At 35.9% G+C, this 72,089-nt stretch overlaps 3 protein-coding genes across 6 annotated transcripts; 2 read left to right on the top strand and 1 right to left on the bottom strand.

The window, feature by feature from the left end:
* The first annotated feature begins 33,242 nt into the window (after nt 1-33,242).
* On the top strand, nt 33,243-37,812 carry LOC139863317 (uncharacterized). Of its 4 annotated transcripts, none has more exons than XM_071851968.1 (6): nt 33,243-33,359; nt 34,728-35,004; nt 35,305-35,363; nt 35,455-36,144; nt 36,758-36,908; nt 36,999-37,812. In XM_071851968.1, the coding sequence occupies exons 2-6, from the start codon at nt 34,857-34,859 to the stop codon at nt 37,511-37,513; spliced, it is 1,563 nt and encodes a 520-aa protein (XP_071708069.1). In that variant the 5' UTR covers nt 33,243-33,359; nt 34,728-34,856; the 3' UTR covers nt 37,514-37,812. The 4 variants fall into 4 exon arrangements, with proteins under 4 accessions (XP_071708069.1, XP_071708053.1, XP_071708059.1 ...); XM_071851952.1 differs by having other exon boundaries at nt 35,299-35,363; XM_071851958.1 differs by lacking the exon at nt 33,243-33,359 and adding an exon at nt 33,370-33,417 and having other exon boundaries at nt 35,299-35,363.
* Nucleotides 37,813-38,871: 1,059 nt separating this feature from the next.
* LOC139863308 (uncharacterized) lies at nt 38,872-42,781 on the top strand. The gene is made up of 6 exons (XM_071851945.1): nt 38,872-39,475; nt 40,352-40,602; nt 40,691-41,066; nt 41,865-41,996; nt 42,079-42,254; nt 42,504-42,781. Exons 1-6 carry the CDS (start codon nt 38,927-38,929, stop codon nt 42,625-42,627), a joined length of 1,608 nt encoding a protein of 535 aa, XP_071708046.1. The 5' UTR covers nt 38,872-38,926; the 3' UTR covers nt 42,628-42,781.
* Nucleotides 42,782-43,885: 1,104 nt separating this feature from the next.
* On the bottom strand, nt 43,886-45,553 carry LOC139863302 (uncharacterized). Its single transcript, XM_071851938.1, has 5 exons — nt 45,305-45,553; nt 44,873-44,939; nt 44,443-44,491; nt 44,298-44,342; nt 43,886-43,952 (listed from the first exon to the last, which is right to left on the bottom strand). The coding sequence occupies exons 1-5, from the start codon at nt 45,551-45,553 to the stop codon at nt 43,886-43,888; spliced, it is 477 nt and encodes a 158-aa protein (XP_071708039.1).
* Between the last annotated feature and the right edge of the window lie 26,536 nt (nt 45,554-72,089).

Below are 72,089 nucleotides of genomic sequence, written 5' to 3'. Positions count from 1 at the left end.
TATTTTGTTATAAAGATTCAAACTTGTGTTTGTAATCTTCATGTAACTTAAAGATCTAAGCTTTATGCTTCAAGATATTCAAGAACAACCAAGATGCAAGCTTTCTAGCTTGAATCTTCATATCTTTTGATGGATCTAAGTTTTCTAACTTATGATCTCATTATTTTGTTATAAAGATCAAAACTTGTGTTTATGGTCTTCATGTAACTTAAAGATCTAAGCTTTATGCTTCAAGTTCTTCAAGAACACTAAAGGTTCAAGCTTTCTAGCTTTGTGACCTTATAACTTGTGTGAAAAGGATCCAAGCTCTCTAGCTTAGGGTTCCATCACTTCATTTGACTTAGATTATGTTCATACTTGCTTGATTGAAGTAAACTTTGTAGCTTTAGTTATAAATGTAACTTGTAATTGTGTTAAGACTAAGGATATGATGTAACATTGGTTCATCATCCATCTAAGACTCTTAAATGAGTTGTGTTCTTACTTGGTCTTAACATATTGTGTGTTGATGGTAGAATCTTGGTCAAGGTGATGCTAACCCATCAACGAGTTGTACACTTGAAGCTACAAGCATCAAAGATGAGAACCGTGATGAGCATCAAGCACTAAGAACCCCACCGGAGCACCTTGTTTACTATTTTCGGGATCTGATCTGACCATCTGGGCTACTGGAAAGTTAATTTTCAGTTAGTTAGGTTCGATTAGATGATTTTCCATTTAGACCTCGTCTTAATCCGAGTTACGGTTTAGGATTTATGGCCTTCCGAAAGTCACTGATTACGGAGTCTTTTCGTTTTGTATAGTGGTCGTAGCAGCTGACCGAAGTCAGCCTATTGTTTCGATCTCTATTCTTGTTAAACTTACTTAACTTTTATGATGATGAATGATGATGATGATGACATTTAAACTTATTTTATGCACTATTAGAACTTATGAGGATAACATACTGACCTAGTAACCTTTGACTTAGGTTGACGACCTTTCGGACCGACTTACTACTTGCATACTTTCATTATCGACTTTACCGCTCTTATCACTGTGAGTTATAACATCCCTTTTTACTTTAACTATTTTGGGACTGAGAATACATGCGCTTTTTACATTTTACATACTAGGCACGAGTACTTAAACTTTATATATGTGTGGGTTATACAACGACATAAAATTTCCCCTTAGCTCGGTAACGTTTAGTCATTGGTTTTTGAAACGGTGAACACGAATCTTAGATATGGATCCATAGGGTTTGACATCCCCACTCGAGCTAGTCGCGCTAGCATTTAATGGGTGTTTAATACTTCGTAAACATACGCACTCGCCAAGTGTACTTTTAGGGGGTAATATTACGTTAAGTTAGTTACCGGGTGCCCACGGATAAGCATATACTTTATCATACTGATTTGAAATACTAATTTGAAATGCTGGTTGAAGGACTGAAATCTCGTGGCCTACATTACATTACTGATTACAGACAAACTATAGCTCACCAACATTCGTGTTGACTTTTTAAGCATGTATTTCTCAGGTGCTTAGACGTTGTTGCTTCCGCTATTAGACTTGCTGCCTTGGTGTTATAAACATGTTGTTATAGACTTGCTGTTATGGACCTACTGTGCTAGATTTCTGCTGTATTACTTAGAGATGTCTCAATCATGGAACTTATATTTTGCATTCGTAACTTATGTTATTTTGGATTACTGGTTTTGTAATGACTTTTGTATCACGTTATCTTTTGTAAAACATTTGAAGTTATCTTTTTCATGAATGCAAAACTCGTTTTTAAACAGCATATAGTGTTTGACCTTGTAAAGATCCTGTTGTTGATGATCCGTACACGTTGATTTTGTACGGGGCGTCACATTTGGTATCAGAGCATTGGTTGTAGGGAATTAGGTTGCATTAGTGAGTCTTGACCGAGTCGAGTAGGATTCGCTAATAGGACTAATCTACAACTTGTTCGTTTACCTGTTACTGTTTACTACTACATGCTACTATGTTGTATTACTACATGTCACTGTTACTACTGCTGCATGCTACTGCTTACTTATACTGCCATATGATCTGCTGCATGCTACTGCTTACTCTTACTGCTATGTGAACTCGCTGTATGATATTGCTTATCCTCGCTACTGCATACTACTATCTGCTTTCGATTGCATGTTACTTCTGTTTAGTACTGTTAATATTGCCATGCTATATACTGCTGTAGACGATCTAGGTTGCTGTAGTGCCTGATTATGTGCTTGCTTCATGACTGCTATTCGCTGCACCGACTTGGAAAACTTATCTTTCCTAGTTCAGATGTTTTTCTGAACCCTTTTCCCACTCGTCTAACCCTAAGGATTAGTATTGTAATCCACCTGTTACTGTCATTCCACCATTCCGGAGATTGAAACATTACTTCACGCAAGCTTGGAGGTGTACCCCTCGGATTACGCGCCCAATAAAGTTGATCCTCGGAGGAGGGGATATGTGAGGACTTGTCGGAGTAACCGCACCCCGAGCTCACTCTAATTAGCCACGTACAACATATGAACATTAGAAGGTTGTTCACTTCCCGCAAGGTGACCCGTATCCCATACGCTTTCATGACCGTCACTTATCTCTTTCATTCTTCACCACTACTCGACGATCTAACGACACTTCTGGATTTAGGACCCTAACACTCTTAGGCATTGGAAGAAGTCGGGAGGACATCTCCTTTCACAAGGTCAGAGTGCCTTCTACTGATGCTCAGCCGTACCCAGGGACTTGGGAGTCGCCTCAAGATGTATCGTATTACTACTTGTTACACGTACAACTCGACACGAGACCCAGATTGAATTTCTATAAAGGAACCTAACGACATTACCTGAACCCGAACATTTTGAAGAAATTTTGGGACAATTAGGCATTGATGCATGACCTACGGAACTAACGCACCCACACTGAGAAATCGTGAGATTAATTATGTAGATTTTGTTTTGGGATAGCATAAATAAAGCACCGTTAGATGAAATTGAGTAGAACTTGAAGTGATCACGTTACATTGACCATATGGAGTGATATTGGAATGAAAGTACGATTTAGTACAATATAATGACGCCAGGCCAGTGTGACTATATTGAAGTAAATCATGTAGAAGTCTCAATGTTACTATATAAGGAATATGAAGTGATTCAAATGGAATTTTGGTAGGAAACACTTGAGTATACGCATTATGGTCTGTTAGAGGTAGGAAAAGAATAACCACTTAGCCCAGGTACTGTACAAACAGGGCCTTGATTGCAGAATTTGTAACCCGAAAATTTGTTATAGATTTAGACACCCTGGATACTTAAGGAAAAAGTTCTGAGATAGGAAAAACCTTGGACTCACTTGCGGTAGAGCAATCGTTATCTCAGCTATGGAGACTCACATGAATCCTAATTTTAGTTAGGGTACGTTTCGTCACAACGTTCTATTGTCTCGGAGTTGTTTAGTACTAGAGTGATAAAAACCTTATATCTAAGAACCTTAGTGTTATGACTAATAAGCCATTAACAACCATGAGAGTTAAGTATTCTATAGGACAACCTAATGGTAAGCTGGCAGAGATAGAGGAATAATTTAAGGTAGTACCTTAAAATTAACAGGTGGGTCATTTGGAGATGACCTCATGACAACAAAACTTGAAAATTTTAAAGTAGTAATTGGAAAGAATTAGTTACCTACGCACAAACAGATGTTATTTGAGAAGATTGATAGAATTTTTCACGGTAGTATAATAAGATTTGGTTGGAATGAAACTTAAGATTAACCCAACACACATCAACTTGGGAAGCTTGATGTAAAAAGTTGGAATGGACTTTAAGATTAACATGATACTCATCAAGTTAGGAAGCTTTGATTAAATAGTTGGAACGGACTGGCTTTCAAGGATGAAAGCGAAAGTTATTTATAGTGAGAAGGTCATTCGTGTACCTCGCGAGAATGGTGAGCCATTAATAGTTTACGGGGAGAGAAGTAGCCCGAAGCTGAACTTTATTAGTTGCATGACAACAACCCGAAATCCCACAATGGAAATGGGAAGGAATAACAATGGATTTTATCACGAAGCTACCGAAAATGGTAGGCAGTTAGGACACTATCTGGGTTATCATTGACCATCTCACCAAATCTGCTCACTTTCTAGTCACGAAAGAAACTGATACAATGGATAAACTTACACGACGATACATAAAGGAAATTGTATCCCGTCACTTCGGCGATTCAAATTCTATCTTAAGGACTAGCCAGGAATCTTATTTGATACTCATTCTTACGCGACTCTGAATCCTAACTTATTCCGAGAGATTTCTTATTTGATGATAATCACACCATCATCCTTCTTACTTCGATATTAGTCATACTAGTTCAAAATTTTCCAAAATCAATGGGTAGTTAATTCTCATCCTCACACTCTCCCATTCATATCTCACTTATAAACAACAACTTCACACTTAAGCATTTTTGGTCAAAGGAATTATGCCCTACTAACAGTCATTAACCACATTTAAATTCAATAGTTTCATTACCTCAAATATCACCCGAAATTTTCAAAATCTTTTACTCAATCCTCATCAAGCTTTTTCCAACTTGTAATCTCCGAAACATGAAAATTTTGTTTGCCAAAATTTCTCACACACTATTTTACTGTGCGATCCTCTCAAAATTTTATATTATTTTATTTGCCATTCGTGCAAATTTTTGAAATCGTATATGTTATATAAAATAAAGTAAATGATTACTTATTTTTGACAAATACATATGAAATTTTACTATTACTTTTACAAATCAGATCGTTTATTCAAAGGATATTTTACTTTGAATGGTGCATGTTGTACATAACCCTAGTTTACTAAGAACTTCGTTTCTTTTCTTACATTGTCACCTTAAACAGTTTCTATAAAAAAAAATTTGTTGCTTATTATATAAAATTTTTCGTTGCTTATTCGTATCCAAGTCATCCTAAAGACTTTACAACCGTCGAAATTGAAGGATTCATGTGTGTGTGTGTGTGTGTGTGTATGATGAAGGCACTTACTACCACCTCATGCAGAGCCTTCAGACATCCACTAACACTTAAACCATTCAAAATTACTGCGTTACCCAGGAATCTTATTTGTCACACCAGTCGGAGCAATGCTCTTTCTTACGTAACCCTAAGTCCTGACTTATTCCAAGGGATTCTCATTTAGTGATATTAACCCCATCAGTACTCCGAATTTAATATTGTCCATAACCTGTTTGGAATTATGCAAAGTCAAGAAGCGATTAACTTCTCATCCTCATGCTCTATCCTTCATACCTCACTTTTTAGCAACGGCTTCGCACGTGAACATTTTTGGGCCAAAGACTTAAGTCCCTGATAATCATCAAAACTTCATTTAATTCATTAGTTTTCATTACCTAGTAACATGTCAACCGATGATTCAAAGATTTTCCACTCAATTTTTTTTAAATCGTAACCTCTGAAATACGAAAAACTATGTTTATCAAAAAATTTACACGTTGATTTTACACGTTGCTTATTTGTGCTGTCCTCACGAAATTTATGGACAAATGAAAGTACTAAAAACTTTTCTATCACTTATGCGATTTATAAAATCATATATGAATAAATTTACCCTTACCTATTTTGGGTTAGTACATACTAAGTTATACCTTCAAGATATTTAAAAGTCGCTCCTTTATTGAGTTGTTTAACTTAAGTCAAATAGTTTGTGCAAAATGGTACACGTTGTACATACTTCTGAATTTACTAAGAACTTCGTTCCGTTTATGTTATCACATCAAACGTTTAAAGGTTTTTCAAAACTCCCTTGGTTGATTTTATTGAAGGTTTTCGTATTAGACTACACCATGTATGGATCAAGCTTCTTCTCGCCCTCCGTTGGGGATAAAGCTTACTATTAAAATCTTTGTTAAAAACTCTTGAGCCACTTTGGGTGGCAGTTTTTTAAAATTTGTTAAGAAGTCTTTGCGCTCATGAAATGTTCCTTTTAAGGTTAGACATGGCAAAAACGCGGGCCGATAAATCAATTTTTCTGGGAACACTCAGTGGTCACCCTATCGTAGGAAAGGCACTAGGCGGATTTCTACTCTCAATGTTTCACGGCTAAATCGCAACACCCTCGTAAACGTCATCTATATGAATCAGTAGGTTGAGGTACAAGGAATCGTTTTTGAGATTCTTTTCACTTAGAGTAAACCGTTCTTTATGACCAAGGGTTCACATATCCTCTCATCCACGCATCCCCATAAGTATAAGGATAAATTCAGATCAATCCACTCGAAGAGTTCACTCTGGTTCAAGGACCACACCTTTCGGGCGATTTTTTTTCGGAATTGTAGTGTAAGATACTTTAGGAATCTATGAATCTCGTTATCCTCTTGGAAGGGGACTGCTTAAAACATTTACGGCACTGATGTGGATACTCTACATATTTCTTCCTTCGTTGATTGCAACTTTATGTTGTTCTAGTTAATAATAACCATAACTTCAACATGTAATTGAATGGATAAAGTTACAATATGGAACTGTGCTTTCATTCCATCCAAGGATAAGTTCACACGTAGTATGTTGTGATCATCATGTTTTCTATTCTATCTGTCAGCTTTGTATTACGACACAAGCGCTCAATGTTTTAGGTAAGTTTAGAAACATTCATGATGTATTTCATGCATCCGGCTTACTGAAGATGCATGTAGGGCTAAAAACATCATATTTCCTTTTGTGGGTATATATATTCGGATGACATATTCATGTTAGCAAGAAACGAAATCAATTTGTTGATCTCTTAAGACAAGAGACTTAATTAATGGCATATACATATTCTTACTTTTACACGCCAAAGTACCCTTCAAGGTAAATAACTCACTTCTGAGCCCACGAGTCTCACGGAACTTTAATACGCTACTTCTTAATTAAATACGGTACCACTCTTAGTCACTCCTCAAATTTCGGGACGAAATTTCCATTAACAGGTGGGTAATGTAACGACCTGACTTTTTCGACTTGCTTTTATGCCTTGTGTTTTTGCGAAACTGCGTATTTGTGCATACTGTGCTATCTTATACTCTGAAATCTTAATACACGTGGTTTACTTTCATTTATATGTTAAAACGTGCCTTTGAGTACGTAGGATACTTAACTTGACCACCGGATGCCTTTATGACCGTTAGTGTCACTTGACGTTTCGAACAAACTGCGCACTGCGTACACGTTTAACTTTTGTCGTAATCGGAATATTATGACCACGAAATATTAATTATTTTTTTATGATAACAATTATTTGGGTTTTTGGATGCTTAATTACGCTTAGTAATTTACTTATGCTTACTAGTTAGTCTTCTTGGACTTTCTACCTTGTTGGACTTTAGTCCACCCTACACTAGTTAGTGGACCATTTAATTAGCCCAATTATAAGTAACTAGTGACCCATTAATATGTAAGACAAATGCCCATTTATTAGAGGGAACATGCTAGCATTTTTGTCAAGTAATATCCTTAATGTTGCATGGGATCCTAACATAAGCACCAACTTTAGACAACTAATGGTGTATCCTATCGTATACACACATAAAAGGCATAATGGTTGCATAAAAGTAACATCAGGAAGGCTGGAAACAACTGTTCTGTGAAGTTTTCCATTCAGCGTTCTCCGCTGTACAGGCTGCTCCGTCATGCGTAAGCCCTGAAGGCCGCCTAGCGCGTAAGCCCTGGCCGGAGAACGCCACCTTCAGCGTAAATTTCGGATCACAAGTAACAAAATGTATCATCATATGACACGTGTCCCCAAGCAATCTGGTGGATTTGACACTATAAATAGACCCCTTGGGTCGTCATTTTACACAGTTCAGATATTCTGACAACTTTGAGAGCTGAGACTTCACTTCTCTTTCTCTCTCTACTTTCTCTCACTAGAAGTCATCCGGCTAGCACTTTTACGCTCTACGGACGACAGATTGATTAAGCCACCCCACAAGTTTCTACACTTGTGAACCGGGTCTGCAGAGATTATTTCCCGAGGGTAAAAATCAATCGGCAACACTCCGCCCTCCTAAAGCTAGATTACTTCTAGTATCTTGTTGACACACTAAGCCTTACCTCATAAGAAAATATGTGTTAACAATGGCATCATCCACTAATGCAAAGAACACACGAAACGGAAAAGGAACAAAAACAACTGAAGCTCCATTTGTACTTGAAGCAGTCAACAATCCGTCAACTGACGACATGATAACTGTTGAAGATGTACCCGTTCCGTCACTAGATGGTACGATTGAAGAAACAGTTGCTGAAACTGCAGAAAGGCTTAAACATTTGGCAACTAATTCGGAGAAAAGGCCAGTAATCGAAGAAACGACAGCCAAAAGTGCAGAAAGACTTCCAAATTTTGTTACTAATCCAGAGCGACGACCATTGATGCAACCACGGCGATGTCCATCATTTATACCTTTTCGGCAGATGGCGGATGGCAAAGACAAGCAAATAATGAAAAGGCAATCTATATCAAAATACAAGTTATCCAGGTTACTTAACAAGCTGGGCAGTCTTATTGATGATTCTGGGGATGATAACGACCTGAGCTATGATAATAACGACTCTGATGATGAAATTGACAAAGATGAGTTCATGTCAGAGAAGCAGGCAGTGTTGCTTTTAAATGATATTCTTAAGCAGACAGCCCCGGCAAAATATAAGCAACGCTTAGCGCAACCCGCCATCCGTGCTGTGGCCGTGGACAATTTCTTTGCCCTCATTACTGGAGAGCAAGCCACCAGCCATGGCAGAATCTACACAGTGTTTCATTGATCGAATTGCTAATTATCCATTGCCCAGAAATCTTGCTATACCAACAATTGGAGTTTATGATGGCACAACGGATCCGGAAGATTTTCTGACTATGTTTGAAGGTGTTATGAGGTTGCAGCATTGGGAGGATGAAACTGCGTGTCATATGTTTCCTATGGTACTGCAGAAAATGGCACGCGAATGGTTTGCTAGTTTGCCACCAAGGAGTATTACCAGTTTTCTTGATTTGAGAGCAAAATTTGTGATTCAATACCAAAATCTACGGAGCTGTACTCTGACACATCTTGATGCACACGAGATCACAATGCATCATAACGAATCTTTGAGCAATTTTATGAAGCGTTATACACTTGAAGCACAGAAGATCCCTGATTGTCCAGAATCACAGCTTGTATCTGGTTTTATTTTCTGTCTGGACCGGCGACGGCTTAGTGCACTTGTTCATGCATTACGGTATGACTTGCCAAAAACATTGCATCAGGCATTGTAGGTTGCACAGAGGCATGTTCGAGCTGGTGAGCGTGGGTTGAACAAGTTTGATATTGGCAGCAGTAGCAAGCCGCACAACGGAGGACGGTATTTTGACAGAAATCAGAGAAGGAATGACAATTCAAATGGAGGATGGAGAGGAAACAATCACCCTAATGATTTCCACCACAACAGAAGGCCAATAGAAAGGCACCCGTTAATAATAGCGCTTACTAAAACTCCGAAAGAGATCCTCTTCACTGAACCAATTCGGACCACTTTCAATGCTCCATCACCTATGGAAGAAAGGGAGGGTCCAAAGAGTGAGTTGTGGTGCGATTTCCATGAGGCTTGGGGCCATGATACGGACAATTGCAAATCTTTGATGAGAGAAATCATAGCGAAAATCAAGGTAGGAGAACTGAATCATTTGTTGCCTGGCAAATAGTACAGGAGGAATGATCCTCGCAGGAAATTTGCGTGGCAAAGGAATGATGGTAACAGAGGACGCCGTGGAGAGAACAGAAGAGAGCAGCATGGTGGAAGAGATAATTGGAACCAACCGCAGTACGGAGACCGGATCACAGAACGTGAGACAACTCCAGAAGTTGTAATCAGGATGGTTTGGATCAACGACAGTCATTATGAAGAAGGTGAATCATCAAACAGCAATTTGGACAGCTGGAGATATGCTCCAATTATCTTTCAGCCAATTCAGAATTGGGCGTTGTCCGTCCAACCAGTGATCATTTCAGCAGAGATAGCAAATAAGTTTGTAAACTGTATCTACACAGATACGGGAAGTGAAGCTGACATCATTTACTGGCATTGCTTGAAGACTTTTCCAAGGCATGTGCAGGGCAGAGCTAGGCAAACGAGGTTGAAAGTTTCAGGATTAATGGGAGCACCGGTAAATGCCATGGGGCAGATTTATTTGGAAGTTGTTATGGGCACATTCCCATTGTTGAGAACAGAAACAATCGATTTCACAATCATAGATGGAAATTCTCGATTTAATGTCCTTTTTGGAAGGGCATCGTTGGCTAAATTCGGAGTGATAACATCGACAGCTCATGCAGAGATCAGGTTCCCAACTCCTAATGGAGTAGCCGCCATACATTCATAGTATGTGGCACCGGCTAGGGAGAGATCCACATTTGTGAACTTACCAGAAGGCAACGTAAACTGGAGAAAGCATGATCGGTTGTTTAGTGATGATGAAGTTCAGGAGTTTTTCATTCCATAATCAAGTGTGTAGGCCGGATAGCGCTGGGTGCTCGGCGTATGAAGAAGCAAATCTCAGTATGTTATCAAGAACAAAAGTTTATTATCAGAACAGTTTTTTAGCATTTTTATGAAGACATTGTCTTTTACAATCATTGTATTCATGCCAAAATACACATGTTTGGCATTTGAAGAACATATTTTCGCATTATATGAAGAACAACGTTTATCAATTTACTGTGAACCATTGTGGTTATTTTACAGTGCCTATGATAGCAATTGCATACATTAAACATTCATGGCGTACTAATTAGGCTTGATCCACCTAAATTCGTCATCAATCGTTTATGTACTGCACAGTACCGAACAATAAATTTTATATTTTTCTTAAACAAAGTGCTGCCCGTGACAAATGTAAAACATTAAATTTATAACCTACCCACAGAAGGAGTGTATTTTTAAAATACCTCCGATGGCGGAAGCTTTTGTGCCGGCCAGTAAAGGCACAAGGGATCGGCTAGAAAACATTTAAGTTTTTCTAGAACGCACTGAGGCATGATACAAAACTCAGATACTTGTCATGACAAACATTATAAAAAACTTACTTCACAGAACGAAGTTCTATATTTTATATAAAGACAAAAATATTTAGCAATTCTTCCTCATATACTTTATGACAGAAGGCGTAAGACGGAGAGTCTATTGATTTGTAATCATTCTTCTAAAACATTTCATAATTCTTCCTCATTAATTTTTTATGACGGAAAGCGTGTAACAGAATTCAGACATCATATCAATTTAGCAAAACTTAATACTACAAGGCGTCTACATATGAATTACCTTATACACTTTTCAAAATGATTTGCTCAATTATACACTGCACAATTGTGTATAGAAATTTTATGCTCGGGTGCATAATCGATTGGTTTTAAAGCATTAAGCATCAAAATATTTGCAACAAGCATGTAAACACACATAGTCATCACAATAAAGTCAGTATGTATATAATGTCAAGGTCAGAAGGAAATTTATTACAAAACATTGTTTGACATTTTTACAAGAATCAATCAAATTTTACGCTAAGCACATCTTGAGTAGATGAATTTTCTTTGCTGCATGCTTCATAATAAAAGTTTATCTTCAAATTTATCAATTTGTCTTTAGTCTCATCAACCTTTTCCTGAGTACCAGGGGGCATAAGTTTGGTAATAGTAGCAGAAGGGGTTTGGTTGGGAGCAAGGCGTTTAAACAGCTTGCCGGTCACATCAGCAATCGCATGGGTGCGGACAGCATCAACATAATCATTGTAGGGATTCGCCACAAGACTGGATCCAAGTACCTTAGCTATCAGACCTGGTATACCCTTCTTAAGCTCAGCAAAATTACCTTCACCTTTCTCCGCCCTCCGGAGAAGCTCAGCAGGCTTTTCCCTCTCTGCATTCAGCTGCTTCTCCAGCTCACCCACTTTCACCTGCTCCTCTTCAAGTCTTTTCTTCTCACCATCCCTTTCCCCTTGCAGAACAACAGCGACATCTTGAGCACTTTTTAGCTCAATTTCTCTAGCCTTTATTATTTTATGCGCATCACTTAAGGCACGCTCAGCATCAGCAGCTCTTTTACGAGCATTTGCACCTTCAGTTATGTCTTTACGGGCTATAGCAAGAATAGACTCTTGATGCTTCTGCAGTTGCAGCACAGAGTCCAGATGATTGGTTAGCAGTACATGAGCTGCCATAGTTGATTCCCTGAGTTGATCAGAGCGGAGAGCAGTGAATTGGGGTTTCAGCTCAGGGATAACACAACTCTGTACAAGAAAAATTTTTATGAGTAATTTCAGGCAACTCACATCAATAAATTACAAACATATACATGCAGAAGGTCTTATCATTCATACCTGAAGAAGAGTTGCAAATTCTTTATCCTTAGTGGCAGGGTTTGCAATAATGGCCTGCAATGCCCTCACATGAGCAGGAAGAGTTGGCTCTTGAACATTGGAGGATGTGATAGCTGGGTTAGTGATATTAGGAGGAGGAGAATGATAAGCAGAGTTGCCTTCCGGCCTATCTTCATGAAATTCAGATTCCTTGAATGGAGTAAAGTTTGGATCAGGAGTTTTCAGGGCCTTCTCTCCTTCACTTTCAAGATTTTCCTCCGGCACCCGTTCACCGCCCTCCGTAGCCTTCCCTTGGCTGTCATCCGACTCTGCTAAAATCACTAACAATAACAAATTAGCATTATGAACAAACATAACGGTTGTAAGCAAAAACATGTGCATTTTCAAGAAAGCACAGAATGGACATACTTCTCCTGCGTTTCTGCTTTTTGCCCTCCTCTGTACTCTTCGTCCTTTTAGAGCCTATGCTCTTCTTTCTTGTCTGTTGGGTTGGAGGAGGAGTGGGGTTAGTTTCACCTGTGATGTCAACTGACCCTGATGTTTGTTGATCGGCGGTGGTGGTATCATCCGCTGTCCGCTCAGTATGTTCAGACCCGGATTCACTATCGGAGCTGCTCACAGCAATTTCTTCTCCCTTTTCAGCAGCAGCAGCATCAGCAGCAGCTTTAGCTTCAGCCGCAACCCTCTCCGCCTCTAGCTCTTCAGCAGTTTTGTCACGAGCAGTGATCTCTACATCATCATCAAGATCAACGGATGAAAGAGCAGAACGAACCTGCATCACGGCGTTGGCTGCAAAAATAACGCGTGAACAAAAATATAAGTAAACATGACAAACAATAGACACAATTCTATATATATAATAGGATAATCATATCACATCCTACCCTGGTTTTTCTCACGAAGTACTGGCACAGAATTGCTTGGCCATTCTTGACTCACTTTGCACAACACAAGAATTCCCTCATACCTTTCGTATGATCTGGGCGGAAGGCGAAGCTCTTTCAAGCTATTTACTATCCACTGCTCTGCGGGAGAAATCTTAACACCCTTTCCTATGCCAGCATCAATAACACCCCATTCCCGGATAACGGAATATTCCTCCGGAATAACAGTTTCATCAACAAAGAAAAATGGACTTTTCCAGTCCTTCAAATTTGAAACTCTATTCGTACCAACAAAATGAGTATTTTTCTTACTATCAATAGTAAGCCAGCAGTCACTAATTGTGTGAATTCTAAACAAAGAGATAAAAACTTTAATGCGAGGCTTTATATTAATAGCATTGCAGTACATTTCAAAAAGGATGATTTTTTGAAGGCCATGGGGATGCATCTGACTAAGACAGGCCCTATAATATCTAAGAAGGTGAAGAAGAAAGTTAGTAAGGGGAACACAGAGGTTGTCGTGGATAATTTGTAAAGCGTATAAAGTAATTTTCCCCTCAGGAGGGTTGTCAGCAGTTTGTTTGTTGGTAGGAAGAACAGGGTTGTATTGATTGAGATGGCGGAAGGCAATCTTTAAGCCATCTAAATATTCACTTGTCAATGATGAAGCCATCGTGCTAACTTCTGGAATGTCAGCGGTATTTGACAAAGAAGGCTTAGCGTGCTCTTGGCCAGTACTCCGTGTAGAAGCCATGATAATACAGTAAAAGATATCAATAAGCAGAAAATAGCAGTAAGATGAAGTGTACTAACCTTGGAAGATGGTAAACCTTAAAAAGTTGAAGATTGAAGGAGGCGATGAAGATTTGGGGGAGAAATATGCTTTTTAGATCTTGGCAAAAGTAAAAAAGTGATGGTTATAGGGTCATGACAGTTTTTATAGGATTTCATCGATGCAATTTTTATGGCCACGATTAAGACACGTGTAGGGGTGAGTTTGAACGTGGGGTACGAAATAACACTTTTTACAGCTGGAGGCGTGTGGATGATCTCAGCCGTAAAAAATTAATCATAACAGCGTCAGTAAAATTCGTCTGCATTTAATGCCTAAAATGTTTTCCCCGATGCAAGTGGGCAATGAACAGGCTGGTTTAGCATGCGTTTTCAAAATTTTAACGACTTAATCATTCTTCAAATGCTTAAGTCATTAAACTGGGGGGACTTAATGGTGTATCCTATCGTATACACACATAAAAGGCATAATGGTTGCATAAAAGTAGCATCAGGAAGGCTGGAAACAACAGTTCTGTGAAGTTTTTCATTCAGCGTTCTCCACTGTACAGGCTGCTCCGTCATGCGTAAGCCCTGAAGGCCGCCTAGCGCGTAAGCCCTGGCCGGAGAACGCCACCTTCAGCGTAAATTTCGGATCACAAGTAACAGAACGTATCATCATCTGACACGTGTCCCCAAGCAATCTGGTGGATCTGACACTATAAATAGACCCATTGGGTCGTCATTTTACACAGTTCAGATATTCTGACAACTTTGAGAGCTGAGACTTCACTTCTCTTTCTCTCTCTACTTTCTCTCACTAGAAGTCATCCGGCTAGCACTTTTACGCACTACGGACGACACCCCACAAGTTTCTACACTTGTGAACCGGGTCTGCAGGGATTATTTCCCGAGGGTAAAAATCAATCGGCAACACTCCGCCCTCCTAAAGCTAGATTACTTCTAGTATCTTGTTGACACACTAAGCCTTACCTCATAAGGAAATAGGTGTTAATAACAACCATTAACCAAAAAGCAAAAGTTGGTCTCCCTTGTCCCCCTCCCAAGTCCACGGCCAAACACCCCCTCCCTCACCTCATTCACCTATAAATACAAGCCACATTCCATCCATTTTACACTTGCTTTCATTTGTAATTCACACACACTCACTCTTTAATTCTTTCTCTAGTTCTTTCTCTCTCTAAAAAGTGTAAGTATTGATTTTTCTTCTTCTTCTTCCTCTCTCTCTCTCACGAATTCATCATCATCATCATCATGGGTCTAGCTTTTTAGCTTTGATCTTTATTACATCTTGTAGATTCAAACTTGGATTTGAATCCTTCAAGAACATGGAAGATTCAAGCTTTCTAGCTATGAATCTTTACCTACTTTGTAGATCTATATCTTTTAACTTTAATCTTGTTATTTTGTTATAAAGATTCAAACTTGTGTTTGTGATCTTCATGTAACTTAAAGATCTAAGCTTTATGCTTCAAGATCTTCAAGAACAACCAAGATGCAAGCTTTCTAGCTTGAATCTTCATATCTTTTGATGGATCTAAGTTTTCTAACTTATGATCTCATTATTTTGTTATAAAGATCAAAACTTGTGTTTATGGTCTTCATGTAACTTAAAGATCTAAGCTTTATGCTTCAAGTTCTTCAAGAACACTAAAGGTTCAAGCTTTCTAGCTTTGTGACCTTATAACTTGTGTGAAAAGGATCCAAGCTCTCTAGCTTAGGGTTCCATCACTTCATTTGACGTAGATTATGTTCATACTTGCTTGATAGAAGTAAAGTTTGTAGCTTTAGTTATCAATGTAACTTGTAATTGTGTTAAGACTAAGGATATGATGTAACCTTGGTTCATCATCCATCTAAGACTCTTAAATGAGTTGTGTTCTTACTTGGTCTTAACATATTGTGTGTTTATGGTAGAATCTTGGTCAAGGTGATGCTAACCCATCAACGAGTTGTACACTTGAAGCTACAAGCATCAAGGATGAGAACCGTGATGCACATCAAGCACTAAGAACCCCACTGGAGCACCTTGATTACTATTTTCGGGATCTGATCAGACCACCTGGGCTACTGGAAAGTTAATTTTCAGTTAGTTCGGTTCGAGTATATGATTTTCCGTTTAGACCTCGTCTTAATCCGAGTTATGGTTTAGGATTTATGGCCTTCCGAAAGTCACTACACCCTATTACCGTTGTGCTGAAATTTCTGACCTACTCGCACTTAAACCGTCGCCACGGTTAAACGAAGACCAGTTCGGTTCTTAAAATTGGTCAGTGGTTAGGGGACTCATATACAGAGCCATAGTCACTGATTACGTGTCTTTTCGTTTTGTATAGAGGTCGTAGCAGCTGACCTAAGTCAGCATATTGTTTCGATCTCTATTCTTGTCAAACTTACTTAGCTTTTATGATGATGAATGATGATAATGATGACATTTAAACTTATTTTATGCACTATTAGAACTTATGAGGATAACATACTGACCTAGTAACCTTTGAATTAGGTTGACGACCTTTCGGAACTACTTACTACTTGCATACTTTCATTATCGACTTTACCGCTCTTATCACTGTGAGTTATAGCATCTCTTTTTTACTTTAACTATTTTGGGACTGAGAATACATGCAATTTTTACGTTTTACATACTAGGCACGAGTACTTAAACTTTATATATGTGTGGGTTATACAACGGCATAAACTTTCCCCTTAGCTCGGTAACGTTTAGTCATTGGTTTTTAAACCGGTGAACGCGAATCTTAGATATAGATCCATAGGGTTTGACATCCCCACTCGGGCTAGTCGCGCTAGCATTTAACAGGTGTTTAATACTTCGTAAACATACGCACTCGCCAAGTGTACTTTTAGGGGGTAATATTACGTTAAGTTAGTTACCGGGTGCCCACGGATAAGCATATACTTTATCATACTGATTTGAAATACTGATTTGAAACGTTGGTTGAAGCACTAAAATCTCGTGGCCTACATTACATTACTGATTACAGACAAACTATAGCTCACCAACATTCGTGTTGACTTTTTAAGCATGTATTTCTCATGTGCTTAGACGTTGTTGCTTCCGCTATTAGACTTGCTGCCTTGGTGTTATAAACTTGCTGTTATAGACTTGCTATTGCGGACCTGATGTGCTAGATTTCCGCTGCATTACTTAGAGATGTCTCAATCATGGAACTTATATTTTGCATTCGTAACTTATGTTATTTTGGATTACTGGTTTTGTAATGACTTTTTTGTCACGTTATCTTATGTAAAACATTTGAAGTTATCTTTTTCATGAATGCAAAACTCGTTTTTAAACAACATATAGTGTTTGACCTTGTAAAGATCATGTTGTTGATGATCCGTACACGTTGATTTTGTACGGGGCGTCACACAAGTAATCACTTAATCGTTTATACCACATGCGACCCAATTGTTTCAACCCATATAAAGACCTTTGTAACTTGAATGAGTACATTTCTTTGGATTTTGCATTGGTTGCTTCTGATACCTTAAATCCTTCAGGTATCTTCATATATATATATATATATCACTATCAAGTGATCCATATAGATAAGCAGTCACAACATCCATGAGATGCATTTCTAAATTTTTAGAAGCTGCCAGACTGATTAAGTATCTAAAAGTAATTGCATCCATAACAGGAGAATAAGTTTCCTCATAATCAATTCCCGGTCTTTGAGAAAAACCTTGAGCTACAAGTCTAGCTTTATACCTTGTAACTTCATTTTTCTCATTTCTTTTTCGCACAAAAACCCATCTATATCCCACAGGTTTCACATCTTTAGGTGTGAGAATGATAGATCTGAAAACTTTTCTTTTATTGAGCGATTCAAATTCAGCTCATATTGCTCCTTTCCAATGATCCCAATCATGTCTATTTTGACATTCCATGACAGATTTTGGTTCTGGATCATCATCATCATCATTCATGATGTCATATGCAACATTATATGAAAATATCTCATAAAGATTTTTCATTTCATTTCGGTTCCATTATATTTTTGAATGTGCATAATTGATTGAAAATTCCGTATTGACATCATCAATCTCCTCTGCAGAAGGAGTATTGATTTGTGGTTCTTCTTGAACACTTTCTTTTACCTCATTATCAGCTGATTTTCTTTTTCGAGGATTTTTATCTTTGGAACCAATTGGTCTCCCACGTTTCTGGCGTGGCAAAGACTCAAGAGTGATATTATTGCCAGCTTTTAGAATTTCAATTCGAGCTAGAGCATTTGCTGCTGGTATATATGATTTAGTCACTCTTTTTGTATCTGTAAATGCATCAGGCAATTTATTCGCAAGTTCTTGCATATGCATTATTTTTTGAACTTCGGTCTCGCATTCTTTTGTGCGATGATCAAGATACATTAATTGAGGTTCACACCATGAAACATAATTTTCTTTATTTTTAAATTCACCCCCTAATCTAGGGAATAATGTTTCATTAAAGTGACAATCAGCAAAACGTGCTTTAAAAACATCACCCGTCATGGGTTCAATATATCTTATAATTGAAGATGTTTCATATCCAACATATATTCCCATCCTTCTTTGAGGACCCATTTTAGTGCGTTGTGGTGGTGCGATAGGAACATAAACCACACAATCAAATGTTCTAAGGTGGGAAATATTTGGCTGATGGCCAAAAGCAAGTTGCAAAGGAGAATATGTATGACTTGCACTTGGTCTAATGCGAATTAATGATGCAGTATGTAAAATTGCATGACCCCATACAGATACTGAGAGTTTTGTTCTCATTATCAATGGTCTAGCTATTAACTTCAATCGTTTGATTAGTGATTCGGCTAAACCATTTTGTGTATGCACATGGGCAACAGGATGTTCAACAACAATCCCCATAGACATGCAAAAATCATTAAATGCTTGAGATGTAAACTGTGACAACCCGTCCTAATCCATCTGGACGAAGTCATCAACATTTGGTCCCATTGCGAGGTACTGACATAAATATGCCATGAAAGACTCTATGTATTATCTTTAAAATGAGCAAATGCACAGCGGAAGATTTCTTTCATACCTGAGAATAAACATGCTTAAAAGTGTCAACCAAAAGGTTGGTGAGTTCATAGGTTTATCATAACAATCATTTCAATATATTAATAGACCACAAGATTTCTGTTTATAAATATATGTACACTCGCAAGTGTATAAAAGTATTCTATAAGTTGTTGAGCGCTTCGGTAACCATACTTAACAATTAATGTGGCATATTCCCTTTATTATGAAATCTACCTACACTGTACCAAGTGTAGTAAAAATGAAGTACTATGCAACCGTTTACGATACTAGAGTGACTAGCCCGGTTGGGGTGGTCAAACCCGATAGATCTATCAATAGGATTCACGCTTACATGTTCTTCCAACATGTAAATATTAGTTACCAAGCTATTAGGGAGGATATGCAAAGTGGTACAACTCAATGTAGAATATGTTTTTAGTACTTGTGTCCATTTCGTAAAACAATTATAAAACAACGCATGTATTCTCAGCCCAAAAATATATATATAAAGGGAGTAATGAAACTCACCATACTGTATTTTGTAGTAAAAATACATATGACGATATTGAACAATGTAAGGTTGGCCTCAGATTCACGACCTATATCATTTATATATATTAACACCTATATATAACAAGTAATAAAAGTCAAACCCGTTTGTATATATTAATTATATATTACTTATTGAAAATAGTAATGTAATATTTATATAGATATCATATATGTATTTGATATATTTTTATATAAATAACTTTTGATTTGTTAAGATAATGATTTTAATAATACTAAAATAGTGTTGGTAATAATAATAATAATTAGGTTTAATAATAAGAATATTAATTTTTGACAATAATACTAGTTATTTTATTTGTAGTAATAATAATAATGACAATAATAATATATTAAAAATAATGATACTTATAATAATGATAATATTAATAATAAAATCAATGATAGTAATAATATTAATAATAATAATAAAATTATTTTTAATGATAATAATAATAATAATGATAATTTTAATAATAATACTAATAATCTTAGTGATTTTAATAAAAGTACTTATAATGATGTTAGTAGTAATAATAATAATTAATAATTAATAATAATAATTATAATAATAATAAAAATGATAATAATAATAAAATAAAGATAAACTACTTTAAGGGTATAATCTCCCAAAATAAAAATAAAACTGTCTTTGTTAAGACTCAAACTCGCGACCTCTCGTTAACCCAACAAACAAACCCAGCATTCCTCCATTCCGTGTTTCCTAGATTATTTTCGGATTTAATTATATAAATCCCGTATATTTTTGTTTCTTCTTCTTAAGTTTACAGCCCATCACCTCTCATCATTTGGACCAACAGAACAGGCAGTCAGGTTGCTGTTGTAAAAAAAATAAGAATGCAGGAGGCTAGGCTCGAACTCAGGACCAATTGTCCAACAAACCACTACCAAACCACTGAAGCGCTCGTGAAATCTTGTTATAATTCGCATTTTTATTTATTTAACATATACCTAACTGTTTTCATCTTTTATTTCGGTAATCTGGCCCAAACAGTCTCACGGGCCCAACTAAATTTTACGATCCAATAAGCAATTAATTCCTCTCGGCCCAAATAAAAATTAAATGGTTTGATTATAACCAGGAACTAGCCGTCTTAATCATAAGTAATTTGATAACAGATCCCTAGTAGCAGCACCGTTCACCTTCCTCATGATGTTATCATTATTTCGTGAATCAAAATCATCATGTGTAGTAGAAGGTTTACGGTGTTGGTTATGGTTTTCATGATAGAAAACATAAATCGAAAACGCGTTACAATAGTTCATGTTGGTTTGTGATGGTGGGTTCGATGGAAAAGAAAATATCACAGCTGTAAAATAGTTATTGCAGCAGTAGTTAGTTGTGTTTAGTGATGGTTTTGGGGCGGTAGCAGGGGTGGAGATTTGTGGTGGAAAGTGACCGTAACAAGAAGAAAAGAAAACAGAAAAATAGATAGGGTGTTTGGTTTTGTTTAACTGGAAAACAGAAGTATGAGTGTACGTATAATAGCAGTAACAAACTGTAGTAGCAAGGTGATGTATGGTGTTTGAAACAACAACGGCAACAGTACATATGGTGGTTTGTTCAAGGGTTGAGGTGGTGGTTGTACGATGATCTCATGTTGGTGTTAGAGGGTGATGGTGTGGTTGTAGGGTGATGATATGGGTTTTTGGGTGACGGTTCTTAAGGGTGATCTCGGTGGTGATGTATGGTGGCGGTTTAGGGTGTTGTGAAGTTGGTTATCGAGGTAGCGTTTTAGAGAGGGTAGTAGTTGTTCTTCGATGGTTTGTGGTAGTGGTGGTTATCATGGTGGTGTATGGTAGCAAACGGCGGTGGAAGGTGATGGAAAAGGGTGACCATCGGTTAGTGATGGTTTGGTCATTGAAATTGATATAACATATATGTTATATATATATAAATATTTATGACATATAAGTCATGTAGGAAAAAGAAACGTGCAACATTTAAATAATAATAAAAATATTCTAGCTGTCATACACTAATCTTAAGGCACCGACAGTTTAAAGGGGAATATTTCGTACCCCGTTGTTACTCAGTGGCGAATTAAAAGGTTTCGGAAAAATCCCAAATTTTTAAATTAAATGTCTTTATTTATTTTGGTCATTATGGTAAAAAATTTGGTCGTTAACTATTAATTGAAAATTATATTAATTATTCTCTCTCAACCCGAAGTAAAATATAAAAAGTTTTGAAATTCAACACATGACTTCTAAATATTTTATTGATAAGCATAAAATTTATAAAACACATTTTTGAATCATCGTTTATTTTAAAATCACATAAGTTTCTTTTTAACTCGTTTAATATCATTCGAATGACAATTGAGCGTTACTATTATTTACTAAATAACTTCGGAGTTACAAAATATATATATTATATATACTTTATTTATATATAAATACTTTTTATATATTAATATTATTTTTACAAAATTAATTATAACAATTATAATATATATATATATATATATATATATATATATATATATATATATATATATATATATATTTCATATTATTATATACAAATATATATGAATATCCATTTTCGAGCAATCATATCGTGAGTCGTCAAGGATGGTCAAAGGTTAAATGAATTCATGTAAATAGTTTCAAACATTTTGGGACTCGGTTTAATAGACTCTTCTTATCGTGTCAGAATCATATAAAGATCAAGTTTAAATTTGGTCGGAAATTTTCGGGTCGTCACAGTACCTACCCGTTAAAGAAATTTCTCCCGAAATTTGATAGAGGTCATCATGGCTAACAATAAAATAAGTTTTCATGACTCATATGAGTTGGAAATTAGAGTTTTAGCACCATTGAGTAATAAGGATAAAATAATTCGATTATCCGAAGAGTACGAATGAAGATATCACTAAATAATGGAATGAGGAAAATAAGTTTCGTCATAACTTTTGACGTAGTCATGGTTGAATTTCGGAATTCAAGGGATTCAAAAGAAAATCTTGGAGATCTATAAGATCTGATTCTTCGAGATTTAAGGAAATTAAAATCTCTTTAATTTAATGCGATCATCTGTCTCGATTGCTTTGCCCGGTATCTCGACTATAAATGAACTTCATCCGTTCCATTATTTCCCACCACTCCCATTTTCTATACTTTAATTCATTCTTCCAAATCTTAAATCAATATGCTTCATCCAGTTTTAAATTCTGAATATATTTCTGACTTTCATATTGATCATTCTCCTTTTTCATCTACCACCGGAGGAATCTATTTACTTCTACTATGCTCTTGGGATTATAGTGTTTTTCATACTCTCGTGTCTTTATATTGCTATCCGTATTAATGTACACGGTTTGTGATTTCTGTGTTGTTGTCGAGTTTTATATCTTACCTTATGTTTTGGAGCTCTTTGCCTTTTTATTCTCTTCTCGACCTCTAGTAAAGCGAGTAATGGTCCAGAATTCATAAGTATGGAGTTTCGAATGATTATAATGTTCTAAGCACGAAGGAATGTATTCTCACGATTTGACTTGTCAAATTACCAGAATTGCTGAGAATAGAACTATCAAGAATATATTTTCTTGATATGTTTATAAGTTAAGCAGAATGAAAGAGTTATGTAACATGACACATGATAATGGTATGATCTACTGTGAACCATCATCACGTTTCATTAGAAACTCAGCATGACTTACTGTAATATAATCACGTTGGCCAAGCGCCATTATATTATACTAACTCATGCTTCAATTCCCTACACTTCTCCAGAATTCATTTCTAATTTATACTTGAGTTTTACAGAAGTTTCCAATATAATGGAATACAGAAAGCACTAAGAGGTATATAATTTCGAACGAGAATATTTATGAAAATATTCTCAGAAATATCGAAGATATTTATGATGATATTTTGGAATTTCTAAGTTCGAAAGTTGATAAAAAAAAAATCCGCAAGATTTTAACATGACTTCGGAACAAGATATTCTCTAAAGATTTCGGCGGATCCAGAATTACCTGGATTCTTTGAATATAGAGTTTGGTCCTTGTATTTGTCCTTGATCTTCTTCATGGTTAGCTCAATCCATTTTTCAGTACCAAACTTTCTATCGAGCGTTCCCAACACTCCATTCTTTATCATCAAACTCTTGGCCATTTAGGCCATCTACAATTTTACTGTTTCGTCTGCATTTAATGCAGCCATATCTGAATCGTCGATTATCAATCTGAGGTGTTTTCAGAAGAATTGTATTTTTAGATGATTAAATGCTGATGGTAATATGTTGAAATATAAAAGATTCCCCGGTAACAATAAAAGAGCACGCATATATATCAAAGTTATAATAAGGTTGTTTCAAACGAAAAGTCGAAGTTGATTTGCTGAGGCTGTGACAAGATTTGCTACTTTGAAAGGGATTATCAAGTTATTTTAGGTAATAATAACACTAAGGAATTAGCACAACTACGTGTTAAACAAACGTTTACTCAGTTTCCGAGAGTTTTTCAGATGCATAACTATATGCATCAATCTTTTGTTCCGTAGAAGAAGTGCGGTTGGTTCATCCTATCGATTGAGGTGTTTTCAAGGATCATAAAAGGTTTGAACGCAGATTGTAATCGTCAAAATACAAACGAGGTTTAAGATGAAACCAAGTGGCAAACTTGAAGAATTGTTTAGTTTCATATGTTATAATTAATATTTTAATTTATTTTAATTGTCCAATGTTGGCAGTCCACAATTAGTAATTCAATAATTCATATATAGTTTAATATATAATATTCGAATTAATTAATACATGTCGTGACCCGTTATATACAGGTCTCAGAATCGATCACAACTCAAACTATATATATTATTATAGAATCAACCTCAACCCTGTATAGAGAACTCGATCATTACTGCATATAGAGTGTCTATGGTTATTCCAAATAATATATATAGATGAGTCGATATGATATGTCAAAACCTTGTATACGTATCCCGATATTTAAAGTGCGTAAAATAAATAACATAAATTAAATGACGAGAAATAAAATTGCGATAAATAAATGTAATCTGTTAGCTAGGAACAGTTAGCTGGAACAGTTAGCGTGAATTCTTAACAAAATTTTCTCATAGTTAATTTGTTTGTTTCTATCAAATTTTATTTTGTCAAATGTTTTCTTCATTATGCCACTTGTTGGATTCTGAGAAGTCAAAATCCATATATGAAATTGAATGAAAATGGTTATTTTGTGGTGAACAGATTCGTATATCGGTGAATGTAAGTAGGATAGTAAATGACTGTTGAATCAGATTCGAAGGATGTACATTGTAACATATAAATGTGAAATCTAAATATTCCTCGGGTATTACCTACCCGTTAAAATATTTTTACCATTAACAGTTTGTACAAAAGAATTTTTAATTATAATCTTTATGAAAACATATATACATATATATTTTCTTCAGATATAATCCTGGATTTAATGAGTTAATATGATATTAAACTCATATGATTTTCGGTTTGAGCTAGAATAAGTAATCTCTAAAACTATTAGGAACCACATATTCTTCGCAGAATATTAATGAAGTTATGGATCAATACTTCATCGTTAATTATTGTTGATACTCCTTGGTATTTGTGGTACGTATGATGTTGATGTTCGAGGTATAGATTGTGATGTCGAGACGTGTGATGCGGATGTTGATGTTGGTGATACTGGTTATGCTGCTGGTGCTGCTGATGGTGGTACTGTTGCTGCCGGTGTTGCCGCTGGTGCTTGTAATCTTTGCACCATATTCTCCAAAGCTGTAACCCGTGCGCGAAACTCGTTGACTTCTTCTATTACACCTGGGTGATTGTCAGTTCGGACGAGCGGATAGATAAGATCTAGAATTTGATTTAGTATATAATCTTGATGAGATACTCTAGAAATAAGAGAGAAAATGGTGTTTCGGACAGGTTCGCCAGTAAGTACTTCAGGTTCTTCGCCAAGATGTGAATTCGGTTGATGGAAAGGATCACCTTCTGCTTGTCTCCAATGATTAAGTAGATTACGAACCCATTCCCATTTCATACAAAATAGATGATGGCTAAGTGGTTGATCCATTCCAGTTACACTTTCTTCGGAGTTCAAGTGAATATCCATATCAGAATAGCTGTCGGAATTCGATGGATTTGAACTAGTTGCAATTTCCGTCTTGTACGGTTAGATACAGGGTTTTCAATATGAAATGATTTTTGGATATCGGATGATATTCTATTTACATAGAATACTTGTATATAGTACAGAAAATCCCGTAGATTACGGAGGGAATAATGAAAACGTGTCAGACAAAGTTTAATGTGATGGAATATGAATTCGTCTGTATACTATCTATGCAATAATTGCAATAAGACGTGTCGAGACTGAAAATGATAAGTAGATATTTTTGACAAATGGGGGTAAGCAAAAACTTTTAACATGCAGACCAGGTTCAAGTCTAGACTCATTAATATAACCTAACAACTACTAGGCCAAAGTCCAGACTCATTAATGCATCCTAACAACTACTAGTTAGACACACTAATGCAAGACCTAGTTCGCTACGACCACCGCTCCGATACCAACTGTGACGACCCGTCCTAATCCATCTGGACGAAGTCATCAACATTTGGTCCCATTGCGAGGTACTGACCTAAATATGCCATGAAAGACTCCATGTATTATCTTTAAAATGAGCAAATGTACAGCGGAAGATTTATTTCATACCTGAGAATAAACATGCTTAAAAGTGTCAACCAAAAGGTTGGTGAGTTCATAGGTTTATCATAACAATCATTTTAATATATTAATAGACCACAAGATTTCTGTTTATAAATATATGTATACTCGCAAATGTATAAAAGTATTCTATAAGTTATTGAGCGCTTCGGTAACCATACTTAACAATTAATGTGGCATATTCCCTTTATTATGAAATCTACCTACACTGTACTAAGTGTAGTAAAAACGAAGTACTATGCAACCGTTTACGAAACTATAGTGACTAGCCCGGTTGGGGTGGTCAAACCAGATAGATCTATCAATAGGATTCACGCTTACATGTTCTTCCAACATGTAAATATTAGTTACCAAGCTATTAGGGAGGATATGCAAAGTGGTACAACTCAACGTAGAATATGTTTTTAGTACTTGTATCCATTTCGTAAAACAGTTATAAAACAGCGCATGTATTCTCAGCCCAAAAATATATATAAAAAGGGAGTAATGAAACTCACCATACTGTATTTTGTAGTAAAATACATATGACGATATTGAACAATGCAAGGTTGGCCTCAGATTCATGACCTATATCATATATATATATTAACACATATATATAACATGTAATAAAAGTCAAACCCGTTTGTATATATTAATTATATATTACTTATTGAAAATAGTAATGTAATATTTATATAGATATCATATATGTATTTGATATATTTTTATATAAATAACTTTTGATTTGTTAAGATAATGATTTTAATAATACTAAAATAGTGTTGGTAATAATAATAATAATTAGGTTTAATAACAAGAATATTAATTTTTGACAATAATACTAGTTATTTTATTTGTAGTAATAATAATGATGATAATAATAATATATTGAAAATAATGATACTTATAATAATGATAATATTAATAATAAAATCAATGATAGTAATAATATTAATAATAATAATAAAATTATGTTTAATGATAATAATAATAATAATAATAATAATAATAATAATAATAATAATAATAATAATAATAATAATAATAATTTTAATAATAATACTAATAATCTTAGTGATTTTAATAAAAGTACTTATAATGATGTTAGTAGTAATAATAATAATAATTAATAATAATAATTATAATAATAATAATAATAATAATAATAATAATAATAATAATAATAATAATAATAATAATAATAATAATAATAATAATAATAATGATACTAATAATAAAATAAAGATAAACTACCTTAAGGGTATAATCTCCCAAAATAAAAATAAAACTGTCTTTGTCAAGACTCAAACCCGCGACCTCTCGTTAACCCAACAAACAAACCCAGCATTCCTCCATTCCGTGTTTCTTAGATTATTTTCGGATTTAATTATATAAAGCCCGTATATTTTTGTTTCTTCTTCTTATGTTTACAGCCCATCACCACTCATCATTTGGCCCAACAGAACAAGTAGTCAGGTTGCTGTTGTAAAAAAAATAAGAATGCAGGAGGTTAGGCTCGAACTCAGGACCAATTGTCCAACAAACCACTACCAAACCACTGAAGCGCTCGTGAAATCTTGTTATAATTCGCGTTTTTATTTATTTAACATATACCTAACTGTTTTCATCTTTTATTTCAGTAATCTGGCCCAAACAGTCTCACGAGCCTAACTAAATTTTACGGTCCAATAAGCAATTAATTCCTCTTGGCCCAAATAAAAATTAAATGATTTGATTATAACCAGGAACTAGCCGTCTTAATCATAAGTAATTTGATAACAGATCTCTAGTAGCAGCACCTTTCACCTTCCTCATGATGTTATCATTATTTCGTGAATCAAAATCATCATGTGTAGTAGAAGGTTTACGGTGTTGGTTATGGTTTTCATGATAGAAAACATAAATCGAAAACGCGTTACAATAGTTCATGTTGGTTTGTGATGGTGGGTTCGATGGAAAAAAAATATCACAGCTGTAAAATAGTTATTGCAGCAGCAGTTAGTTGTGTTTAGTGATGGTTTTGGGGCGGTAGCAGGGGTGGAGATTGGTGGTGGAAAGTGACCGTAACAGGAAGAAAAGAAAACAGAAAAACAGATAGGGTGGTTGGTTTCGTTTAACTGGAAAACGGAAGTAGGAATGTACGTATAATAGTAGCAACAAACTGTAGTAGCAAGGTGATGTATGGTGTTTGAAACAGCAACGGCAACAGTACATATGGCGGTTTGTTCAAGGGTTGAGGTGGTGGTTGTACGATGATCTCATGTTGGTGTTAGAGGGTGATGGTGTGGTTGTAGGGTGATGATATGGGTTTTTGGGTGACGGTTCTTAAGGGTGATCTCGGTGGTGATGTATGGTGGCGGTTTAGGGTGTTGTGAAGTTGGTTATCGAGGTAGCGTTTTAGAGAGGGTAGTAGTTGTTCTTTGATGGTTTGTGGTAGTGGTGGTTATCATGGTGGTGTATGGTAGCAAACGGCGGTGGAAGGTGATGGAAAAGGGTGACCATCGGTTAGTGATGGTTTGGTCATTGAAATTGATATAACATATATGTTATATATATAAATATTTATGACATATAAGTCATGTAGGAAAAAGAAACGTGCAACATTTAAATAATAATAAAAATATTCTAGCTGTCATACACTAATCTTAAGGCACCGACAGTTTAAAGGGGAATATTTCTTACCCCGTTGTTACTCAGTGGCGAATTAAAAGGTTTCGGAAAAATCCCAAATTTTTAAATTAAATGTCTTTATTTATTTTGGTCATTATGGTAAAAATTTTGGTCGTTAACTATTAATTAAAAATTACATTAATTATTCTCTCCCAACCCCAAGTAAAATATAAAAAGTTTTGAAATTCAACACATGACTTCTAAATATTTTATTGATAAGCATAAAATTTATAAAACTTATTTTCGAATCATCGTTTATTTTAAAATCACATAAGTTTCTTTTTAACTCGTTTAATATCATTCGAATGACAATTGAGCGTTACCTTTGTTTACTAAATAACTTCGGAGTTACAAAATATATATATTATATATACTTTATTTATATATAAATACTTTTTATATATTAATATTATTTTTACAAAATTAATTATAACAATTATAATATATATATATATATATATATATATATATATATATATATATATATATATATATATATATATTTTATATTATTATATACAAATATATATGAATATCCATTTTCGAACAATCGTATCGTGAGTCGTCAAGGATGGTCAAAGGTTAAATGAATTCATGTAAATAGTTTCAAACATTTTGGGACTCGGTTTAATAGACTTTGCTTATCGTGTTAGAATCATATAAAGATCAAGTTTAAATTTGGTCGAAAATTTTCGGGTCGTCACATAAACTCACCAGCATTATCCAATCTCACCCTTTTTATAGTATAATCAGGGAAATGTGCTCTCAAATTAATAATTTGAGTAAGAAATTTTGCAAATGCAACATTTTGACTTGATAATAGACAAACATGAGACCATCTACTAGATGCGTCTATTAGGACCATGAAATATCTAAATGGTCCACATGGTGGATGAATTGGTCCACATATATCACCTTGAATTCTTTTAAGAAACATTGGTGATTCTTTTTCAACCTTAAGAGGTGATGGTCTTATTATCAATTTTCCAAGTGAGCATGATGTACATGAGATAATTGCATCATAAGGGATCTTTTGATCCGTCAATGGATGTCCATGTGTATTTTGAATTATTCTTTTCATCATTGTTGATCCTGTGTGGCCTAATCTTTCATGCCACAAATTGATCATTACATGATCACATGCCTTTTCATTAACTACCATGTGTGTTTCTGGTACATTTATATATGTATAATGTAAACCAGAACTAAGTCTTGGTAGTTTTTCAATCACATGCTTCTTGTTACTGATACTTAAATATTTATCATTTTCTGTAGTCACTGACTGATAATCATATCCATTTTGGTATATGTCAGAGAAGCTTAACAAATTTCTCTTTGACATGGGAGAAAATAAGGCATTTTTATCAGGAAATTTGTACCATTTGGTAACATGAATTTTGCTTTTCCCATTCCTTTTATTAAATTCGCAGGACCTGATATAGTATGTACCGTTCCTTCTGTTGCTTTAAAATCAGTGAAATATTTTTTAGATTTTAGTATAGTGTGTGTGGTACCACTATCTGCAATACAAAGATCCCACCATATGAACTTCAAAATATGAGAAACAAATAATGAGTACATAATTCATCAACATATTACATTCAAAAATATGTTATAAACAAAAGTACATAATAAAGAAACATATAGTAAAGTAGATATGGTATAGATCGTAAATCTACATCCATTTATTTGATATGGACATATAATAGGAAATGTATTCATTAAAGTAGTCACTTGTTGGCTCAGTGATTTTTGTATCAAGGTCATCCACAAGGTTTGCCTCTTTTCCTTTTCCTTTTAGGGATTTCTGATATTGATTAACAGAATATTGATTTGTTCGACAGTTTTTAGACCAATGGCCAATTTTACCACATCGATAACAAGAATCTTCAATATTCTTTGAAGAGCTTCCTTCAACTTTATGATTTGTGGGATTGTATGGTGGTTGAAATTTATAATTTTGTGGATTATTATTTTTTTGTCCACGACCATCGTAACCATTACGACCACGACCATCGTAACGACCATTACCATAAGGGTGATTTCGAACATAGTTATGATTTTTATTATTGTTATGGTAATTTCCATGATGATGATTTTGGCCAATATGACCACGACCTCGCCCATGTCCTCGTCCAGGTGCATTTCTTTTTTTATTATTATTATTGTTAATAGCATTAGCTTCAGGGAATGCTAGCGCACCCGTAGGACGAGATTCTTGATTCTTCATCAGTAATTCTTTATTCACTTCTGCAACTAAGAGATAAGTTTGAAGTTTGGAAAAAGTTTTGTAATTCTGCAATCTTAAATTTTCTTGCATAGTAATGTTTGCAGAATGCATTGTGGAGAAAGTTTTCTCCATCATATCAGCATCACTTATTTCTTGACCACAGAATTGAAGCTTTGAACGGATCTTGAACATGGCCGAGCTGTATTCACTTACCTTTTTAAAGTCTTGGAACCTTAGATTTCTCCATTCTTCCCTCGCAGCTGGGAGTAATATTTCCTTTTGATTATCGAATCTACTCTTGATACTTTCTCATAAAACATGTGAATCTTTGATAGTGAGATACATATGTTTTAAGGTGATATCAATATGTTTGCGAATAAAAGCAATTGATTTTAATTTATCTTGATCAGAACAAGTATTGTTTTCTTTTAAAGTTTCTAGAATACCCAATGATCCAAGATTTATTTCTACATCCATGACCCATGATGTGTAGTTTGTTCCCGATACGTCTAGGGCATTAAACTCAAGCTTTGATAAGTTTGACATTTTCTATTTTCAGAAAGATGAACAACATAAATTATAATCATAATCAATTTCTAACAACATGAAATTAGAATCATTTTAAATTCATAAGTAGCAAACAACAGAATAATGGTATGATTACAAATAATAAAACCACAAGGGCAGGATAAAATATATAGGTTCACCCGGTGGTATATTAGCAACAATGATGATAGTTAATATGACCAATACAATAGAAAAAATCATCCTTGTGTGAATCATATTTACAAAAACTTTTTGAGAGTGGTAATCTGAGAAAATGAAGATTGATTTGTGAAAATGTGAAAACGAAGATGTTTATTTTATATTTGAAAAATATAGTCGTTGTAACGTCGTCAGTTGACGTTAACAACCGTTATGTATATATGACCGTTGTAACGTCGTTAGTTGACGTTAGCGAATGTTATGTACTCGTTATATTAATAATAATTTTAATAAAAAAATTTATTAGTATAAATATGATTACTATAAAATACATTTAGTATAAATACGTTTAGTATAAATACAAAGATTAAGAGAATAAACATATTATGCATAAATAATAAATTTAAGAATAAACATAGTATGCATGAAATAAATAATGATTAGTTGTATAAGTAATCATAAATGTTAGATAACATAAATATAAATGTTAGTGAAGTTAATAAGAATTAGATTACAGAAATATAATTCAGGCGGTATAACCGACCATATATAACATAAATATAAATGTTAGTGAAGTTAATAATAGTTAGATTATAGAAATATAATTCAGGCGGTATAACCGACCATATATAACATAAATATAAATGTTAGTGAAATTAATAATAGTTAGATTACAGAAATATAATTCAGGCGGTATAACCGACCATATATAACTTAAATAACATAAATATAAATGTTAGTTATGATGATAATAATATTTACCTTACTAATAAATAATAGAAGATATCGTTAAAGAATTTTTTTTATTATCTTGATTAGTGACTTGTGCTTGCTTATATAAACTTTGATTATACGGAGCACTTCGTGCTGATAACGTGTTATAATTCAATAGGCTTATAACTACCTTTAGTGGTTTGGTTCTTAACTATAGGCTACTATTAAACTTAAAATAAAAAAGAGTAAAAGAATGGTGATATATGAAATATATTCTATGTATGCATCTTATGCCAATCACATTCTTTGATATTTATAATACAATAATTTACTGTGCAGTTAGGTAGAATAATAATACACCCGTGATTTGATTCAAATTTGTTACCCACGTGTTTTGTCTTTACCACAACAAGAACACAAATTTATGAAAAAGACAAAAGGGTAATTTAGGAAATGCATATTGTTAAGAAAAATCAACCCACCAGAATATTGAGCTTTAAGTTTTGGACTTTTCCCATTTGTTTCTTCTCCTCTTTCATGACTCATACATTTCTTCCATCTTCTCTGCCTTAACCTCACAAACAGGGTCATTCATTTCGTTCAACATAGAGTCCTTTTATCAACATTATTAGAACACACCAATTGTTCTTAAAAGGTACCCCCTTCTATCTTTCTTACTTTCCCCATTATTCTTACTTCACATGAACAAATGGGTAATCAAGATTCCACTCTATTTTTTTTGTATAAAGTTCATACCTTTTGTTACTCATTAACTCAATTTCTTAATTATGAGGCTGTTTTGAATTATCATTTTAGTTATTGGGTTCACGTCTCTCATCAAAATTTCTAATTCTTTATGCTTTAAGACACACTTTTATTACTCAATCAACTCAATAATAGAGTCTTAATCATGAGTCTGTTTGGAATCTTCATTTTTAGTTATTAGGTTCTAGTATTTCGTCAAGAATTATCATTCTCTTTGCTTAAAGTTCATACCTTTATTACTCATTTAACTCAATTATAACTTTTTGATCACGTGTCTGTTTTGAATCTTTAATTTAGTTTTTGGGTTCACTTCTTTCATCAGGATTTATCACTCTATTTGCATAAAGTTGCCATCTTTATTACACATTCAGCTCAATTATAAGAATCTCAATCATGGGTCTGTCTTGAATCTCGTTTTACTTATGGGGTTTGCTTCTTTTATCTGATTTTTAACAATTTAACCTTGCTCAATTATATGGGCTCATTCTTACATTTTCTTATACGAACTGGGTTTTCCTTATCTTGTACTGTATCATAAGTCAACCTCAACTACTGTTTCATAAAAAGACTTTTTGCGTGATTAGTTCTAGGTACATTTATTTTGTCAGTTTTTCATTCAACATTGCTCAAATACTGTTTAATACCAAGACACGTTGTATGATTAGTTGCAGTGTTCAGTTATTTTGTCAGAATTTTCATTCAACATTTTTCAACTTTTCTAAAGTTTCTCAGATGGTTTATCTATATTTTATACTTATATTTATATGTCAATATGAACAAATTTGTTATCAAGAATTTGTGTTAGTTCATTAGTTTTTGCAAGTTTTCTGTGAATAACTTTAGTTTGAGCATTTTTAATTCTCACTTTTGTTAATAAAAAGGTATCCTTAAAATTAATAACACTAGAAGATTTTTCATTCTATCTTGTTATAAATTTGACATAGAAGAGCTTTGCATGTTTTTTATATTCTTTGTTTGCAGAGATTATGCATTTAAGTTTTGAAGAATCAAGTGGGGTTTTAATTAAAATTAATTTATGGTGAGGAAAAGAGTTTTTTTTGCTCATTTTTATGATCAACAGTTAACCCCCCTTACAGTATATCAGATAATATATGGGTCTCTTTATGACCAACAAAAAAAAAAAATCAAGGTTTCTTATTGTTGTGCATTCTACATTTATCTAAAATCAAGATTTCTTATTGTTTTGCATTCTACATTTATTTCTTTTTATAATAGTTTCTCATAATCAATCTTGCAGGGTGAATGCATTGAGTATCCCTTAAAATCAAGTGGGTTCTTACCGTTTTATGATACCCAAACAGCTTCAACTTCATATGTGATCTGAGTTTTTTGAATGTTATCATAATCCTTTACTATTTGACTAATAATGGCAAGAAATACTCCAAAATGTCATCCCACAGTTGACCCGAAACAGGGTTGTGTGTGGTATTTTAGTGGCATGTTCGACCACCACGTGGGCCACCCTCATCGGAAAATGCTGTCAGATGAAAGGCATGAGAGCAAAAGTCTTCCAAGTGAGTTTACTTTACTTCAAAATCGTTACGTTGCACTGCGTTATCGAATTTAAATGGTTTCTAATCTAAATTGAATTGCTGCTTTCATTTTGACTATTGAAGTCAAATTAAACTATTTGAAGTCTCGCATTTATAGGAGTGTATAGGCTTTAATGTGAAAATCTTGATAACACGGTTGGAGTTTGTATTCAATACTACAAATAAGAGAACTCGGTATCATGGTTGTAAAAAAATTATTAACAAAATTTTATGTTGACATTAAAAGTCATGAATGTTGTGGTGCCTTTGTATCAGGAGCAGGGTATGCAAGGAGCCAAGTACCAATGCTGACATTCGATGAGCAAATTAAAAGCCTTAATGTAAGTTTACATCTTTTTAGCTTTAATATTAACTGATTTATCCTCAACTGATATATTAGATTCTGAGAATAAAGTATACATTCATTTGCAGATTCACTCAAAGAATAAAAACACAAATGTGAACCGATCTCTAAAAGGAGAAACAAGTTCCTCGGATCAAACCATGGATAAATCATTTTGGAAAAAGATAAAATCGCGCTATGAAAGTCCAAACAAGAAAAAGGAAAATCCAAAAGTTGATACAATCGTGGTATTGAGGCCTAGTCAACGTGTTGTGGGGTCTTCGGTTGATTTAGGATGCCGGTGCTTGTATTTGCACGTTCATCAAAGATCAACAAGCAAGCAACAAATAATCAAACATACTAATGTGTCGTTTAATGACATCAGAAAAAAACTGAGAAATGCAAAGAAGTTAAAGAACACTCAAAAGATGAAATCTTTTCAGTCTTCCAATAATGATAGTACTTCAAAAATGGAGAAATCGGCTATTGTACCATTCATGAAGAAACGGGAACCAGATGTATTTATTGAAGCAAAAAAACACCTTGCAGAAAGGTTAAGGCATGTTGGGCCGGGTGCAGTTGACCCTTCGGGTTCTTCAAGTAAACGAGCTTCACGAACATTGGAAAGGGTACTACTCTCGTCTCCCAAACACGAGTCAATGGCCAGTTTTGTCCATGCACCTGCTGTACGGTCCCCAGACCACATTCTGGACATGTGGTTAGACTCATACAACATTGGTCAAACAGATGTACAAGGATGCATCAATGGATCGAGAGTGGTAAATTTCAAATTTCTTTTACTCAATAATAATTAGTAATTATAATTATATAGAGGTGTCAAAGTAGACAGGTCTGTTATGATGAGTACAAGTAATGGGTCAAATTGGTAACATCAGTATATATCATAATGGGTGGGTTGGGTTGACCTCAAATATCATTTTAAATCTCTTAGATATACTTATTAAAAAAAACTTGCCGACACACTTAAGAAAATCCCTCTAAATAATTTGTCAAAAATTAATGTATGGATGAGTTTGGGTCAAGCTGTAGTAATATACTAATATTTGGTACATGGGCCCGAATATTTCTTGTCCAATACTTTACAAAATCATTATTTAGATTTTTCTTTAGATTTGATCATAAAATCATATATTCAATAATAATGTGTGACTACGATGCAAGGTTTTATGCATTAAATTCATTTTGACATTTTTGAGACACTTGATCTCCTAGCTAGGTTTTCCTTTACAGTTGACCCCTAACAGTTCAAGAATTATCCAGATTGATGGATAGAATAAGTAAACGGGTCAAAATCACCACCTTTACTATTATGAACTGAATTCGGCCACTAATCTTTAACAACATTTTGGACTTCTTTTTTTTCAAATACAGGACTTTTTGTTAGATGTATCTTCGCCGAAAGCTAACTGCAAATTAGAAAACATGGATAACGATCAATTTAGGGAGAATCCAAGCCCTGTTTCTGTTCTTGATTCTTTTTTCACAGACAATATCTGCAGTCCTACGAGTACCACTGAATCTGGTATGTAAATTGATTAAAGTTCGTAACTTTATTGATTTTTTCGCTTGTATTTGAGCTACTGTTTGACATTTACAATTTGACCTTCACCAGTTGAGCTTCAAATTCAACCACAACGTCTAGATTTTGAAGAACACTCTTCGCATACTTCATCTCCACTACATGGAAAAACCAATTTAAGTTCATTAATGGAGGATCCAGAATTCATTTCTTCGTACATTAATGATATGTACAAAACTTTACAGTCAAATTGGGAGGATTTTTCAGCTATAGATTATCCAACTGACTCATCGTGTGATCATAAACTCCTGCATGACTGTGTCAAGGAAATATTAGTTAGTTTACATACACGAACGGGATTCTTTAGTCCAAAGATTCGAGCTTTTGCATTGGAGAAAGATGTAGTCAATGAGGTTATGGAACAAGTTGAATGGCATAACGGTAAACTTATGGGCCCACGCACACTTGATGTTCTTGTTACGAGGGATATAGCGAAATGTGGACAATGGGTTGACAGTATATCAGATAGAAATGATATTGTGTTTGAATTGGTAGATGACACTGTACAAGAATTGATCATGGAAGTTATTACTGACATTCTTATGTGAAGCCATGTTGACGGTCGGTTTGACCAGTTGGTCTGGCCTCATGGCTCAAGGATCATGGATCATGGATCATGGTTCGTGGTTTAGGCTGCCTCAGACTTGCGAAGGTCTAGCCCAAGCATAAGCCCGCGTCTTATAGTGTATTACAGTATAAGGTAGTATGATATAGTGAAGATCCAGTTTTTAGTCATTCTTTGTGGGATATGAGACTTTTTGTTTGTATATATCAGATGACAAGAGTCAAATAATCATTGAATAAGGGCATTAAAGTGGTGTGCTTAAATGCTTATTGTGTTGTACATTGTAAGATATGTTTTTTTCTGCTTTAAAGTAAATAGTAAAAGTAACTATAGTAAAAGTAAGTAATGATAATAACCGAAAAAACTATAGTTACAACTCAAAACTTAGGCCTTTCCTAAATTAAAACTTAATAAAAGTTGATCATATATAGTTTCCAAGAAAGGTCTAAAAACAAAAATGATAATCAAGAAAAGCCTTCATATAAGATTAAAAATAGATATTACCTGGCTCAATCGGTGGCGGAGTTCGAACACATTTTAGGAGGTGAAAATATCTAAGAGTATATTTCAAGGGTACAACAAACATTTTTCTTGTTCAAACTATTCGATAAAGAGAATATTCTTACTCAGACCTAATGGAGTTATTCCATGTTTCATTTTCGACCCTTTTCGCTGATACCATTTGTCATGTTTTTATACGAACTCTAATTTAATTGATTCAAAAGTTGGAGCATTCGTTATTCATAGAGCTATTACACTTTTGATCAAAATCTAGAGAGGAGACTCATCTCAGCTCCTATTAAGCTTTGATCTCATCTAAGAATAAAACTAGGCCAATAACAGTGGAGAAAGTGAGTAATGTTCTTAAAATGGTATGGTCAAATGTTGATAAAATAACAATAACAATGATATGCTTTAAAGAAATGTTACATTGACAAAGACTTCGAGCATAATGATATGGCATAAAATATTGGAAAAAACTGAAATAAGTAATACTAATTAATTAATTAAATTAATCCATCCATAGATAAAAGTAATGTTTCAGTTTTTTGACAAAAAAAAAAAAAAAAAAAAAAAAAAAAAATCTCCTTATAATAAATATAAATATAAATATAAATAAAATAATAAATAATCTTATCTTATACAAAAAAAAAAAAAAAAAAAAAAAAAAAAAAAAAAAAAATCTTATTATCTGGAAGGAAAAATATGTAACGGCCTAAAAGGTTAGTTAATAAAGACGCAAATATGAGATTTATAAGGGGGTAAAGTGAAAATAGCATATCTCTTGCTATTTAGGGTGTTCTCTTCCCGCCAACTATCATCAAAAACCCTAGCCCCTCATTTTCTCCGTCCTGTAAACCCTAACAAAATCCCTTTCTCAAATTCATCACAAATAATGGAGGTCGAAGCCGTGAAATCAAACGTAGTTTTAATCCTCGATTACGGCTCACAATACACACACTTAATCACTCGCAGAATCCGAAGTTTATCAATCTTCTCCCTCTGCATTTCCGGCACTTCATCGCTCAAATCAATCACCGAACTAAACCCATCTGTAATCATCCTTTCCGGTGGTCCTCACTCCGTTCACGCGCCGGACGCGCCTAGTTTCCCGGACGGATTTGTGGAATATGTTGAGAAAAATGGGGTTTTTGTGTTGGGGATTTGTTATGGTTTGCAGTTGATTGTGCAGAAATTGGGTGGGGTAGTTGGTGTTGGGGAGAAACAGGAGTATGGTAGGATGGTGATTGAAGTTGTTAAGGATATTGGTGGATTGTATTTGGGGAAAAATGTTGGTGATAAGCAGGTGGTGTGGATGAGCCATGGTGATGAAGCTGTTAAGTTGCCGAGCGGTTTCGAAGTGGTGGCGAGAAGTGAACAGGGTGGGATTGCCGCAGTTGCGAATCCGAGTAGGCGGTTTTACGGGTTGCAATATCATCCTGAGGTATATATACTTGCAGGATATAGTGAATTTGGATGAATTGAAATGCAAAGCATGCAACTTTTTTGATATTGTTGTGGGTAATAGTGCTTGGTTATAAGCTTTATATTGATTGAAAACATTATAATATGCAAAAAGAATTAGGGTGCGTTTGATAAAACTGAATGATTTAGCGCTGAATGGATCAGAGCCTCTGAATAAAGTTTGTTCTGAATGAAAATAAATGAAAATAAGCTGTTTGATAATCGTTTTATTTGAACGATATCAATTGAGTAAAATTACCTTATTAACGTGTTACATGAATAAAAAATACAATATACTTGTTGGTTAAACGTTCTGAATATGATTTGAAAAGAATATTACAAGCTAATTAGGCTCTTAATGGTTAAAAAAGTATTTCAACTCTGAATGGTTCACCACTTAATTCTGAACCATTTAGCACCATATGTCTTCAGAGGTCAGAAACAAACACGTTGAATGCTGAATGGTTCATCGTTCAGCACTGAATCATCCCATTAAGAGACAAGAAAACGCAACCTTACTGTACTATAATTGCAGGATTAAGTACTGTGATGATTCATTTTTGTTAATGTCATCTTTTTTTTTTTTTTTTTGTATGTGTGTTCATTTTTTGATTTGAAATGACATGTAATATGGGTTAAAAAGGTGTAATTATTGTGATTTTTCAGTGCATTCATTTCTACATATCATATGATGAAGACAAGTGTTTTCTTATTAATTTACTAATGTGATATGATGCTCAAGATTATCTGCTTTAGTAACTAATGTTAATGAAAAATAAATTTATAATTTTTTTAGTTGAGATTCTGTAGGTGGGAAATGTATGTAACACTTTGTGTTCGTTTATTTCGTATGAAGGTGACACATTCACCGGAGGGAATGGAGCTTTTGCGTCATTTTCTTTTTGATATTTGTGGGGTCGCAGCTGGATGGAAAATGGAAGATGTAATGGAGGAGGAAATAAAGGTAATTAAAAGTATGGTGGGCCCTGATGATCATGTTATATGTGCATTATCTGGCGGTGTAGACTCTACTGTTGCAGCCACTCTTGTTCACAAGGCAATTGGTGATAGGTTGCATTGTATCTTTGTTGATAACGGGTTGCTAAGGTTAGATTTTGGGTTTTTCTTCTTACCATATGGATTGATGGTTTGATACATAGTATTATATTAATATGGTGAATGTGATAATATATAGATACAAGGAGCAAGAACGAGTCATGGGAACATTTGAAAAAGATCTTCATCTGCCTGTAACTTGTGTTGATGCTTCAGTGCAATTTCTTAGTGAGTTGAAAGGTGTTACGGATCCCGAGAAGAAAAGGAAAATTATCGGGAAGGAGTTTATATCAATTTTTGATGCATTTGCTCATGATTTAGAGAAAAAATTGGGGACGAAGCCTACTTATTTGGTTCAAGGAACTTTGTATCCAGATGTAATCGAATCTTGCCCACCACCCGGAAGTGGAAGAACACACTCTCACACAATTAAAAGCCATCATAACGTTGGTGGGCTTCCTAAAGATATGAAGTTGAAACTTATTGAACCACTTAAACTTTTATTCAAAGACGAGGTTTGCATTACGTTGTTAAATCCTTTAGTGTATAAAAACAAATATAAATATCCCACTTTGTTTCTATTTTAAAAGATATGGCACATTGATTAAAATGTGACCGAATTGGGGAAGTGTTCGTGCTATGTAACTAAGTTTCTTTTAGTTTATGAACATGGTTGTAAAAGTCACTAGTCGGTTGGGACGTTGCCAAGTCGAAGACTAGTCGGACTTCGTACAACTTTGACTTTAACTAGTATTTGACCGATATCAATCGAATAAGTCTGACTTCAACTAATTAATCTGATTTTGACATAGTAAATTGGACTTTCGAACACTTTGACCGAGTAAATGAGCCAAATCTGGAACTAGTCCCAACTAATCGGGGACTATGCCTAATCGGGGGACTTTTACAACCATGCATCTGTAAAGACTTGATCTTTCAAGGATATGGAATAAATTGGCTTAAAAGTCAAAATTCTTAAAGATTTTTTTCAGTGTAATAATCTGACCACCTGTATACCTGTTTAAAATGATAACTTGACATCTTTTGTGTAAAAAGAAGAGAAAAAGCTTTTATTGTGTCACTAACTTTTGACCGAGCTTTGTTTTGACACGGTTTTGGTAAAGTGTCTTAATTTACACAAATATCCTAAATGAGGAATATCGAAAGTTTGAGCTTTTTTTGGGTGAAAACCCCAAGTTGATTACCACCTAAAAAGCTAGTTAATTTGCTTCTTTAAGCTATAATAAACTTGAGCCAAATAGACAGTAAATGTGGGAATAGTATTATGTAACATGTTTTCTATTGTTGTGAAGGTTCGTGAGCTCGGGAAGATTTTGGATGTTCCGGCAGGGTTTTTGAAAAGGCATCCATTCCCGGGGCCGGGACTTGCTGTGAGAATTCCCGGTGATGTCACTCAAGGAAATGCATTGGATATACTTCGTCAGGTAAGATAATGAACTTAGGACATGTGTTACGCATGTGTTACATTTGTTCCAGATTTTAGTTTGTAATGATAATGTGTTGCAGGTGGATGAAATATTTATACAAGCAATAAAAGATGCTGGGATATATGATGAAATATGGCAGGCTTTTGCTGTATTTCTACCTATAAAAACAACAGGTGTTCAAGGAGATCAGAGGACTCATTCTAATGCAGTTGCACTTAGAGCCGTCACAAGTCAAGATGGCATGACTGCTGACTGGTAAGCACTCGTTTACTGGTGCTAACTGTTGACTTATAACTAGTTCTCTAGATATTTTGAAATGGAACTTTGACCTCTAAAGTCAACTTACTGACTTCTTTTGAAGGTTTTTGATTTGTTAGTGAAAAGTAAATACTTTGGTTACCTTGGTAATTTGCAAATTATTCCCTTTCTGCGTTAAGTTTATGCATTTGATCATTTTTTTACTTTTTTGATGTCACAAGTCTGTTGAACATTTTGAATTTTCAGGTACTATTTTGAGCATAAGTTTCTAGACGATGTAGCAAGGAAAATCTGTAATAGTGTTCGTGGAGTGAACCGAGTTTGTCTAGACATCACGTCGAAGCCTCCATCAACTATAGAATGGGAATGAATGATACCTAGGGTTTCCTATGGTTGACTAAATACAAGTCAAGATTTTGCCCAAGTATGTGAAATTAGCAAATTTTGTGGAGGGGACAACAATTTTCAGTCCATTTGCATGTAAGGAATTATGCAGACGTTGATATGTTGACATTCTGTAGCTGTATTTTTGTTTTATAAAGTATAATAATAATATTTCTTTTCCTGCTTCCCATTCTGTCTTGGTTTATGTTTGAAAATTTTGTACTTCCAAGTTTTAATTTAGTCGTTGCAGATTAAATAAGATAATTAAATCAGGAAAGTAGCTTAAAATGTCATTGAAGACGAGACCATTTTTTGAGTTTTTGGCAAAATGTAGTACAGTATTAACAATATTGAAAAGTAGACTATGAATTATAGTCTGTGAACCAGCCTCTTAAGACCATTTGAACAGAGATGGCCTCTTTCGATGCATATTTAAACTTCAAAACAGCAATTGCTAAAGTCAAAATAAAGTGATGACCTTGTATGGGAACATTATTTTCACACTAGAAACAAATTTGAGAATGTGCTGATTTGCGAGGTTTTATGCAGACGCAAACTGACAAAAGTTCTTAGCTTTACGCCCCATAGCTTGATAATCATTAGCACGAGATGAATCATTAGTGATATTTTTGTCTAAAGCAGAAACTTGGGGAAGTAATCTTTCTTTACTCTATGTTTTCAGTTCTTCTTGAGAGTGTTTCATTCTGGGTGGAGAAATGACTTGTCTTTATTCTCGGATAGAGGAATGATTGTCTACATCTCACCTCCCCATACACCACTCATGTGGTATTGGGTTTTGTTATTGTTATTGTGTTGTATGTTTTCAGTTCTCCAAAATACATAGCTGACTTGGTGAAATAGTGAAATTGAATACACTTGGATGAATTTGCATTGGCACAAGCTAATGTCTCATTCTCAAGTTTCAAAATCATCTCTCTATTTGAATAGAAAGATCAAGTATGAGATAATTAAACTGGGTGAGACTGAGAATCTAAATTTTTTATAGTCCTTTGATCCATAATCTGGGATTTTTTGAACCGTAAACAAATACCAAAAAAAAATCGATGTTGCGGCCAAACAATTCATAAGAAACTCAACTACTACTATCAACAATAATAAATAAATATTTAATAAAAAACGATACAAGGATTTTATTATAGAAAAAAGTACTTTTCTGTGGCGTGCCGATACACATAATCAAAAATCAATGCAACATTCATCTCAACAAAAGTTGAAGATGAACATCAAGGAAGACGAACAAGGCTATTCACAGCAGTATCCAAAGCATCAACAGTTCTGCGTAGTGTTTTCCTTTGCAAGGGTCAAGAAAATCCAATTCCAGTATGTGTATACCATTCACAGGGATCACATTTTAGTAACAGCCATAGACATTGGCAAATTATTGAACACCCTAAATACCATTACCATTTTCACAAGGTGTTTTTTCCAAACAATTACTATTGTGTAATTGGTGGTTTTGCTCCTTAGTTACTTGCTAAGGAGTTGAGTAATGAATTTCGCCGTTACAAAAAAAAATTACTATTGTGTGTATCAGTATATGTGATTATCAATCCACCACCTTAGATAATTAGCTTATAAACAGTCAGAGACACACAAACATGAGACACAAGCATAAGAATTAAGAATAAAGGATACAATTGCATGGCTAAGGTGTCGATGCCTCTCATTTCTTCATTTAATCTGCATCACACAAATGAAAACAAAGTAAATGTATGATGGCTCACTAGGTTAGTAGCCATCAGTGAAATAAATGAGAAGACCGTGAAAATGATGTTCATACCTGAGACACGAGTTTATGTAAAGATTCCCTTTTGTTGCAGAATCCAGTGCTGCAGAGTAATGCAAGATATTGATTAAGATTACTACATCAGTCATGGCTAAGTATGTAATAAACATGATTCAAAAGTCAAGTCTTATCATGAAAAGTCACTAAAAATTTTAAGGGGGAACAAAGTAAAAATATGTATAATTATCTTCATAACCACATCAACACTAAGATCTGTTCAAGGAATTATATCATAGTCTTGTATTAAAAGATTGACATAGAAAGCTTTCTAGCAAAATCATTCTCCCATATTAGAATGCTACGTGTACATCATAAAGGGTAGTTTCAGTTTATTCATAGACCTCTAAATGGGCATGTTCTCTATATGTAAGGATTCACAAAAGGTTTTTAATAAATTGTAGCGAATGCTGATTTTGTCAAGTACCAGATTCTTGAAGACGGCCAGCAGCATCACTAAAGCACTGTACATGATCAACCGAACGGCTGGTAGCCTAAAACATGCATAAACAATCTCATCAGTAGATATATAATATGAGCAAGCAAGCAAGTCTAAATCCACAACCAGTCTTACAACATTAAGTGTTAACAAACTGAGTCATGATATTATTGAATGAGTTATACATAGTTTGGTTTATACAGCAGCTTCAACACATATTTCGAGAATAAACTTCAATTAATTATCAATGTAAAATCATCATGACTATAGTTACAATTACAGCAAAAATGAAATGTAAACAGATTCCAGTTACTTCTATAAGCTGCACAACTATACAATATACAGTTTCAGTTCAAATTAACTGGGGTAGTAAAATTAAGGTTAAAAACATAATTGAAAAATGAGTGAGTGCGTAGGTACCTGAGAGAGAGATAGACGAAGAGAGGAGAATAGTGATTGGAAGCTATCGGCGATTGCGAGTGAGTCTCGTTCAACAATCTCCACTGCTTTCAGGATCTCCGATTGAGAGATTGATGAAGATGAAGAAGATAATAACGATTGATCCGTTTCTGTTATAGTTGGATCGCTGTTAGCGTGATGATGGTGTTGAGGAATTTGATGCTCTAGGGTTGCTGAACTGGTTGCTTCTTCTTCTTCTTTGGGTTCCATTTTCTACAGTATCTTTTTTCGTTGATTATGTTTCTTTTTATGTTAGGGATTATGAAATTATGAAATTAGGCTTTAGGATTTTAAAACCTTTGTGACAATATGAAGAACAACTTTATGGTTTTTGTTAACTCTTAATTATATTAAATTGTTATAATAATAATAATAATATAGATATGGATAGTCAATTTTGGTGTATACATATAGTCAATTTTGGTACACAAAGTATGTATTTTTATATTGAGATTTTAAGCTATAAATACTCATGAATGCAAGCATTAAACTTGCACCATTTCTCACACTTACAAAGTGTTTCTTTCTTTCTCTCCATTATCATCTTTGTTCTTACACTTCATTATTAGTATTCTAAATCAAGAATCAAATCACTAAAGGTAGTTATAAGCCTACTGAATTATAACATCAAGAATCAAACCACTAAAGGTAGTTATAAGCCTACTGAATTATAACATCAAGAATCAAACCACTAAAGGTAGTTATAAGCCTACTGAATTATAAAACGTTATCAGCACGATAATCTTAATACTAAATATGGTTGGCTCTGCCACCAAAATGATATATGGTCGGTTATACCACCAAAATGATATATGGTCGGTTATACCACCAGAATGATATAGGTCGGTTATACCACCTGAAAAAATATATGGTCGACACTGTCGCCAAATTTTCATTTATGTTTACTAATATTTATATTTTTGTTATATAACATTTATTTATGATTGCTTACACATGGTCGACACTGTCACCTACTTATCATTTATGTTATATTAAATTTATGTTTAATGTTTATATACTTATGAATATAAATTGACTCTAATTTATCATGATGTTTGTTTTAATTTTTGATAATAGAAAATGTCGAATCTGGAAAAGCTTAAATTTACTCCTTTAGAATCAACTGGAAACAACTACATGCCATGGGTTATAAAAGTAAAAATGCATCTTAAATCAATGGGCATTCTTGAAACCATAAATGAAAACAACACTTGTTCTGAAAAAGAACAAGCTACGGCATGTTGCTTTATTCATCAACATATTGATGAATGCTTACAAAATAATTATGTGACTGTAGAAGATCCCCATGTTTTATGGGAAGGTCTCAAAAGCAGATTCAATAATCAAAGAGAAATTTTACTTCCAGCTGCAATGGAACAATGGAGAACATTAAGGTTCCAAGACTTTAAGAAAGTAAATGAATACAGCTCAGCTCTGTATAATACATGTTCACAACTTAAATTCTGTGGACATGAAATTAGTGATGCAGACATGATGGAGAAAACTTTCTCCACAATGAATGCTGCAAACATCACAGTGCAAAGAAATTTGAGAATGCTAAAGTTCAAAACATATCCTGAACTTAATTCATATCTCTTAGTTGCAGAGCAAAATGATGAGCTATTAATGAAAAATCAGCAATCCCGTCCTACTGGTACACTTGCAATCCCTGAAGCAAATACTGCAAATAATTATAAACAGGGACAAGGACGCGGGCAAGGTCGTGGTTATAATAACCATCACCATCATCATGCCAAAAGCCATAACTATGGTAGAAACCATCCTTATGGTAATGGTAATGGGTGTGGACGTGGTCGTGGTTGTGGCCGTGGTGGTCAAAGAAATAGTAATCCACGAAAATATAAATATCAACCACAAAACAAGCCCATTAAACAAGATGTTGAAGAAAATTCTTCTAAAAATTCTGAAGAATCTTGCTACAGATGTGGTAGAATGGGCCACTGGGCTAATACTTGCCGAACATCTAAACATCTTGTTAAGATGTATCAGGATTCGTTGAAAGGTAAAGAAAAGGAAGTAAATTTTGTGGATAATATTGATCCAACAGTCACTGAGAAACCATCTGATTTATATGAAGATTTCTTGAATGTTTAAGTTGTGTGTCTTTTGAAAAATAAACGATTTAATATCGTCTGTCTTTGTCATTATGTTTGCTAAATGTTTCAGTACTATCTATTTGCGTTTAAAATATTGTGTAATATTAATGTACTCACTATTTATTTCTTATATATGAAGTTCAATATGAATTTTGATGGAATACAACATCAATCAAGTGGTGGAGATCTCTGTATAGCAGACAGTGGAACTACACACACTATACTTAAATCCGAGAAATATTTTATTGATCTAAAACCAACGGAAGGAACTATACATACAATATCAGGACCTGCTAACTTGATAAAAGGGATAGGAAAGGCAAATTTCATACTACCAAATGGTACAAAATTTTTAATAAATGATGCCTTATTTTCTCCCAAGTCAAGCAGAAATTTATTGAGTTTCTCCGACATATACCTTAACGGGTATGATTATCAGTCAGTGACAACAGAAAATGAGAAATATTTAAGTATCACTGACAAGAGTCATGTGGTTGAAAAACTGCCAAGACTTAGTTCTGGATTACATTATACACATATAAATGTACCAGAAATACATATGGTAGTTAACGAAAAATATATTGATCCTGGTGTATTCAGTTTATGGCATAACAGATTAGGCCATCCAGGATCAACAATGATGAAAAGGATTATTGAATGTACTCATGGACATCCACTAAAGGATAGAAAAATCCATCATGATACAATGGTTCCATGTACATCTTGCTCTCTTGGAAAATTGATAACTAGACCCTCACCACTTAAGGTTGAGAAAGAATCACCAATGTTTCTTGAAAGAATTCAAGGTGATATATGTGGACCAATTCATCCACCATGTGGACCATTTAGATATTTCATGGTTCTAATAGACGCATCTAGCAGATGGTCTCATGTTTGTCTGTTATCAAGCCGTAATGTGGCATCTGCAAAATTTCTTGCCCAAATTATTAAATTGAGAGCTCATTTTCCTGATTACACCATTAAAAGGGTGAGACTTGATAATGCTGGTGAATTTACATCTCAAGCATTTAATGACTATTGCATGTCTATAGGAATTGTTGTTGAACATTCTGTTGCTCATGTGCATACACAAAATGGTTTAGCCGAGTCATTGATTAAACGTTTACAGTTAATCGCTAGACCATTGATAATGAGAACAAAACTCCCTGTATCTATATGGGGTCATGCAATTTTACATGCTGCTGCATTGATTCGCATCAGACCAAGTGCAAGTCATAAATATTCCCCCCTACAACTTGCTTTTGGTCAAGAGCCAAATATTTCCCATCTTAGAACATTTGGTTGTGCAGTGTATGTTCCAATTGCGACACCACAACGTACAAAAATGGGTCCTCAAAGGAGGTTGGGAATATATGTTGGATATGAAACATCTTCAATATTAAGGTATATTGAACCTATGACAGGTGACGTTTTTACAGCACGTTTTGCTGATTGTCATTTTAATGAAACATTGTTCCCTAGATTAGGGGGAGAAATGAAAAATAAAGAAAATGATGTTTCATGGTGTGAACCTCAATTAAAGTATCTTGATCCTCGCACAAAAGAATGCGAGACAGAAGTTCAAAAGATAATGCATATACAAGAACTTGCAAATCAATTGCCTGATGCATTTACAGATACAAAAACGGTGACAAAATCATATATACCAGCAGTAAATACTCCAGCTCGAATTGAAATTCCAAAAGCTGGCAATAACGTCACTCATGAATCTTTGCCACGTCAGAAACGTGGAAGACCAATCGGTTCAAAGGATAAAAATCCTCGAAAAAGAAAATCAGCTGATAATGAAGTAAAAGAAAGTGTTCAAGAAGAACCACAAATCAGTACTCCTACTGCAGAGGAGATTGATGATGTCAATACAGAAATTGCAATCAATTATGCATATTCAAAAATATTATGGAACCGAAATGAAATGAAAAATCTTGATGAGAAATTTTCATTTAATGTTGCATATGACATCATGAATAATGATGATGATCCAGAACCAACATCTATGGTTGAATGTCAAAATAGACATGATTGGGCTCAATGGAAAGAAGCAATACGAGCTGAATTAGAATCACTCAATAAAAGAAAAGTTTTCGGATCCATCATTCTCACTCCTAAAGATGTGAAACCTGTAGGATACAGATGGATTTTTGTCCGAAAAAGAAATGAGAAAAATGAAGTTACAAGGTATAAAGCTAGACTTGTAGCTCAAGGTTTTTCTCAAAGACCGGGAATTGATTATGAAGAAACTTATTCTCCTGTTATGGATGTAATTACTTTTAGGTACTTAATCAGTCTGGCAGTTTCTAAAAATTTAGAAATGCATCTCATGGATGTTGTGACTGCTTATCTATATGGATCACTTGATAGTGATATATATATGAAGATACCTGAAGGATTTAAGGTACCAGAAGCATCAAATACAAAACCCAAAGAAATGTATTCGATTAAATTACAAAGATCTTTATATGGGTTAAAACAATCGGGACGTATGTGGTATAACCGATTAAGTGATTACTTGATAAGCAAAGGGTATACAAATAATCTTACTTGCCCTTGTGTTTTCATTAAGAAAACAACATCCGGATATGTGATCATAGCTGTTTATGTTGATGATCTTAACATCATAGGTACAAATAAAGAGATCCATGAAGCCATTCAACTTCTAAAGAAAGAATTTGAAATGAAAGATCTCGGAAAAACCAAGTATTGCCTTGGTTTACAAATTGAGCATATGCCTAATGGTTTACTTGTACATCAAACAACATATACTGAAAAGATTTTGAAACGTTTCAATATGGACAAGGCAAAACCATTAAGTACTCCTATGGTTGTTAGATCACTCAATGTTGAAGCTGATCCATTTCGTCCATGTGAAGATCAAGAAGACATTCTTGGACCAGAAGTACCATATCTTAGTGCAATTGGAGCTCTTATGTATCTTACAAATTGTACAAGACCTGACATTTCTTTTGCAGTTAATTTGTTGGCAAGGTTCAGCTCTGCTCCTACCAAAAGACACTGGAATGGGATCAAACACATATTTCGATACCTTCGAGGAACTACTGATTTAGGATTATTTTATTCTAACGAATCAAAACAAGATTTGGTTGGTTATGCAGATGCAGGTTATTTATCTGATCCACATAAAGCTAAATCTTAAACTGGATATGTATTCCTAAATGGAGGTACTGCAATATCATGGCGTTCTCAAAAACAAACACTTGTTGCTACATCGTCAAATCATGCCGAAGTGATTGCATTACATGAAGCTACTCGAGAATGTTTTTGGTTGAGATCAATGACACAACTCATTACTGATTCTTGTGGACTAGAACGCGATAAAAGTCCAACAACTATCTATGAAGATAATGCAGCTTGCATAGCACAGATGAAAGAAGGGTATATCAAAAGTGACCGAACAAAACACATACCACCTAGATTCTTCTCATACACTCAAAATCTCATTAAGGACAACCAGATTGAAATGAGATATGTGCAATCTAGCAAAAACTCTGCTGATCTTTTCACGAAAGCACTTCCAACTGCTATTTTCAGAACACACGTTCATAACATTGGCATGAGACATGTTCAAAAGATGTAACAGCTGAAGCGATGTCTACTTGAGGGGGAGTCAACTCCATGCTGCACTCTTTTTCCCTTAGCTAAAGTTTTTTCCCACTGGGTTTTCTTTAGCAAGGTTTTTAACGAGGCAGTAATTTATAGTTGATCTTCAACAAAATAAAATTGCTATCCAAGGGGGAGTGTTATAATAATAATAGTAATATAGATATGGATAGTCAATTTTGGTGTATACATATAGTCAATTTTGGTACACAAAGTATGTATTTTTATATTGAGATTTTAGGCTATAAATACTCATGAATGCAAGCATTAAACTTGCACCATTTCTCACACTTACAAAGTGTTTCTTTCTTTCTCTCCATTATCATCTTTGTTCTTACACTTCATTATTAGTATTCTAAATCAAGAATCAAATCACTAAAGGTAGTTATAAGCCTACTGAATTATAACATCAAGAATCAAACCACTAAAGGTAGTTATAAGCCTACTGAATTATAACATCAAGAATCAAACCACTAAAGGTAGTTATAAGCCTACTGAATTATAACATAAATGAAATTTAAACAATTTACACGTTTGAATCACATATAATGTTGAATAGATTCGATGCTGAAACATTCAAAGTTGAATAACTTTCTTAGCTATTAATCACTTAAATTTTATGTAATATCTTTCTTAAATCATATTCGAAATACTTAGCAAACTAGTATACTAAACATTTATTTATTCAAGTTAATAAGATGTTTTTATCGATTCATATCATTTATTTAAAATGATTATCAAATAGTTTATTTTTATTCATAATTAAGTTCGTTCAGAAACTGTGAATCAATCAAATAATGCATCATTCAACACTAAATCACTGAGTTTTATCCAACGCAGTCTTAAATTAAAATTCAAATATCGATAATAATTACTAATTTAATTATAATAATTAATAATGATAGCTAATGATAATAATGATAATAATAATAATGATAATGATAATGATAATGATAATAATGAAATGATAAAAAATACTCTTTTTATCAAAATATTTTGTTTTGACTTTTGTAATTATTATTTTTTAATTTTATCTTTTTTTTATTTGTTTATAAACTTTATGAGAATGAAAACATAATTTCACTTCATTTATATAATTTTCTACAAATATCCTATGACTCAACAAAATTATTAAAAGTAATGATGAAAAATCTTTTAAGAAGAAAATTGGTAGTTTTAATTTTATTTTTCATATTTATCCTTATTATAAATTGTTAAACATTAAAAGCATAGATATGGAACTATTATGTGTAATAATTGTAAGATTAGAAGGTTAAATGTACGCCCTTACGCATACATTAGAAAATCTCATTGTGTTGCTATTATTATTGCTGGTGGTGCTTCTAAATTTATAACAATAAGCTTCAGCTACAGCTACATTTTACTAAACACTTATTAAAATACTTCACGTTCCAGTTATAAGCTCCAGCTCTATCTAGTACACCAAACACACACATAAAAGGCTAGAATTGGAATTTCGGTGATGTTTTAGTGTTATTTTGATTAAATGAAATTTATTTTGAAACATATATAATATATAAATATACTAGTTTTATGAGCACGTGCGTTGCACAGAAACCTAAAAAAATCAATTATAAAAAACATCTTATAAGCCCGTTCGTTGAATGAAGTCGTAAAAAATAATTAATCATAAATTATAAAAATAAAAATTAATGATACCGCAACCCGCATGCGCATTCTATACGTATGCGGGCAATCACTAGCGTGCGTACGTATGTACTTTATATGCGGTATGCTGTAACGACCCAACCCGTATTAAAACCGGCCCATAAAATTTTTTCCTTTTAATACGCGTTAAATAATACTTTAGGACCCAATTGTGTTTCCATAAACATCTTTTATACAATAGAAGGTTTAATAAACCTTAAAACATTTAATACATTGATTAATTGTCCAAACGGACATACACGACCCGACTAGTTTAGTTTCCAACCAAAACCGAGCATGGTGATTTGGGACTACGCTACCCAAATCCTAAGCGAATACAAAAACAAGATCTTCTAAGCAACCTAGCCAAGATCTCTAATTCCCAAGCTTACCCGAGCCGCCAAGCATGCGAACCTATAAAAATAGCAACAACGAGAGGGTAAGCTAACGCTTAGTGAATGATAATATACTACATACATATATATGTATAATATTGACACGCCACACAATATCAAATACCGCATACCGAAGCATCCATGAATAAGGCAACTACACTAAGCATACCGTACTATCTCTAAGCAACAAGCTAAAGATATCAACAAAATATAAGTTCACCAACGACGATGTGAACAACGCCAAATAAGCTACACACGGAGGGTTAGCTACATCACAACAATACGTCAATATATATATATATATATATATATATATATATATATATATATATATATATATATATATATATATATATATAACAATATATAAACGCCCACGGTTAACCAATCGTAAAAAGGAATGGTACTCGAATTTCCCATCAGTGTTCATAACAACCGTTAGTGTACAACACATATATCACTAACCCTTGAACAACACATATCCGTTTATAAAATCATTAGTGTACAACACATATAACACTAAATTGGACAACACATATCCATTCATAAATCATTAGTGTACAACACATATAACACTAAATTGGACAACACATATCCATTCATAAATCATTAGTGTACAACATATATAACACTAAATTGGACAACATATATCCATTCGTAAAACCGTTAGTGTACAACGCATATATCACTAACTTGGACAACACATATCCATATAATAAACCGTTAGCATACAACGCATATATCGATAACTCGGACAATATACATCCGTTCATAAAGGCCGTCAGTGTACAACGACATATATCACTAACTTGGACAACACATATCCGTTCACACAAATAAATACATTACAGTATATACATACATGTATACTTATTCCACTCACAACCACGTGTGATAACGTACACCCAAAGTGTGTACTTAGGCAAAGGTGGTCAACCAAAACGCACAACCGTGCCAATTGGACCCATACACAAGTCCATCAAATCCACCTACATGTGAAGTGAGCTCTATAGCCGAGAATCACTTCACCCGACCCGTACCCATCCTACACATACATATGCATATAGGATATTAACACTCACCATGTCGCCTTGAAGAAATGCTTCCAAGTAATCCGCAACTCGTCAATGGAAAGTACCTAATCCATTATCACAAATTCAACAACACACTTAGATTGGATCTACAAACCAACCCAATTTGACACTTAGTGCAAATTCGACCCAAATGCACTTCCAAGGACAAACCGTGCCCAAACTAACCAATAATCACTAACACAAGTGATAATGGTCCTAATATGCCAATTAAACCCGAACACAAGTGTTAAACACTTATCGTTCTCAAAATCGCCCATAAACCCTAATTTTGACCCATAAGGTCAAAATCTCACCATTTACAAGTTTTGACACCAAAACATGTTTAACTCGGTTTTATACTTCAACTTAATCCATTTTAAGTTTACAAACCTCATCGAATCGACATTCGGGTCGTAATCCTCAACAAACCCTAATTTTGACTCTAGTCAAAATTAGTCAACCACGAAAACCCTAAAAGTCTCCAAAACACCAATAATCACTAATGCTAGTGATTTTACACCATTTACAAGTTTTAAACATGGTTAAATCATTAACCAACCCAAAACCCGCCTCTAACACTTACAAACCCGAATCTTGGTGTTAATCTCCAATTAACAACTAAATGGGTTCCATCTATGAATCATACAATCAAATGCCCCAAATTTGAATGATGGACACGAAAATGAAATTTGGAGTTAGAGCTTACCACTAGTATCACCGTGTAGCCAAGAACGAGGAGAACAAACTTGTCAACTACGCCAAAGATCAAATCCCGCTTCTTCCTTTCCAAAAATCCCTTTGAAATCAAATGGGTGTTTGAGTTTTTGAGAGGAAAATGAAATGAAAAGGAAAATGAAATAAGGAAATGAAATGGATGGATGAGGTTAAAGCCTCAAATCTGGCTCAAACGTGAAATGACCAAATTACCCTTGAACCTTATTTAAAATTACAAGAATCTGGTACCAGTTTGCCCGTATCGCCGCTCCGCAGCCTTAAATGTCGCGCCGCGACATTTGCCTAGTTCTGGGATCTTTTTTTGTCAAGCTTCTGATCTGGATTCCAGTTAAATGCCGCGCCGCGGCCTCCTTTGTTGCGCCGCGACACACAGCATGATCTGAGTCATTTTCTTGCATACAAGACCTCGACACCCAAACATGTCCCGAACCCTTCATAAGCCTATCGTACATACACAATACACCTATAAATCATGTACGGGGAAAAACGGGGTGTTACAACTCTCCCCCACTTAGCCTCGATCACGGGTGATCCTCGTCACTTAACCAAACGGACCACACTTCACGGTCCTCAAACATAAGTCCCAACCGACTTTCCTAAGCAATTCTTCCCAATGAATTGCCTTCGACAACTAAATCGTCACCCGCGATTTATCAATTCCACAATCCGAGCACTAAAACTTGCTCAATCCCTCCCATCGGGAAATTCAACCAATCTCGTACCGAGATATCGATCCCTTAGCGGACCTTTACCGAGTACAATGCTAAAAGCAACCAGCCTAAACCTAAGGTCAACAACCCGAAACGATGAAGACCGAACCAAACGAATCCTTACGGATAACACCAATCACTATACATACCTCGTAGTGCGCAACACAACCAATACGCCCCTACCGTAACATCATAATCCACGGCTAAAACCAATAGCGCCCAAAACGACTATGGAAACGCAAATCCCAAGGTGTACCAAATCAACTATCGTTACACCCGTAGCAACATGTGAGCGAAACACGGATATCGCTCACTAATCATACAACATGGTCCTCACGACCCCACCATCGGAGTATAAATCCACCGTTAGTTCACACAATGTGGTCCTTACGACCCCACCATTGGCGTATAAAACAACCAATAGATCACACATCCAACAACATGAAGGCTGGCAGAAAACTACACGCGACCCACTTCCTAAATCTCAACACCGGATGAAGTTAGCAGACCCCATCAACGGTCATGCTTCACCGATATAACACTACACCCATGATGAAGTCAGCGGACCCCGAAGGTCATGCTTCACCAATCAACGATCTCATGATGAAGTCAGCGGACCCCGAAGGTCATTCTCCACCAATCAACGATCCCATGATGAAGTCAGCGGACCCTGAAGGTCATGCTTCATCAATCACCAGTACCATGATGAAGTCAGCGGACCCCGTAGGTCATGCTTCATCAATCAACGCCCTTTTGGCCTCGAACGACGAGTAGCGTAACATCGCGCTCTGCTACGCCATAGTGAATCCTAACGGATACAGCTAACCATTCACATAATCGAGCAAGAACCACCTATATCAAACATAGGCACAAAACATTAATTCTCTAAAAGAGGATCTGATACGCACATCCCTTAACCGAGGGATTTCACCTTGCTCGCCATACCCGTCCATTATCTCTCAACGAGATTTACCACATTACCACCTTGGTGATAATTCAAATCCAAAAATCATAGGTACAATTTAACCGAAATTGTACTCTACCACAAATCAACCAAATCTAGGTCCCGACACAAATTTCGGATCTACCAAAAGCATTGTCCGAAATCTCACACTAAAACCTCCGCGTGCGGGAGTGTAACTCCCCCACTTGGAACTACGTTCCATAACCGCATCTCGTACACCCGTACAATGCTACCAAAGGTAGACTTTACCAATAATTGGGTTCATACGGCCCATCACCATCTCTTGCTCTAGCCTTGAGCACACGAAGGATTTCAATCAATCCTTAAACACTTCGAACAAAAAGTGTACCACGATTACACAAACCACACCCTCGCAATCATCTAATTGCTCTAGTTTGTCAATTTCCACCTAGTCACTCATGTACCTAAGGGTTTCACTCCGGTACCCTAAGTACAATGTAACCACAACACAATCGGAGTCGAACACCACGCTAGTAGGTATAAAAGAGGCACCAAATGTCGCGTCTCGTAGACTCCTTTACCAACATACATCGAGATCAACACTCAATTTCAAGAGTTTCAATCCACTCGACGAATCTCATGGTTTATCAACTTCAACACGAAAGCGAACACGCGCTTAACGACCGAACACCAAAACCCATTTCCATGGTTTGGTAGAAACATTTCCCAAATACTAAGGAATGCTTGGTGGCACCAAGTCTTACGCCCTTCGCCCGACAATCATCGTCACCATTGGGTACTTCCATTAGGAACGTCACCCATAACAACAACATGCACAACACAATGCATTTAATAAACTCAAACTCAATGGCGCATAATAAATAATCAAAGGACATATTTATTAAAATGAAACGTACCTTAACGTCTCCTTGCCGCACCCGTCCCCACTAACTTGGGACATTCTGACTTACGATGTCCTTCTGCTTGGCAATTGAAGCACACCATGCCATCACTCTTTGGTACCGAACATTTCCAAGACTTGTGACACCTCATGCCACAATTGTAACATCTAGATGCACTAGAATCCGGTATACCCGTCCGCGTACCACCCGTGCTCACACTCGGACCCTTAGTCCTCTTACTCGGAGCACCATACGAAACAACCCTTCTCTCACTTGAAGGTTCACCCTTCTTTGATCGTGAATACGACTCGAAACCTCTAGCCACGGCGAATAATTCCGCAAACAATTTCGCGTGACCCCGGTTAATCTTATTCTTCAAGTCATCATTCAAGGTTCGATAGAAATCTTGCATCAACAAATTATCATTCCCCAAATACTCCGGGCAAAAACGAGCCTTCGCCATAAAGGTCGTCTTGAGAGTATTCAAATCCATAGAACCCTGTTGCAAATTTTGCAACTCATTACGCATTTCTAATAAATCGGCTGAAGTCCGAAACTCCTCGAAGAATTCCTTCTTAAACCCGTCCCATGATAACGCCATAAACGGTTCACTACCGCCAAGATCAATCTTACCATCCAACCAATCCTTTGCCCTACCCCGCAACAAACTAGTAGCGAGTCTCGTCTTCTTCTCAGGAGGGTATTCAATAGTACGAAAACACCCTTCGACATCCGAGATCCAAGTTGTGCTTACCAAAGGATCCGGCTTCCCGTCATACATCGGGGGTTTAGTCCTCATGAAGCTCTTAAGACAACGCTCTATTTCACTACTACCCCGAAATTCAGAATACTTCCTATCCATTTCTTCTCGAAACGCACTCATTTGCTCCGCAACGGCGGCCACAACTCTAGACTTAAACTCCTCGTCATTCGCCTCGATCTCGTTTCGCGTCGTCATTCTAAAGAATGCAAAATGATTAGTCAACGAACGTATAAAACAACACGCATAACACCGCCCCATCTTGCTCAACACTCGTGGTACATCACTTGTTAGACACGATTTGCACCCGTAATAAGGTTTGCAAGTCCTTATTACGCACACACGTCATCTCAACTCGTTAGTACAACGACCGCCTCGCTCGATGATATAACCAACACAACGACGATTCCACGCGATATAAACACACGCAAGGGAATAGCATCACAACACAAGCTAAAAATCCTAGTTAGTCCACCTACAAACAAGGCACTAAGTATAACCCGTTCAGACCCGTTCACCTACAAGTCCCGCAACAAATAAGCACACACAAAAGTCTAAGTCTAGGCACCTATCTCAAGTCGCCTAAATCCCTTAGACCATGCTCTGATACCACTTGTAACGACCCAACCCGTATTAAAACCGGCCCATAAATTTTTTTCCTTTTAATACGCGTTAAATAATACTTTAGGACCCAATTGTGTTTCCATAAACATCTTTTATACAATAGAAGGTTTAATAAACTTTAAAACATTTAATACATTGATTAATTGTCCAAACGGACATACACGACCCGACTAGTTTAGTTTCCAACCAAAACCGAGCATGGTGATTTGGGACTACGCTACCCAAATCCTAAGCGAATACAAAAACAAGTTCTTCTAAGCAACCTAGCCAAGATCTCTAATTCCCAAGCTTACCCGAGCCGCCAAGCATGCGAACCTATAAAAATAGCAACAACGAGAGGGTAAGCTAACGCTTAGTGAATGATAATATACTACATACATATATATGTATAATATGGACACGCCACACAATATCAAATACCGCATACCGAAGCATCCATGAATAAGGCAACTACACTAAGCATACCGTACGATCTCTAAGCAACAAGCTAAAGATATCAACAAAATATAAGTTCACCAACGACGATGTGAACAACGCCAAATAAGCTACACCCGGAGGGTTAGCTACATCAAAACAATACGTCAATATATATATATATATATACAACAATATATAAACGCCCACGGTTAACTAATCGTAAAAAGGAATGGTACTCGAATTTCCCATCGGTGTTCATAACAACTGTTAGTGTACAACACATATATCACTAACCCTTGGACAACACATATCCGTTTATAAAATCATTAGTGTACAACACATATAACACTAAATTGGACAACACATATCCATTCATAAATCATTAGTGTACAACACATATAACACTAAATTGGACAACACATATCCATTCATAAATCATTAGTGTACAACACATATAACACTAAATTGGACAACATATATCCATTCGTAAAACCGTTAGTGTACAACGCATATATCACTAACTTGGACAACACATATCCATACAATAAACCGTTAGTATACAACGCATATATCGATAACTCGGACAATATACATCCGTTCATAAAGGCCGTCAGTGTACAACGACATATATCACTAACTTGGACAACACATATCTGTTCCTACAAATAAATACATTACAGTATATACATACATGTATACTTATTCCACTCACAACCACGTGTGATAACGTACACCCAAAGTGTGTACTTCGCCAAAGGTGGTCAACCAAAACGCACAACCGTGCCAATTGGACCCATACACAAGTCCATCAAATCCACCTACATGTGAAGTGAGCTCTATAGCCGAGAATCACTTCACCCGACCCGTACCCATCCTACACATATATATGCATATAGGATATTAACACTCACCTTGTCGCCTTGAAGAAATGCTTCCAAGTAATCCGCAACTCGTCAATGGAAAGTACCTAATCCATTATCACAAATTCAACAACACACTTAGATTGGATCTACAAACCAACCCAATTTGACACTTAGTGCAAATTCGACCCAAATGCACTTCCAAGGACAAACCGCGCCCAAACTAACCAATAATCACTAACACAAGTGATAATGGTCCTAATATGCCAATTAAACCGGAACACAAGTGTTAAACACTTATCGTTCTCAAAATCGCCCATAAACCCTAATTTTGACCCATAAGGTTAAAATCTCACCATTTACAAGTTTTGACACCAAAACATGTTTAACTCGGTTTTATACTTCAACTTAATCCATTTTAAGTTTACAAACCTCATCGAATCGACATTCGGGTCGTAATCCTCAACAAACCCTAATTTTGACTCTAGTCAAATTAGTCAACCACGAAAACCCTAAAAGTCTCCAAAACACCAATAATCACTAATGCTAGTGATTGTACACCATTTACAAGTTTTAAACATGGTTAAATCATTAACCAACCCAAAACCCGCCTCTAACACTTACAAACCCGAATCTTGGTGTTAATCTCCAATTAACAACTAAATGGGTTCCATCTATGAATCATACAATCAAAAGCCCCAAATTTGAATGATGGACACAAAAATGAAATTTGGAGTTAGAGCTTACCACTAGTATCACCGTGTAGCCAAGAATGAGGAGAACAAACTTGTCAACTACGCCAAAGATCAAATCCCGCTTCTTCCTTTTAAAAAATCCCTTTGAAATCAAATGGGTGTTTGAGTTTTTGAGAGGAAAATGAAATGAAAAGGAAAATGAAATTAGGAAATGAAATGGATGGATGAGGTTAAAGCCTCAAATCTGGCTCAAACATGAAATGACCAAATTGCCCTTGAACCTTATTTAAAATTACAAGAATCTGGTACCAGTTTGCCCGTATCGCCGAGCCGCGGCCTTAAATGTCGCGCCGCGACATTTGCCTAGTTCTGGGATCATTTTTTGTCAAGGTTCTGATCTGGATTCCAGTTAAATGTCGTGCCGCGGCCTCCTTTGTCGCGCCGCGACACACAGCGTGATCTGAGTCATTTTCTTGCATACAAGACCTCAACACCCGAACATGTCACGAACCCTTCATAAGCCTATCGTACATACACAATACACCTATAAATCATGTACGGGGAAAAACGGGGTGTTACATATGCGGTATGCAGTAGCGTATTGAATGCCTTTGTTCCTGGAATGGCGGTTACTTGGCCATCAAGCCTAAATATCTTTTCCATAATTATATTCGAGATTCGGGGAGTTTGTTATAGAAAGAATTATCATGACCTTGGATGATTCTAGAATTAGGGTTTGCCTATATATACTAACCCTAATTATCATTCCAGGGACAACACATTTACGTGGCTCACAATACGTAATCATTATCATCATTCATCAAAGGTTAACAGGTTAGTCACTCTCGATGGTTTCCTACAACCTTATTCGGGCCTTCGATCGACGACTTTCATCGAAGGTGGACTTAATCACCTAGCCACCCCGCCGACATCATCATGTCGACCAGGGTTATTCACGGTAGCCGGACCGGAGAGCTAAGTTCTAAGATCCTTAAACCTCTTTAAAACGTATTGAACATGCATATTAGCCTCTTGGAAAATATATGCACGATCAAGTGGTGCTTTCATTGAGAGCTGAACTAATTCAAGAAGTGTTTAATTGTTTTTTCTTTTAAAGTTTTGAATTATAAAGATCATTACTCAAAAAATTCTCGAATTTTTTGTTTCTTTAACAGAATCATGACTTCCGGGGAAATATCGGAACGTATTCAAACGGACAACCAGAACACGCCGTCTGGTAATCAGCAGACGCAAGCTATGACTATGGGGGCGGGATACACGCCTTACCCCCACCCGTGTCCCGCGAACCTTTCCAAAGGTATAAGTCGATATTCCCGGATGGAATTACACCTCCAAGGGAAAACTCGCCGGTTACAACCACGCGGCTAGATTTTTCTGCAGTGGATCCAAGAGTTATCTTTGCAGGCACTAGCGGCGAAACTGTAGGCCCGCATGTAGTATGATGCGGCCAGGTTGTAAGACCCAAGTTTGAATTGTTGATATTGTAAATACTGAATCTGCTGGCGGCTTTGGTTTTCTCTTTTAAGCCTTGGCGCGGCCAAATGGCCCGCGGCGCGGCTAGGCCCTGACGGAAAATTCCTTCTTTTATTTAATTATAAAAAGGGCAATTTGGTATTTTTACTTAATGGACGACTTTAAGGCCCCAAGATCAGTTGGTGGGGGGTGTCATTACTTCCTTTTCACCTACCTTATCTCTTCCAATTCAAGTTTAGAGAGAGAGAGAGAGTGATTTCTTGTGAGAGAAATCTCTTTTGGCGAAGAAGAAGACCCAATCTTGCCCGAACCCAAGTTTTAAAATTGTTCCTTGTGTCTCTAGCTACACTTTGATAGTCTCGGTAAGTTCTAACTCTATGTTTTGAGTTTCAATTGGTTAATGGCTAGGGTTTTGGGTTACTAGAGACTTGTATGACCCGTTTGGGAGTAAAATGGGTGAATTTCGGTTATGTTGATGTAAGAAAAACCCTAACGGTAATAATCTAGGGTTTAGTCTTATAAAATGAGATTTGTAAGTATTAATTATGTTGTTAGGCATTAACACACTTGTTTAATGTCGAAAGAATTGTAAATGGGTCATGTTTGACTAAAGTTGTAAGAGTAAGTGTTAAAATGGGCCAAATAGGTAAGGTTGACCTAATTTGGGTAAAATGGGTATGAGAAGACCCAAAATGGTGTTAGTTGATGATGTTGGACTATAATCACTAGCTTATGGTGATTTATAGCGGATCTTGGCCATTTATGGCCGGTTTTGGGTGTAAGTGAGTCATTTAATGCTTTTGGGTCATTAAATGCTCAAGGGTGAGTATTGTGGTTAATTTCACTAGTTGTGTGTTTGAATTTGTACTTGTGTACTAGGTACTTTGCTCGAAGCGTACAGAAGCAGTAAATCACCACCGACGTGTTAAGGTGAGTGGAAAAATTATATGCGTGCATATATGATGTATTTATTTGTGTAGTATGAGTTGTGAAGTGTCGATGTGTTAAGACACCACTACTCACGTGACGAGTGAAGTGTCGACATGTTAAGACACCACTCGGGAGTGAAGCATCGACGTGTTAAGATGCCACTTCGAGAGATGTAACGAGTGAAGTGTCGATGTGTTAAGAAACCACTCGGGGTGAAGTGTCGACGTGTTAAGGCACCACCCGGGGTGAAGTATCGACGTGTTAAGATACCACCCGTGGGGTTAGTGTACGACGTGTTAAGTGCACTAACGGTTGTTATGAATGCCGATGAGAAATTAAAGTACCATTCCTTGTACGATTGGTTAACCATGGTTGTGCGTTGTATTGTAGCATATTGTATTGTATGAGTATACGCAACGTTTTTCTAGCTTATGTGGTCGAAGGTTTGGTATTATACTTGTGATAATATGGTTGTTTATATTGCTAGCATGTATGCGGTAATTGCGTAAGTGTTTGCAAGTAAGTAGATTGTATATGTAATCGTATAATTATTACATTCACTAAGCGTTAGCTTACCCTCTCGTTGTTTACCATTTTAGGCTCTGGCGTGGATAAGGGCAAAGGTATTCAGTTGGATTAGTGACTCTCGGGAATTATAGCTTTTGGAATTCGACCAAGATATGGGTAGTTTAACCCCAAACACCGTGCTCTAAGTGTCGTTTGGAAGTTAAACTTTTTGGTGGTCGAAACTAATATTTTGAATTGTAATGAGCAATAATGTTCGGTAGTCAATTATATTATCGGGAGTCTTGAAACATGTAAACTTTTCTTATTGATGTGGCACGAAGCCTTTTGAAACGTTGGATCTTGTGTTAGCGAGAAAATTTGGCACTTGTGTAAATAATGTTAGTTGGAAAATGCATCAGACACAAGCCGCACCGCGGCCCTCATGGGCGCGCCGCGGGTTATAAAAGGATTTTGCGGTCGAGGGTTTTAAAGGTCCTGACCCTCTGTAACTGTATTGAGCCGCGCCGCGGCTGGTCAGTCCGTGCCGCGGGCTAAGCCTGACTGGCCAGGTTGACTTATTTTAAAAAATATATATATATTTTCGCGTCAATTTTGGGTTGAGCTGTTACACAGGTGCCTATTTACAGCACCACGGTTTCAATCCCTCTACAGACTCAAGGTTGTCTGCAGAATTCGTCAATTACACCACTGCAGCCTTGGCAGTCGCCGCGCCCAATTTCACAGTTTCTAACACCTGCGGATGCGCAGGCATTACTTAATAGTTGGGGATTCGGTGTCATTCCAGACGTCAATTCTCATTGGACGCCGATAACCGTAGAACAGCAAAGCACTGCACATACGGTTGGACTCATAACGGCATATCCTCAGGTCTCGCAGGCATATGCGCTACAGGTTTCGGCACCTTTTCAGCCACCTGTATACTCTGTACCGTCAAGCCTGCCTTCTTTTCCAATGCAGCAGCCTTGGTTATATCCGCAGATGCCGGGGCAATCTTGGCAAAATATTCAGGGGCAGGCGATTCTCGCAAGCCAATTTATGCAGGCGGCACCTCCTGACATGATCCACTTATTTTCGCAACCTGATTTTGTTCAGGATATGATGAAGCATTTATTCGCAGGACTCAAAGGGGATCCTGTTAGACCACCCTTTGAGCTACCAACCACTTTTGATAAGTTTCCTCCACATATAACCGCGTATCCATTTCCATCAGCACCAAAGATACCTCACACGTTAGGTACCTACAATGGCTTAACTGATCCAGATGATTTCCTGCAGCGTTTTGAAGGCGCAATGCGCACCTAAGGGTGGGTTGATCCGGTTGCATGTCAGATATTTCCCATGACGTTGCAGGGCATTGCGCGCGAATGGTTCAATAAACTTCCAGCAGGTAGCATATCTGGATTCATGGATTTGCGGACAAAGTTCTTGCTGCAGTATCAAAATCAAAGGCCGTGCAAACGCACTCATATCAAATGTCATGATATTGTACAGAAGCCCAAGGAATCTTTGGGCGAATTTCTCATGAGATATACTAATGAGTGCTTGCGCATACCGGACTTAAAACCAGAGCAGTAAATTTCTGGACTCATACATGGTATAAGTACGGAGCGTTATCCAACACTGGTCAGGCGTCTGCGCCACACGGTGCCAACAACTTATGCTGAAGCACTTAATGAATGCCATGATTATATGCGAAGTGGCGAAGATAATGATATTCCCACAGCTAGCTCACGCAACGAAAGGAAAGACGATGATGATCGTTCATGTGATCAAAACCGCGGTAACAGCTCTCGCGGAAGATACCCTAGTGGTGGTCCTATAAGAAATGATAAAGGTCGAACAAGTAGTGGTTTTCGAAACAATAATCAGCGCGGCATTAATTATCAGAACTATGTGTTGCTCAAAAGTCTATCCAAAACACCAAAAGAGATTCTGGCCACCGAACCAGTGTGTGCAACCTTCGCGGTTCCAACCCTGATGACAGAATTTGGCAAGCGGGATAAAACAAAATACTGCGAGTTCTATGACGATCACGGCCATGACACCAATCGGTGTAAAAATTTAATGGAGCGAGTGCTGGAAGCGCTACGCGCAGGAAAATTAGATCACCTCAAGCTGCCAAAGAAAGATAAGGGAAAGGCCACGGAAGAGAGTTCAAAAGCCAAAACGTTCGCATGGCAGAAATCAGATAAAGCTAAAAGCGCCGATGTAACCATCAATATGGTTGACATGAAAAGAGTCGGTCAACGAAGAAAGTGCAATGATTACCAGGATTGGGAACTCATTCCAATTTCATTCCCTCCTGTAATGTCAATCAACACAGCTAACGAACCTGTCATCGTCAAGTGTCGCATTCCTGATCACGGTATACAGATCAAACACATGCATGTTGATACCGGCAGTGGTGTCGACATTATGTACGAACATTGCTATCGTTTTCTTCCCGCAGAAGTCAAAGCGCAGTTACGCCAGCCCGATATTACGCTATCGGGATTCTCTGGGGAAAGCTCGTGGCCGCTTGGCCGCATAGAGCTTGTAGTAGAGCTTGCGGATGACAAAAATTCGCAGTTGGTTAGAAGCGAGTTAATTGACTTTTATGTGGTCCGTTTGACTTCGCGCTGCAATGCGCTTCTGGGGAGAAATTTCATACAGTGTTTTAACATTATACCCTCAGTAGTGCATGGCTTAATCAAGTTTCCTACCATGGGTGGAATTTCCACAATTGCGTCACATCAAGCAACCGAGTTATGTGGTTCAGTTGTGCATGTAAGCATTCCTAGCATAGGAGAACAGCTTAAAAGCAGTGCATTCATAGCTAACTGCTTGCATCCGAACAAGCGAATCAAAATTGGCGTAGGATTGTTAGCCAAAACTAAGGCTAAATTGCACGGTATATTGTCCGCTAACGCAGATGTTTTCGTATGGCAAGAATCAGACATGACGGGGGTCCTGCGGGACATTGCGGAACATAAGTTGAATGTTAATCCGTCACTTACACCCGTCAGGCAGAAGAAGTGGCACATGGCCCTTGAGCGCCGTGATTGGTTATGTGCAGAAGTTGATAACCTAGTCAGAGCAAACATTTTGCGGGAAGTGCGGTACCAGACATGGGTTTCTAACCCTGTGTTGGTGAAAAAGGCTGATGGTAACTAGCGGATGTGCGTTGATTTTAAGGACATTAACAAAGCGTGTTCTAAAGATAACTACCCTCTCCCGAAGATTGACTGGAAGGTAGAATCGTTATCAGGTTTTTGATATAAATGTTTCATGGATGCGTATAAGGGTTATCACCAAGTCCTCATGGATGCGGAAGATGAGGACAAAACTGCTTTTCATACGCCGCAGGGTATTTATTGTTATACTAAGATGCCCTTTGGATTAAAGAATGCTGGAGCTACCTATCAGTGCGTAATTGACGCAGCCTTCAAGCACCAAATTGGTAGAAATCTTGAAGCGTATGTCGACGATTTGGTAGTTAAAAGTAACACCGAAGAAGAAATGGTTGTGGACATCCTAGAAACATTTGCTTCTTTACGCCGGATCAACATGAAGCTTAACCTGCTCAAATGTAGTTTTGGGGAGGAGAAAGGCAAATTTCTAGGTCATGCGGTGACAACGCGTGGAATCAAGGCGAATCCAAAAAGATAGAGGCCATTGATAGTTTGCCATCCCCAAGAACAAAGAAATACGTGCAGAGTCTAACCGGGAAGCTCGCGGCGATTACACAGTTTCTGTCAAAAGCCGCAGAGAGGCAGCTGCCATTCTTCAATACTTTGAAGAATTGTTTAAAGAAAAAAGACTTCGTATGGACTCAGGAAGCAGAATCAGATTTTCAAGAAATGAAAAAGCTACTTGCTGAATTACCAACACTTACCGTGCCAGTGTCAGGAGAAACGCTTACGATGTACCTTGCAGCATCAAAAGAAGCTATTAGCTCGGTTCTCATCGCGGACCACGGAAAAGTAATCCATTATTTTTATTTTATTTACATATGAATTATTTATTTCGTAACACTGAGGTTTTCTCAGACGCAAATGCTGGTCTACTTCGTAAGCAAGACGCTGACAGTAAGTGAAGTAAACTATTCATCAATGGAGAAACTAGTGTATGCGCTGGTCCATACAGCACGACATTTGCGTCGGTATTTTCAAGCACATCCAATTGTGGTTCTAACTGATCAGCCAATCAAATAGGTTGGTAAATACCTAATTTGCGGCAATTTTCGGGTTCAACCGCATTGACTAACGCAATCATTTTTCTTTCACATGCTATATAAGCCTGAGATTTCTGGTTGAATGGCTAAATGGGCGGTTGAGTTAGGAGAACACGAAATAATTTTTTCTTCGCGAAGCGCGGTTAAAGTTCAGATACTTGCGGATTACCTAGCAGAGTTACCCGCGGACGTTGAAGCATCAGCCGAACATCAGGATATTGTAGCGACCCGACAAAATTGTCATTGACGGCGCCGTCTACTTAGGTCCCGTTACGTGGTCGTAAGTCTTTAGAAACAACGTTTGACCAAAAATATGTCGCACTCATTTCAAATGTATGGATGTTTCAAGGTTTACAAAAGTAGTTCAACGACTAGTTATATTACAACGTTTAAAGTGCAAATGAAACCTATGCGACACAATTTAAAGTAAGTGAAAAGACGCTCCACGTATGCATGTATACTCGACATCCAATCAAGTATCAAAAAGTAGAGTGCGGAAGCATGTATCACTTAGCATTCAAGGACCTGAGAAAAACATAGAAAAATCTGTCAACGAAAAACGTTGGTGAAATCATAGGTTTAGTAAGTATATAAGTTGAACCACAAAGTTTAGTATAATTCGATTATTCCAATCGTTTGAATTCCATAGGTATTGTTGTTTATCGAGCACCCAATTATCAAGCTTAACTGTATCATTTACCTCTGCATAATAGTGTTAAAACATACACCGTAAAGAATATATTTCATCCGAATAACGGTAGCGAACCATCCGAACGAGGGTTAGTCAAACCCGTATGGATCCACACAACATAAGTCTCACTTACACCCTTCAAGTGTAACTAATGATAATTGTATTGAGGATTTTTGTTCAAACTCGTTCGTGGAATGTTTGTTTTCGTACTTGTGTTCAATTTGTAAAACAAAACGTTTATGTTTTCTCATCCCAAATATAAGTATAAATGAGTAAAAGTTGACTATGATCTCACCTTGAGTGCACGAAGGTAAAAGTACTTCATAAAGTAAACGTGTGCAAGAAAGAATGCTAGTCTCGACCTAAACAATAGGTTGTATCAATATTGGTAAACATGAAGTCAGTCAAAGTTGTTCAATTAGTCCTATGGCTCGTTACGACTCGATTAATATATAGCATGTGAATCACGTTGTCAAGTTTCATGCAAGGTACAAGTATAAAAGCATGTTAGGACGATTGCATAAGTATTTGGTTAAGTTTGAATAAAAGTCAACTTTGGTCAAGTCAAAGTCAACAAAAAAGTCAACACGTTCGGGTCGAGTCTCGGACAATTTTTCTGGGTTTTATAATCATATATGAGCATGTTAGAACAAGTTACATGTTAATGGAGGTGCGTAGCATAGTTGGAATTAAACGAAAAATGACCAAGTAGATCAGTTCCTGGCAGTTCATTTGGACGGCGTCCAAAAGTTTTGGACGGCATCCAGCAATGAAGCACTGGATGGCGTCCAAAGGTTTGGACGGTATCCAAACTGGCATACAGGTTCTGCTTGCAGAAATTCATAAGTGCACGAACCAAACTCTAATCAAACACAACATATGATCCGAAAACACTTATAACATGTATCCTATATCGTTGGAAATGTATTTTGATGAGGAAAACAACTAAGCACAATTCATCAATCAATTCAACATTTATGATAACCAAAACCGCATTAAATGTTCACAATTAATTGCATCCAAGTTCATAAATGCACATTGATGATTCGGGAATTGAATGCACACATATAATACGCCGTTTCGTAGGTAATTGTGCATACAATACAACTAAACACTTACAAACAATATTGTCAAGCATTTAATGCATCAAAAGTTCATAATTAAGTCTATCAAACCCTAACCAAACTCACAAAATCAATAATCATGTTAGTGATGTTTTCCTAATCAACCTACACATCAAAACGAAGCTAGTGATGCTAGTAACACATTTAATACATGCATTTTTAATATCTAACAACATTTAAGCAACCAAAATACATGATCAAACACACCAAAATTCAAGTTCATGCTAGTTATTTAAAATAACAAGATCGGGCATATAAATCACATATTCATGTTAGACTTGAGCCATAGATACTAATTAACACTTTTATAAGTTAAAAACATCAAGAACAAAGAATCTAGTGTTTTTAGAAAGTTACCCCAAAGAGATGAAATCGGTATGGATTCGAAGAGAAAGTTGCAAGGATTCCAAATATGTAATTTGTTTTGAAGAACGATTACTAGATCGAATTTAGATGATGATTTATTGTTTGAGGGTTTGAGAGCAAAAAGGTGTAAGTAGTGGAAAGGGTGAAGGATTGAATGAATGGAGTAGAGGAGTTTGACTAGTTGACCTAGTCAACTAGTTTGGCTCCTTGGCACGTTTGGTCCCTTAAGTTTGAAAGCGGGTGCGTGAATTACCTAAATGAAATATTTTAAGAACACGTATTAACGGAAGATTTTACAATTATATAACAGACTTTAAAAAATTTAAACGGAAAAAGACGAGATGTTACATTATCTACTCCTTAAAAGAAATTTCATCCAGAAATTTAAGTAGGCGTAATAGTCGTTGTTTATTCTTCGAGATCTTGCGTTTCCAAGTCCACGAATAAATGAGGGTACTTCTTTTTCATTTGATCTTGCCTTTCCCAAGTAAACTGGGGTCCTCTCTTGGCGTTCCAACGAACTTTGACAATGGAAATTCGACTTTGTTTTAGCGTTTTGACGGAGTGGTCCACAATTTCAACCGGTTCTTCCAGAAAATGAAGTTTGTCATCAATAGTAAGCTCCTCGAGAGGGATGACGAGTTCGGGTTTGATAAAACACTTCTTCAAATTTGACACATGGAAAGTAGGATGAACGGAGCTCAGTTGAGGCGGAAGATCTAGACGATATGCAACGATTCCAACACGCTCCAAGATTTCGGAAGGACCAATATACTGCGGATTTAGATTTCCACGTTTCCCGAAGCGGATTACAGCTTTCCAAGGTGCGACTTTTAACATTACGCGATCACCGACTTGGAATTCGAGGTCGTTGCGTCTAATGTCGGTATAGCTCTTTTGACAACTACGGGCCGTCCTAAGCCTATCTCGGATTTGAACGATCTTCTCGGTTGTTTCATGAATGAGTTTGGGTCCGGTGATTTGTGTGTCGCCTACTTCGGCCCAACAAAGAGGTGAACGACATTTGCGACCATATAAAGCTTCGAATGGTGCGGCGTTAATACTCGCGTGATAACTATTGTTGTAAGAGAATTTGGCAAGAGGTAAGTGCTTGTCCCAAGCTTTTCCAAAATCGATAACACAAGCTCGTAACATGTCTTCTAAGGTTTGAATTGTGCGTTTGCTTTGTCCGTCGATTTGCGGATGGTATGCGGTGCTCATGTCTAATCGTGTCCCCAACGCTTCTTGTAAAGTATGCCAAAATCTAGAAACAAAACGGCCATCTCAGTCGGAAATAATCGATAATGGTACACCGTGACGGGCTACGATCTCTTTAATGTAAAGTTGTGCAAGTTTCTCCATTTTGTCGGTTTCCTTCATGGCAAGGAAGTGGGCGGATTTGGTGAGACGGTCTAAAATAACCCAAATAGTAACATAACCGCTCGCCGTTCTTGGTAGTTTTGTGATAAAATCCATCGTTATTCTCTCTGATGTGGTAGCGGAGTGGTATATAACACTATTAAATTTTACAATAAAACACTATTAAATACGATACAATTTTACACAAGATATTTATTTATTTATAGAATGGATATACTTAAACCTTGCTACAACACTTATAGGCAGTGTACCTAATCGTACAGTAGTGTAGTTTTTAGTAAGTCCGGTTCGTTCCACAGGGAATCTTTTTAAACAAAGCTTAACGCTATATTAGTTTACTTTTATAAAAATACAAATATATATATATATAAGTAATATTATTGTTATAAAGGGGGGTTTTTACCGTTTAATGACCGGTTTGTCGATTTTAAAACTTTAGTCGCAGTTAAAACCAAATGTAAAATATTAAGACTTAAATTAAAGCGTAAAGTAAATAACGATAA

The sequence above is a fragment of the Rutidosis leptorrhynchoides genome, chromosome 1 (genome assembly GCF_046630445.1).
Source record: "Rutidosis leptorrhynchoides isolate AG116_Rl617_1_P2 chromosome 1, CSIRO_AGI_Rlap_v1, whole genome shotgun sequence".
NCBI classification, from domain to species: Eukaryota; Viridiplantae; Streptophyta; class Magnoliopsida; order Asterales; family Asteraceae; genus Rutidosis; species Rutidosis leptorrhynchoides.
The sequence above is the reverse complement of the archived record's forward strand: the minus strand, read 5'-3'. Positions and strand labels throughout refer to the sequence as shown.

Coding starts and splice junctions, on each gene's coding strand:
- LOC139863317 (XM_071851952.1), top strand. CDS start 34,857: ATGGCAAGAAATACTCCAAAATGTCATCCCACAGTTGACCCGAAACAG. Junction 35,364..35,454: donor AGCAAATTAAAAGCCTTAAT/GTAAGTTTACAT, acceptor ATTCATTTGCAG/ATTCACTCAAAGAATAAAAA. Junction 36,909..36,998: donor TACGAGTACCACTGAATCTG/GTATGTAAATTG, acceptor GACCTTCACCAG/TTGAGCTTCAAATTCAACCA.
- LOC139863308 (XM_071851945.1), top strand. CDS start 38,927: ATGGAGGTCGAAGCCGTGAAATCAAACGTAGTTTTAATCCTCGATTAC. Junction 39,476..40,351: donor GGTTGCAATATCATCCTGAG/GTATATATACTT, acceptor TTTCGTATGAAG/GTGACACATTCACCGGAGGG. Junction 41,997..42,078: donor CATTGGATATACTTCGTCAG/GTAAGATAATGA, acceptor AATGTGTTGCAG/GTGGATGAAATATTTATACA.
- LOC139863302 (XM_071851938.1), bottom strand. CDS start 45,553: ATGGAACCCAAAGAAGAAGAAGAAGCAACCAGTTCAGCAACCCTAGAG. Junction 44,940..45,304: donor TTCGTCTATCTCTCTCTCAG/GTACCTACGCAC, acceptor TGCATGTTTTAG/GCTACCAGCCGTTCGGTTGA. Junction 44,343..44,442: donor TACATAAACTCGTGTCTCAG/GTATGAACATCA, acceptor TGTGTGATGCAG/ATTAAATGAAGAAATGAGAG.